Source organism: Lolium perenne, chromosome 1, assembly GCF_019359855.2.
Source record: "Lolium perenne isolate Kyuss_39 chromosome 1, Kyuss_2.0, whole genome shotgun sequence".
NCBI classification, from domain to species: Eukaryota; Viridiplantae; Streptophyta; class Magnoliopsida; order Poales; family Poaceae; genus Lolium; species Lolium perenne.
In genome coordinates, this window is record NC_067244.2 from 7,445,408 (window position 1) to 7,513,716 (window position 68,309).

The 68,309-nt window shown below is 45.6% G+C and overlaps 3 protein-coding genes, 2 long non-coding RNA genes and 1 pseudogene across 5 annotated transcripts; 4 read left to right on the forward strand and 2 right to left on the reverse strand.

Annotated features, from left to right (window-relative positions):
• Window positions 1-5,475: 5,475 nt before the first annotated feature.
• On the forward strand, window positions 5,476-5,920 carry LOC127342231 (subtilisin-chymotrypsin inhibitor-2A). Its single transcript, XM_051368186.1, has one exon. It carries the CDS (start codon window positions 5,511-5,513, stop codon window positions 5,733-5,735), a length of 225 nt encoding a protein of 74 aa, XP_051224146.1. The 5' UTR covers window positions 5,476-5,510; the 3' UTR covers window positions 5,736-5,920.
• Window positions 5,921-6,304: 384 nt separating this feature from the next.
• Window positions 6,305-7,992, reverse strand: LOC127342243 (uncharacterized). The gene is made up of 2 exons (XR_007876435.1): window positions 7,667-7,992; window positions 6,305-6,646 (listed from the first exon to the last, which is right to left on the reverse strand). It is a non-coding gene; the product is annotated as an uncharacterized lncRNA (long non-coding RNA).
• A 9,124-nt stretch (window positions 7,993-17,116) lies between these two features.
• On the forward strand, window positions 17,117-17,701 carry LOC127317045 (uncharacterized). Its single transcript, XR_007861049.2, has 2 exons — window positions 17,117-17,206; window positions 17,305-17,701. It is a non-coding gene; the product is annotated as an uncharacterized lncRNA (long non-coding RNA).
• A 919-nt stretch (window positions 17,702-18,620) lies between these two features.
• LOC127328516 (protein FAR1-RELATED SEQUENCE 5-like) lies at window positions 18,621-21,672 on the forward strand (annotated as a pseudogene).
• Window positions 21,673-28,898: 7,226 nt separating this feature from the next.
• Window positions 28,899-29,452, forward strand: LOC127318453 (subtilisin-chymotrypsin inhibitor-2A-like). The gene is made up of 2 exons (XM_051349189.2): window positions 28,899-28,988; window positions 29,089-29,452. The coding sequence occupies exon 2, from the start codon at window positions 29,096-29,098 to the stop codon at window positions 29,315-29,317; it is 222 nt and encodes a 73-aa protein (XP_051205149.1). The 5' UTR covers window positions 28,899-28,988; window positions 29,089-29,095; the 3' UTR covers window positions 29,318-29,452.
• Window positions 29,453-47,595: 18,143 nt separating this feature from the next.
• LOC127342246 (subtilisin-chymotrypsin inhibitor-2A-like) lies at window positions 47,596-48,239 on the reverse strand. The gene is made up of 2 exons (XM_051368189.2): window positions 48,105-48,239; window positions 47,596-48,002 (listed from the first exon to the last, which is right to left on the reverse strand). The coding sequence occupies exon 2, from the start codon at window positions 47,977-47,979 to the stop codon at window positions 47,758-47,760; it is 222 nt and encodes a 73-aa protein (XP_051224149.1). The 5' UTR covers window positions 47,980-48,002; window positions 48,105-48,239; the 3' UTR covers window positions 47,596-47,757.
• Between the last annotated feature and the right edge of the window lie 20,070 nt (window positions 48,240-68,309).

Sequence of the window (68,309 nt, forward strand, 5' to 3'; positions counted from 1 at the left end):
TGAAGTCTCCTCGCCGCCGTCGCCGTCGTCGTCACGCCGCCGTCGCCGCGCCGAGCCGCCGCCGTACGTCGTCGATCTCGCCGTCCCCGGCCCGTCGCGCCGATCCACAACCGCCGCCGCGCGCCCGCCGGTCTTCGCGCGCGCGCTAGGCTGTTGCCGGCGCCACCGCGCGCCGCCCCCCACTCGCAGCGCCGCCGGCCGCTGTTGCCCGCCGCTGCCCGCCGCCGCCGCCCGCTGCGCCCGGCCGGGAGAGAGAGAGATCGAGGGCGCGGGGAGAGAGAGAGAGAGACGGCCGGCGCCCCCCTGCCTCTCTTTTTTTTTGTTTTTTTAACTTAACTAAAAATTTAACTTAACTTAACAATTGTTAACAATCGTAAACTTTAACAAAGTTAACAAAATTTAACAAATTTAACAATTTTCAAATTTAACAAATTTAACAAATTTAACAATCGTAAACTTTGTTAAATTTTGTTAATTTTGTTTTTTTAACTTAACTAAAAATTTAACTTAACTTAACAAAATTGTTTTTGTTGCTAATTAATACAAAAAAACTAATGTTGTAAACTTATAAATTTTACATTGTTAACATTGTTATTTTTACTTACAGTAGTTCTCTTGCATACACAACAACATCATATGTAGTATTTTTTCCAAAATGTAGAACAAATTAATGTTGTAAACTTATTGATTTTACATTATATTGTTAACATTGTTAATTTACTCACAGTTATCTTGCATACACAACAATTAATCTCATACACAACAATTACACACATCATCTGTAGTGAATTTCGTCCAAAATGTAGAACAACACCGGTCTCTCGGTCACCGCCACACCGGTCTCTGCGTCCCCCTTTCGCCACCGCCACCGGTCTCTCGGTCACGCGGTCACTGCGTCCCCCCTTTCGCCACCACCACCGTTCTCTCGGTCACGCGATCACTGCGTCCCCCCTCTCGCCTCCCTCGTCGCCCTCTCTCTTTATATGTAGAAGAGATATGATAATGCTGGCATATACACAATTAATTTGTTTTGACTACATGTTTTCAGGACTGACATATGGCGGACGATAGAGCTGACCCGATTCTGGACAACTATGATCCGGACGCTGAAGACCATATGTTCGGCATCATAAAAGGCGATATTCCATTTGTGCCGACCGGAGAAGAAGAAGATGATATCTCTTCTTATCTGAACCTTGAGCGTGAAGATGAAGGGCGCCGTCAGCAAGCAGATGATGCCGAAGGAACGACGATAAACGACGATCTTCAATTGGAAGTAGCAACCACCTCCGGCGCCGAGGTATATATATATACATATTGAGCTAGCGTCTGGTGATACAAACTAACTGATTTGAATAAATGTGTGTGTACTAACGCGCGCGACTCTCTTTCTTATTTTAGCCCTCGGCCGGATCGTCGAAAAAATCGAGTACGTCGTCGAAGCGTGGCGCAACCAAGACGATGAAACCAGGAGAAACATGCACCATCGATGTTGTCGACGAAGCAACCGGCAGGCCGCTGGAGCCCAGCAAGAACGCCACCAAGTTTGTCAGCCAATGCGGAGCCGTTGTTAGAGACAACGTCTCGATCACCCGCCAGGAGTGGAATGAGCCAAAGAAGGCACGTGTTGGTTTCACTTTTGTCGATAAGAGAACAAAAAAAGATTGCTTCAACAAGCTTATGGAACATTTCGTTCTACCTCCGGAATACCGCAAATACGATGAGGAGGGTAACAAGATTGCGGAAAACAAGGAGAGGCGCAAGCTAGTCAAACAGTTCGCTCTTTCTAGGATGGCCAACGCATTCCGGAAATACAAGCAAAATCTAGCCCATGACTTTGTCAACCAGGGCAAGACTCCGGATTTCAAAGGACAATATGAGAGCCGGCCACATGATTGGCCAGAATTTGTGAAGCAAAAGAAATCGGAGCAGTTCCTTGAACTATCGAAAAAAAATAAGGAAAATGCGGCCAAGAAGGAGTACAATCATAAAATGGGGCCAGGAGGGTATCGCTTTTGGCAGCCTAAGTGGGAGAAGATGGAGAACGAGCTGAGGGCGCGAGGAATCCGTCCAGGTACGGAGGGATGGGACCCAAGGGCCAAAAGCTGGTGGTACGGGCATGGGGGATCGCTGAACCCGGAGACAGGGGAGTGTGTTTACCAGGGCAAAATAATTACACCCACCAAAAAGCTTATTGAGGCAATGAGGGAGGCTCAAGAGGGGAGGATCAGGTTCAACAGAGAGAACGACGCCCTGACAAAAGCCCTCGGGAATCCTGAACACGGAGGACGTATATGAGGCATGGGGCCCATTCCGTGGAAAGTAGGGTTCCCCCAGAACGATGACCCGTACGGTTACAGAAGCCGTAAGAGAAAGATGGATCGGGATGCAGATGTTGTGGCGAAGTTGGTAACGGAAATGGATGTGATGAAGAAAACCGTGAGTGTACTAGTCGCCGAAAGAGATGCAGCTCGGGCGCAGCATGAAGATCATCCAATGGATCTCGGAAGCCAGCAGCGGAGAAGAAGCAGCGTGGCTTCCACGGAGGCCTCACCGGCTGGTGCACCGACGATAGAAATTACTGCACCGGAGCCTCTGGTGGTCGAAATTACTGCACCGGAGCCTCCTCGCTACCCCGTGGACGATATAAAGGAGATGAAAGCATGTCATCTGTATTATCCTATCGGGAACATGTCCATGAAGGTAGCCATCGGCAGTGCTTTACCACCTGGAGCACTCCACCACAACAACCCCATTCAAGATGGCTATGCTCGTGTGACGGTGGAGGAGATAGTCCAAGGGTTTGAGGACCTGGACATTGACATTGCTACACCTGAAGGGGTGAAAAGACTTGGAGATGTCAAGCGCCAGTTCATTCTATGGCAGAAGAAATTTATCAAGTTTCCAGGCGAGGCGCCAACAAGTCCACCCCCGTACGGTGGTGGTGGTGGCGGTGGCGGTGACGGTGGCGGTGGCGGTGGCGGTGACGGTGGCGGTGGCGGTGACGGTGGCGGTGGCGGTGACGGTGGCGGTGGCGGTGACGGTGGCGGTGGTGCTTCACCTAATACACCTCATTCACGTCAGCCGACGCCGCCCCCCAGTCCTTGTCCGGCGGGTGATCAGACACCGGTACCGCCCCCCAATCCACCTCCGGCGAAGAAGCAGAAGCAGTCCTGGGTTATTAACCCGGACCCTTATGTACCTAAGAAAACAAAGATACCAGAGCCATCACTGAAGCCTCTCATCCCGAGGCCTTGGGAACTTAGTGTCGAGGAAAATGCAGCGGCCGTGGCTGCTCAGCATGAGAAATGGAAGGAGAAGTGCAAGAAGAAAAGAGAGGGCGAGCCCAAGCCAGTATATTCTGACAAGCAAAAGCAGTGGGCTAAGTCATTTTTGAACACACCGTCCCAAGCCGCGAAGAATCTGCCTGACGACTATTTACGTGAACTTCGTAGGCAAGCACTCGCGTTCAAGAGGAACCAAGAGTTGGCGGAGAAGAAAGCCTTGGAGGAGGAGGCCGAGTCAAAATTAGAAAAGGGGAAAGAAGTTGCCCAGCTCGGGGAACAAAGTAAACAATCGATCGCCCCGCTCATAGTGAAAGCCGCCGATCCGGATGACCCCGATATCATAGCAGCTGCGGCAGCACAGGGATTGACTGTAACGAGTGCCAGAGAACAAGCGGCCGAGTTAGGTATCACTCTTCGTGCCTTTGCTAGGCCTTGATGAGGCGCCAATGAAGGACGTAGTATTTACATATGTGAAGAATGGCCCTCTCGTCGAGCCTGCGCAGGAAGAGGATCTACCTCGACAAATGAAAGGTCTGCTAATTTGGTACAAGGGTTACATAAAACATAAAAACGCCAAAGACTATATCTATGCGGAAGTTAGATATGAGCATCACTTCAAACATTACTGGGTACAAATTCATCTGAGTGAATTGTTCCAGCTGTTCAATCTGCGCGACCTCGACAAATCTATCATCAGTTGCTACGTTCTGTAAGTGATTTATTAGTTTCTACCCCATCTCGTTCATTGCCTGCACTGTCCTAACTATCTTGTTGTGTACGCTATTATGCAGAATGAAGAAGCGGGAAATGCGAATAAGGAACATCCATGATGTTGGGTTCATTGACACACACATCGTTAATTCACATGTGTTAGAACACCACCCCGCCGACGTGGAGGATGACCTGTGGCGGTTTATTAGAAAACAGCAACAGAAAAGTGATATTCTATTTCCTTACCATTTTGGGTGAGTGTTTACATCTTGAGCACATTCTCTTTTGTTTACTCCATGCATGGTATGTGGCTAATCGATGAGTTATGCATGATTGTGCATGTAACGTGTCCGCAGGTTCCACGGGATTCTTATGGTAATTAAAGTTCAGACCTCCTCAGTTCTCGTCCACGACTCTCTGAATATGGATCCGGCGCTTTGGGGCGACATGAGAAAAATGATGCAAAAGTAATTATTTTCATTCATTTGCGCTCTATATCGATCGGCCTATTTCGTTCATCATTTCCTAATATCAAGTAACTAATTAATAACTCTCTTGTTTATTTAATTTTCTTTGCCTCGTAGGGTTTGGAGACAGTTCGTAGATACCAAGGTCGGTGAATTCAAAAAGAGCTACATTTTAAAATGGCAGTGCGACCGACTGGGGATATTCAGCCACCGGGGACCTATCTATGTGGATCGTCGGTTTGAGAGAGGCTCCGGAGATACTGCAATGAGCGGGACCAGACGTGTGAGAACAACATCCTGAGGAATAACCTCCGGAAGACGCTTAGTCCAGAAGCTCGCTTCCGACCACTTCAAGAGGAACTAGCTGGATGGTTGGCGAGGGAAGTCATCGATCCTAGAGGAGAACACTATTACGATGACGTAGAACTTTATATGCACCAGAATTTGTAACTAACTTGTTCAAAATTGTATATGGTCATCCGATATTGAATATATATTGTATATGGTCATCCGATATTGAATATATATTGTATATTCCTCTTGAATTCTTTTTGGTTCTAATTTCAAATTTGTTTGAAATTGTACATTCATATGCATGTATGTATACAGTACCGTAGAATATGTGAAACTCCTTCAAAATTAAAACCCAAAAGAAATAAAACAATACAAATTAAAAAGAAACCAGATTTAGGGGGAGGGGGGCTAAAACCCTAAACCCTGCGGAGGCCTTTAGTCGCGGTTGGCCAGAAGAACCGCGACTAAAGGTCCTCCGCCCTGGCGCTCGCCTGCGGCCCACGTGGACGGGCCTTTAGTCGCGGTTCGTAAGGAACCGCGACTAAAGGGGGGGGCCTTTAGTCGCGCTGCTTTGGTCGCGGTTGCGCCACCGCGACTAATGGCAGTTGCCAACCGCGACCAAAGCCTGTTTTTCCACCAGTGCTTGTTAGTGTGTTACTTCTTATTCTTCGGTTCTATTACTAGGTTCTCCCAAGTGCTTTTGTTTGACACTTTCTATAAATTATTTTGATCTAGGAGTTAATCGGCGAATATGAGCTCTGGGATGAGTAGCCAGGCTGAAGGGGGTGCTGAGAAAACATCCTGGCCGGAGTTGGTGGGGAAGTGCGTGGAGGAGGCCAAGAAGGTTATTTTGATGGACAAGCCGGACGCGAAGATCGTCGTGGTGCCGGCGGGGTCACCGGTGACCTATGACTACCGCACCGACCGTGTCCGCCTGTTCGTCAACACCGTTGTCGAGGTCCCCCGTGTTGGCTAGCTAGCTTGGGAGATCGCCAGTAGGCATACATACATGCAACTTGCTCTCTTCTTGGACTTACCAAGTATGAGATACCGCTAGATCGTACAATAAAAATCTGTACCTGTACATGCAGATTGCCCTCTTCTTGGCTTTACCAAGATTGAGATAACCAGATCATACAATAAGAAGTTGCTGTTCTCTTAGGCCTTGTTTGGTGCCAGTGTTTTTGTGAGTTTTGAGGGGGGTTTTGAGGGGTGTTTTGGGTGAAAACAACCACCACCCAAAACACTACCCAAAACACTACAATACCCCTATCTTCCAAAACACTTGTCAAAACACTTGTTTGGCACACTTGTTTTACAAACCAGTGTATTCAAGTGTATTCAACACAAATAGATAAAAATTCGATCTTTTTTTTACAGTTTAAATTATATTTGTATTGCAAATAAAAATATGATCTTTAGCACACTACAAGATCATATCTTGTAATCAATACATAAATATGCATTACAGCAACAATAGCATCTGTTTATCACAGCTACAACCATGAAACAAATAGAGAAAATCGAAGTGGATAGGCACATAAATAGAGAAATTCGAAGTGGATAGGCACATAAACCATGAAACAAATAGAGAAATTGGAAGTGGTAGCATCTGTTCAACCGTTTACATAAATATGCATTACAGCAACAGTTAGCTCATAGCCTCAGATTTCATAGTCCATTTTTGGGAGACATGAAACAAATAGAGAAATTCGAAGTGGATAGGCACATGGTTCTGAGCAAAGTACTGAAACTACAAGATGTTGAATAAGGCACCAACTCAGCCCGGGAGAGTTCTCTTAAAAACATGCTTGTTCCCTTCAATATTACAAGAAAATCAGTCCAAGCAACTTGTTTCCTGCCAAATCAGTCCAAGCAACTTGTTTCCTGCCAGGAAACAAGATGTAAACCATCAAATACTAATATACAACCACATGCATTAGCTCCAGGTCGGCGGCGGCATGACCCTTTTTGTGGAGCATACCATACGCAAAAGAAATGCATCATAAATCAAGTAACACTTCAACAGAAAGCACTATATTTCTACTGGTAAACAGGAGGCAATTACATGGATTTAATAACTTGCAGGTAAACAAGAGACAATTAAAATGGACATGACTTATTCGAGCAAATGAGTACTAGACATGACCCTTTTTGTGGAGCATAATATACATTAAGTCACATTGGCCAAAAATATGTACAGAGTGAACCCATGATAATAATCTTGAACCCATAATATATTATGCCAAGAAAAATAGTTTTTGTTTTAATAATCTAGCATAGGCTAGTGCTGCAGATTCAGCTCATGCTTACTTTCACATGCTTATAATAGCAGAGTGCTTGCCTCATTTGCAGTTCTGATGCAACATGGGCACATGGCAACTAAAATGAAAACAAAAACTATTCTAGGCTCTTGTACATGCATATTCAGCACTTGTAATTGCAACAGTCAAAAGCGATGCCCACGTCTAAAAAGGAATTGCTGAAACCTGGAACAAGCCCAGTTTTGTCTGTATCGCGAGCCCACCAGCACCTCCCAGTTTTCTCTGTATTGCGAGCGAGAAACTGAACGAGCGAGCTAGCGAGGGCCATCTTTCCAGTCGAGGTACACAGCACCGACGGCAGCCCTCCGCTCGCTGCCTCGCCCACTCCCGCTCACCGCCTTACTCGCACCTCATCCGCGCCGCAGCTCTCCGCCGTTAGCCGCAGCCCCACGCCTCTATCTGCAGCGCCTCTAACTATTCTAGGGGACGCGAGCGGATCTGCGAGGGTCGGCGGCGGCGTGTTCTTGGAGCGGTGGATCAGCGAGGGTTCGGCGACGGCGTGTTCTTGGAGCGGCGGATCTACAAGAGGTCGGCGGTGGGCGCCAGGTTGAGGGCGGTGAGGACGAGAGGAGAGGGTAGGTACCTGAGAGGGGAAGCCGGTGCGGCGTCGTCTTTCAGCGTCGGCGGCGGCGTGATCTTGGAGCGGCGGCGGCGTGGTCTTCCTCCCTCGTCGCAGGCGTCGCCCTCTGGTCGCCAGCCGCCCGACAGAAACGCGAGGGGAGGGGCGCGTTTTGGATCCACCCCGGCCCGACGAGTTTCGGCGTGTTTCGTCGGGCCTAAACAGGCCAAAACCGGCCTACCGAACAGGCCAGAAGTGTTTTGAGGTGTTTTCGGGTGTTTTCATCGAACCCGAAAAAAACACCCCAAAACCGGCCCAAACACTTCTGAAAACACTGGCACCGAACTAGGCCTTAAAGTTTTTAGTGAGCTTGTGTGCAGAGACTTCATCCCTTAATTTTTGGATAGGATTTTATGCCATAACGATTGTAGCAAAAAATCAACGAAATAACCGCAAATATAGTACAACACTATTCAATGTAATACAAAAAGAATAGACGAACACTGAATATTATGTGGCACATAAAAAGTACATACATACATACGTATGTACGTACATACATACGTACATACAAACGTACGTACATACATACATACATACATACGTACGTACATACATACATACATACATACATACATACATACATACATACATACATACATGGCGGAATTCTGTTCCTACAATTGTAGCTCCCAATTCTCCACCTCTGCCATCCTAGCTACTCCCTTGGAACTTTCTAAAGAGAAAGCTACTTGCTCGGATTACTTTATTCGCATTTTTGCAGAATAAATTCATTGTGTGGATAAGTAAGTATGCTTTACCATCTTGTACTTTTCATATCTCACCCACCCTGTATAGCTATGCGAGACCTTAGTGACTCCGCTCACACCATTACACAAATCAATAAGAAAAATATCAGAAAATTAAGAATCAACAATATGGCATTGATATTTTGTGGTAGGAGATTTCTATAAAGATAACATTTTTGGAGATTTTCGTTTTGCTAAGTCACAGTTCATCAAGCAATTATACTTCCTCTGACATGAACTACTTGAAGCAGATTTGTATAGATACACACGTTTGTGTATCTAGATTTGCGTCTAAATATGTCCGTATCTAGATAAATTTGTGACCTCTAATTTGGGATAGAGATGAAATATTAATTTATAATGTACTTATATTTTACCCTTATGTTATCTAGGCCTAATTTTAGGTTTCGCACTGGGCCTCCATTTTCTCGGGTACGGCCCTGAACACATCACATTGAAATTTAGCAGGTTAAGGTTAATTTAGTACTGAAATGTTATTTTCTGATACACTGGGATATTTAAGCAATCAAGATTTGTAGGTACCCCCAGGTAAAAAAATCCAGTTGGGAGTATTTGCGAGAGCACAAAATACTAAGGTTCAGGTTTATACATGAGTGTGCCGTATAAAATTCTTTTATGTGTAAATGTGCCTAAGACATATATGCATATGGTACTCCATGCTTATCATAAATTGAGATAGATATATATGGACATCCCATGTGGTTTAAGATTAAAAAAATACTTATTTACCTTTTTTTTTAAATGACTTAGACATAACAACTCTGACAATATAGAATACAAAAAGCAGCTGCAGTAATAAGTACCTATAAATATCTGCAATTGCAGAGGTTTTTCGAATAATAATCGTGGCCAATTTCACAGTCACCCTGGGCTTGTCTTCAAATCGTTATGAGTGTGTTTGGCAGCCTGTCCGGAGGCCAACCAGATCTACAAAGAAACAATCTAATATTAGATTTCTTTGAAGGGAAAAGCTCGAGCGAAAATGATTGGTCAGTCTGTCTACGTTTCCCAGGGGTATTCGTATTAATGTACATGGTTATAATTTTCGAGTATACCAAAATTCATTCATTCTTTTCTGCTTGAGATAGATCATTCTTTTCTGGTCAAGATAGATAGGCATCACTTTATCTGATGATGTGTAGGCACGTATTACTAGCTATAAATGACAAATGCGGTATCTTCTGTCACATTGCCACATTCTTGTAAAGCTACCATGGGATTACATAACTAGTTTAGTTTTTGAATACGTTAAATAATCCATCTTGATTTTCTATGAATACTCATTAAGCTGATGATATGAGTTCAAATATCTTCTCACGGTAGCTGTCAGGTGGGTCGATCTTCTGTTCTATAAGTACTTTACAATGTAAGTTTGTGATTACTTGATCCGCCACACCGTTGCTCAAGTCCCCAAGTCCGGGTAGGAAGCTTGCGAGCTTGCTTAAGTCTGTTGTATTGTGAACCAAATTTATTCTAAAGGGGGGCTAACTTCTGAGGAGCGGATCGTTGCCACCATCTATATACCTCTTGTAAGCCGCCGGCTAGGGTTTATCAGATTTTCGCGAAAACGCAAAAGACTTGCGTTTCGATGCATTGATAGATAGAAAAGGTTACATGTACATGTCCACAAAGGGACAAACACCCCGCACTACAACTCGACCCAAGAAAGGAGACCTAGTCTAGGGGAGGATATGGCGGACACCCCGGGCTCCCGCGCTCGCCCACTGTTGTGCCTCGGTCTTGATGTCGTTGAGCAGGGAAGGCACCGAAGTCTGAGCGTTGTTAAAGATCGTAGCATTCCAGTGCTTCCAGATCCACCACGTCGTGAGCATGATTTATCGACGATGTATCTTTGCGCAACTAGCGAGGAGCGGTCCGCACCGCCTGCGACCACCACTCCACGAAGTCTCCCTCCGAAGCCGGAGGCCCTGAGGTGGATCGAATCCACGAGAGGACCTTGAACCAGATCGTCCTGGAGAATGAGCATCCAGTGAGTAGATGCGTCATATTCTCCTCGGATTGGTCACACAACGGGCATCTGGGCGCATGTGGTAGACCACGATGCGCCAGCCTCTCACCCGTCCAACACCTGTCCAGACAGGCCAGCCAGATAAAAAAAATCACCCTAGGAGGCGCCCAGGACCTCCAGTTCAACTCTCATGATGCTGAGGTGACCCCCCTGGAAGAGGGCCTCATAGCAAGAATGGGATGCTAGGGTTTATCAGATTATAAGATATTTCACGGCGTTTGTAAACACTTCCTGATATAGTGAAGTTTTGCTGGCTGGCGCCCATGATTTTTTCCCCTTCTGTGTTGAAAGTGGCTTTCCACGTTAAAATCTTGTGTCCCCTGCGTATGTTCCTTTATCAATCTTCGTTATTTGCTTGTCGCGTTTGTAACAAAGTCTTCAATGAAACTTTCTCTATTACCTTTACAAAGGTTGAGTTAACGTAGATCAATAAAGTTGTAGCATGCTAATTGCGTGCACGTTTCTCCTCTTGGTGCCCTCTCGTATTTAGTGTCATCCATAGAATAACAGCGCATGCAAGTTTAATTGGTGGTGCATGCTTCAGCAGCACATTTGGGAAGTACTACCTCCATTTCAAGGAATAAGACGTTCTCTTTTTACGTGTTTTTGTTTGACCAAAAATTACTTTAAATATATAAAAATTGTTTGTATAAATTTACACTAATGCTTTTCAGTACGAATCCAACGGTGCTAATTACATATAAAAAATTAATATTTTATTGCTCATTTTTTATGGTCAAAGTTCGTCTTGAAATACGCGTGCGCCTTATTCCTTAAACGGATGTGGTAGTACGAGAGAAAGGAAAGGGCGGAGAAAGCGGAGGGAGTACTTAATTTGCTGCTTGGTGGTGCTTTGCACACTGGTGGCCGATCGGCTCACTGGTTGCCGACCAGTCCCCATGCAGGCTTTTGTGCATCGCTGGTCAGACGACCGTTTGGCCGATCGGACGGCTAACGACCGATAGGGTGTGTCCGATCAAGTCACAGAATAAAAAATGATTCAAATCATGTGATATTTCCGAAAATTATAAAATAATTCATATTATTTTTAAAAAAATCACGTCGTATCTATGCATTGGTCCGTGTAAATATGAGTATCATACATATGTATTTGGGACTTCCCATATGATCTTTATTACTTCATGTCCTCTGTACCCAAAAAGATGAAATGCACAGAACACATAACTGCTTATCAAAATTAAGAAGTTCATCGCAATGGCCTCAATTACATAATCTATTGTGTTTGCCAATGCTAGGATATAAATTTCCTGAATCAGTCACATCTATATGACTTATATCCTTGTATTTCAATGGCTCAAGCATATAGACATATGGACGGCACTCTCACATGTCTTGCGGATTGTTTCGATCCATCTACACATATTTCTTATCAACATATATCCAGGTCAAGGTCCATAGACTTGTAGTAGGGTTGCGTTTTTGTAATTGGTGGCGTTGATGTGGCATGCCACTAAGTTGGTGTCACTTTTACTCCATCGTAGTGGCGTTGATGCGACACGTCACCATTCCGACGAATAATGGTGGCATTCGACCTAGCAATGTCACCAGATACACATGTTGGCGGCGTTTCCCGACACGCCACTAAATGATATAAGTAACACGCCATCATTTGATATTTTCTATTACAAATAAATTGGCAACGAAAATAAGTGGGGAATCTGATCCGGCGGTTAATAAAATAAATAGAGCGGCCGAAACTCCGTGTCGAGCGAGGCGAGGAGAGCGGCCTGCTCTGGTGATGTTAGCAGCTCCGGTGCCTCCTTCTCCTCCTCGTCGGAGCCGACCTCCAATAACCGTCCGTCGTCAGAGGCTGCCAACGGACGGTTCCAGTGGCGTTGCTAGAAGTGGAGGCAGTGGAGGTGGTGTGGCACGGCTAATATTAGCCCAGTGGTGAGCTTGCGGCGAGGCATTGCGGAGGACATGGCAGGGGATGGGATTATTGAAGGCGGAGGAAGATGTGTTTCCGTGCGTAAAATGAGGCAAGCTTATAGAGCGTTACAGCTCGTGAGAGAATGCCTCGTCGCATTAATCACTAGCATTGGGAGATGAGCTGGTGTGGCGTGGGAAAGCGGTGCAGCTCAGCGACGCGCACACGCACAGGAAGTGCAACAGAAAGAGCATACTTGTTTCGTCGCAGGATCAATAAGAGCAAGTTCAATAGTATAGCCAGGTGCTGGCTATAAGCTATGTGCCATACCATCTATAGCTAACTTAGATAATATGTACAATAGTGAGCTATAAAAATTGCTACTTTATCCACCTTTCACACTCACAAAGTGCCAAGGAGTACGTGCTAGAGCTGGCTCTTGCATTAAAGTCCACTTCTCTTCTCTCTCCACCTCTCTCTCCTCCAACTAGGCAAAAATATATTATTCTAATCCTTATAGCCAGCTGACTAGGACTTATTGTACTTGCTCTAAACCTGATCATAGTGGAGAGTAATTTAGACTAGTAACATATGTCATGTTACTAGTCTAGGTTATTACCTTATATGTGGTGTCATGCATTGTATCATTTATTATGTTGTAGACTCATTTTTCCTTGAGGTGTGTGATGTTATGGTAACATAGCTAGTTACTACCTCACTTTTTTTTCATTTATTAGCATGTCATGCCACCAAAATACCTTGAGATGTGTGATGTTACTAGCTATGTTACTCCCACTATGAGCCTTCTAAAAGCAAGTACAATAAGTACTAGTCAGCTGGCTATAAGGATTAAAATAGTATATTGTTGCTTAGTTGGAGGAGAGAGAGAAGGAGAGAGAATGAGAGTGGGCTCTTAAGCAAGAGCCAGCTTTAGCACGTGCTCCTAGGCAATTTGTGAGAGTGAAAGATGGACCATACATTGATAACGTACTACATTTTTATAGCTCACTATTATATGGCTACACTATTAGAATTACTCTAAATGCCAACTCCTTGACGCGATGACTCCTGAGGTTTTTTCTGACGGGACGAGTCATGTGGTCGGCGCTTCTTTCAATGATGGTGTGGTCAGTGACGCGCACACCACGAACGGTATCATAAATGGGGGGCCACCAACTGATACACAAAATTGGCGTGGCACTCTGGCTTATATGTCCGCGCAAAAAAAAAACTTTATATGTCTGAGTAAACCACATGAGTTAAACTGTACCAAAGAGGACCCCACATCAAACCTAGAGTGAAATGCATCAGCAGTCCCTGAAGTTACCGGCTATGTCTAAAACAGTCCTTAAACTCATGATTTGCCTTACTTTAGTCCTCTAACTTGCTATGAATGTTTATCTACGGTTCAAAATACAAAGATCCACCGTAAACTGCTGATCTGGCATGGAATCGGGCTCACGGTGACAGTTACAAGCTGGCCCACAACAACATGGAACTGCCTTACGTGTGAGTCCACTTGTAAATGGTGGAAAAATATAAAATTTTTGACTACAGGCAAGATTCGAACTCACGTCCCATACAACTGAGGCCCAGCAAGCAAACCAATGCAACCAAATCTGCTTTCCGCTTAATGCAACTATGCAAGGACGTTACCTATCTATTATCTTTCATTTAGTTTGACCAACTGCCAGCCATTCTTTTTTAAAAACTGTTAAAGGAGTGGTGTTTTGGAACATGGGAGCTTATGCTCCCTTTATTTTAAAATTCATCTTACACATATTTTGAATTTCAAAAAAATTGAAACAAAAAATTCGCACGTACATTTTCACGTGCTACACGCTCACAAAGTTGTTTCATAAAAAATGGACTTGTCATGTGACGTGTGTAAAAAAGACAAAACTCAGTACTAAAAATAATGTTTTTTACAAGGTAAATTTTCTCTTTTTTACATAGACCACAAAAAATATTGATTTTTCCTGAAACTTGAGGAATGCACATATATTATGGAGTTGTACATGTAGAATTTTTTGTCAAAAATTTTCGACAACTCGAAATATAATTTTTCGGTATAGGGAGCATACGCACCCGGGAGCCGAATTGAATTTCCGGTTTAACGTCTAGGAACTAGAATAAATGATTTCCCTCTCGGAAACATACATCCACTAGGTTTTGATTATACACAAAATATACATGTGTTTGAGTACCAAGGAAATGGTTATCACATATAAAATTTCCTTCAATAGTTAAATTTATGTGAAGATCTTGTATTGATTGGAGTATTTCATAGATTTTCAAACATCCTATCCTTAAATCAATACATGGAAGTACGTAAAATTTCAAATGGAATGGAACAAGTCATCTATTGTTCATGCACATTAATTACTATTGTCGCCATTATTTTTCGAAACTTGTAGTCGATAGGCAAATGCATTGAAGTTTATTGAATTTTCCTTTTAGTAAAACAGAGTCCTTGTTTAACAAATCAAGCGAACTTCAACTTTGTGGCTAACGTGAGGCCATCTCCAACGGGACGATGCAAACAGACGCTATGTGATCGTTTGCGTTTGCACGAACCGGAAATGCGTCTGCACCCTGCTCTAGCGGCAATTGCCTGGTGGCTGGCGGCTCAGCTACCGCCGGGTGCTCGTCCCTCCCGTGCCTGCGCGCGAGCGAGATAGGAGCGCCGAGATCCGGCGAAGGAGGTGGTACCTGCCACCGGACCTCCGCGCCGATCCGGCGTACGCCATCGACTCCGACAGCTGGCGCACGTATCTCGTGTCCGAGAGGGATCGGAGGAGGAGGGCGGGCTTCATGGGCGACAAGGACTTTCCCTTCGACCGTCCACCGCCGCCTCGTCCTCGAAGACAGCAGGCGCCGACGCGTGCGCAGCAGGCGCTGACGCCTGCGCAGACGACGACGACGACTACATCGAGGCGCTGGCGTACCACAATGAGGAGGTCAAGGACGACAGCGACGACTACGTCGCGATCGTCTTCCAGGAATGACAGCTGGCGCTACAGGACTCGGCCACGCCACAACCGCCGCCGTACAACCCGTTTGCGTCCCCACCTCAGCCCTGGGCTCCTCAACCGCCGCCACAGCCCTGGGCTCCTCCGCCACAGCCACAACCCTGGGTGCCTCCACCTCCAGCACCGCCGGTGCACCCGTTGTACGTTCCGCCGGTTCCCAACTGGCCGTGGGTGGTTCCGGAGCTCGTCGTGATCAACAGCGACGAGGAGAACCAGTAGGCGCAGACGTTCTTAGAGTTTTTTCCTTTCTTTTACTATGTAAATTATGTTTTCATGTTATAAAAAATGGAAATTCGAGCAAAAATGTGTCGTGCCGCTGGAGCCACCCCCAACGCAAACGGACGCACGATCTATTTCGAGCATTTCGACCGACGCAAATGAACGCGCGCGGATATTATCGCACGCTGAAATGGATCGTCCCGTTGGAGATGGCCTGAGTGATACCGTGAGCTCGAGCGTACGTTCGTGAGTTCGAATCACGGAAACGTTGTAGTTTTATTTTTGGGTTGTTCTGGGCGACAAGTGGGACCAACACGTAAGGCAGATTAGATGTTGTTTTGGGCAGCCTTGAACGCAACTGCACGCTTTATTCCCTGACACATCAGCGTTATACATTGGTCTACGTATTTTGGACCGTAGATGAACATTCGTAGCAAGTTAGAGGACTACAATGAGGCAAGTCTTGAGTTTGAGGACAGTTTTAAACATAGCCGGCAACTTCGAGGATTGTTGATGCATTTCACTCTCAAACCTATATAAGGCGAACATAGTGGAGGAAAAGCTAATTTCACAGCGTCATTAGATCTGGTCCTAAGATTCTCTCGTGCGCCATACTGGACTTGGGCCTTTTCTCCGTTTTCTTACCATAGGCTTAGCGTGGGCTTTGTCCTTTATCTAACTGTATGTATGAAGGGACAAAGTGGAGTCCAGTTAATAAAAATACTAGGATGAGGACGGTGGATATTAGATACTGTATTTGCTAATCTTGTAGTATGCCAATTGGTAAGGCTGCTGGTCTTGAACGATCCAGAATGCAGCACACGACTCATTTTCTTTCTTCCACTAAAAAACAACTTTCCATCAAATAAGTTAATAACTAAAAACATCGACTCTTTTTTCCTTGCATCATAAAAATCGACTCCCTTTCCTTCTCTGCTACTCATTGATTTCTCTAGTCGGTGGAATACGCGGAACTGCGAGGCTAAATGAGTGAGCCTTGCGCTGCACCATTGGACCATTCATGGAACTGGAGACTACCACGCATCGATGAAAAGAAGATGAGTAACTGAAAGGAGAATACATTGCACCGAAGCCCTCCATGGTGACACACGTTCTAGGCACATTCAGACATGATAATCAATAAGATTGATATTGATATACCATCATCGATGACTTCACATGTAGTTACGTTAGAAGAAAATTTCAAAAATGTATTTATACATAATTTATATTAATATTGCATTCATGCGTACTTTAGGAGTTTTATGCACTTTAAAAGTTCATTGGGAAATTATTATTTTTATGCCTACAGAATCTTGATTTGGGCCTGGCCCGGGTGGAGCAGCCGACCATCCGTACGTGTTACTATTAGTAATTTAGGAAATATAATACGCCCAATTGGCACCTTGTGTACCGTGAGAGCATCTTCATTGCATCATGAGAGCAACATGACTGCACAAAGTTGTTTGGCTGCAATGTTGCATCTCCCCTATAAATAGACATATGCGGTATAAACATGTCCATCAAGTTCATCGAGTGATAAGACCGAGCGCCATTGTTTAGCTAGTGAGTTCTCATTCACCCATATATTTTATCTATATTTATTGGCATTTCTAGATAGGTATATATAACCTTGTTATTGTTTCTTCTTCTTTTTTTCTTAGAACATTTTGTTGTGTGCCCTATCCACCAACCATGAGCTCCACCAATGTCGTCACGGCCGCCGGAGAGGAGCCAAAAAAGACTTTGGGGGAGGTGGTTGGGTTGCCGGTGAAGGAGGCCTCCGAGATCATCATCAAGGAAAAGCCTGACGGCGATACGCCGGCAACCAAGGACCTGAGTCCTGACCATGTCCCATCTTCACCGACACAGTCGCCAGCGCCCGTTGTGGTTACTAGGGACATTAATTTGCTTGGGCAGTAGTATGCATGCATGATCCATGTGTGTTCATGAATAAGTTAATTTTATAATTTCAATTAGTACACGATGAGGCTCAGCGTGTGATCTGCTTATGTACTCTGTATTTCGACCTGTTATCTTATGAAATCTTTCATATGAGTATTTTGTTTTGTATCTATTTAAGTTAATTATTACCCTAGAAGAAGAGATACTTCTTCTGACTGTGATGAACTAGGGTAGTGATGTGTGATCCCAAATCTCTCCGCCCGTCGATAATACCTATCACCCACTCTAAGACACAACGGTAATCTTGTGAAACCATGCATGCAAGTCAATAAAAAATACCTTCAACAAGATTCTCTTAGTTAATTTATTACCTTATTGATGATCTATTTATTTGTGTTCCTTGTTGATCCTCTTGCTCTGAGATCTTAAAAGGTAAAGCCATTTAAAAAAAAAATTGACATTTCTTTCCAAAAGTATCTGGTTACATACAACAACTATCAAACCGCTAGTTGTGGAATCGTTTATTGTAGTCACTTGGTCAAAAAGAGTTGTTGGAGCCACAACCACAACGAGCATTCACTAGTCTCAATGCAAACTATTAGGAGTAAATACCAAGCGATGTTATTGGCAAATTCCCGCTTATACACCACAGACATGATCCAAGATGATACAACTTCATAGCTAGTTGTGATGAAAATAATTGTGTCGACATATGTAAATGAGGATTTTTACGGTACCCTGGTACTCCAAAACGATTCGGGGAGTACCAGATGTATCTGACCGTCCGTGGTATAGGACTAGCTTAAATTATATAATTATGGAAGTGGTAAATGAGAAATTAGCATCAATTTTCAGTTTAGCCCAAAAAGAAAAGAAACGGTCGCGTGCGTCCTGCTGTGGCCTGACTCGCGTGTCGCCGCCCCCGCCGCCTGGCGCCGCTCCGTCCCCGTCTCGCTGCCCCGGCCCCCGCCGCCTGGCGCCACCTGCCCCCGTCCCGCCGGCCCGCCCCCGCCGCTGTCGCCGCCCGCCCCCGTCCCGCCGCTTGGCGCCGTCCCGCCCCGTCCCGCCCCGACCCCCGCCGCCATCTCGCTTCGGACGCCTGGCACCGCCGCCGCCTCTCGCGGCCGACACCTGGCACCGCCGACACCTCACCTGGCGCCGTCGCCGCCTCTCGCGACGCCGCAGCCTCGCGTCGGCGCTTGCCCCCACTGAATCGCTGCACCGTCTCCAGGCCCTGGTTAGTTGTTGTTATCCTTTGTGAAGTAAAATCTTTACATTAGGTAGTAGACATAGTACATTCTTTGCCCAGATTTTAATTGTTGAACATATACCCTGTTTGTTTGAAGTGGTGAGAAATCTAAGAAAATAGAAACAGATTGGATTGTCTCTGATATCATGTCTCTTGTTAGAAATTATATAACATTTCTCATTCGAATCGTAGCCAATCAGTTGATGATTCCTGATGTTATAATTTATGTATACTGATGTTAAATTGGGCAGACATGACATGAAAATGTTGTAAGTATGATGTTTCATAATGGCAGGTGTGTATGATGGATGCTAATGACGATACAGAGGCAAGAGAAGAATATATGATGATGGTCAATCAGATATTTGATAGCGAAGAACAAGGTTACGAGCACTACAACCGATATGCGAAAGAGAAAGGGTTCAGTGTCAGATTGGATGAGAAAGAGTATGTGGCTGGGACCCAAGAAGTTAAAGGAAGACGTTTTGTCTGTTCTAGAGAAGGGTACCGTTTGCAGAAGTACTTTGAAGCAACTGAGCAAAAGAGGGAGCCTCGAGCGCTGACTCGTTGTGGATGTAAAGCTATGCTTGAGATTCACCGTTTAGCTGGTACGGATCAGTGGTTTGTCAAGAATTTTGTTGATGATCATACTCATCCACTAGCTGACCCAGAACATGTTGTTTTTATGCAGTCTCATCGTCGGATGACCGACGCCCAAAAAGCTGATGCGGTTGAATTTGGAATAGGTGGCCTTCGTACGTGCGAAATATATGACGTGATGGTGACTCAGAGCGGTGGTTTTGACAAGTTAGGATTTGTTTCCAGAGACATGTACAATTTCTTCGCCAGGTACAAGAAGAAAAGAATTTTAGGCATGGATGCTGAATTTGTGTTGAACCACATGAAAGCGCAGGTCGAACGAGATGCTGAGTTTTTCTTCAAACACACTACGGATGACGACGGACATCTTAGAAATTTATTCTGGGCAGATACACAATCTCAAATAGATTATGATGCATTTGGTGATGTGGTTGTTTTTGACAGCACATATCGGGTGAACCGGTACAATCTACCTTTTGTTCCATTTATCGGTTTGAATCATCATCGAAGTACAGTTGTTTTTGGGGTTGGTATTATTTCAGATGAGACTGTGGGGTCATATGAGTGGCTACTTCATACCTTCCTGGAGGCGATGAGCTATAAACACCCAATATCTGTGATCACTGATGGAGACTCCGCTATGAGGAAAGCAATTAAGAAAGTTTTGACGACGACAGACCATCGGCTATGCAGCTGGCATATTGAGCAGAACATGATACGTCACCTGCGTAATCCCATGCTTGATGACTTCAGAAAACTCGTGTATGTGTGAATGGGGAGTTATGAATTTGAGAGATGTTGGGCTGAGTTTAAGGAGAAATATAATACGAAGAAACAGAAAGCATGGATGACCAGAATGTACAAACTTAGGAAGAAGTGGGCAGGGGCTTATACTAAGGGAAGGTATTTCTTGGGCATGCAAAGCAACCAGCGTAGTGAGAGTCTGAACTCTAGGCTCCATACTCATCTAGACCGGAAAATGACGGTTGTTGATATGGTTGAGCATAGTGAGCACTTTATGTCACGCACTCGAAGGAACGAGGCTGAGCTGGACGCAAAGTGTTCACAATCATTTCCTTTTACTAGAATAAATGCTCACCCTTTAGAGAAGAGTGCTTCACGTATTTATACACCACAGATGTTCAAGAGGGTAAGAGATTGTATATGGCGATCATGTGCATGGGAGATTGAAGAGCAGACAGAAGTAGATGGATTTGTACGGTATTTAGTATCCTTAAAAGATGGAGAAGAAGGAGGGAGAAGATGTACGCTCTTTGTAGATTGTTCTTTCGATGGTTCTTCGGTACAAGGTGTCATTTGTGGTTGCCGCAAGATGGAGTGCGAAGCAATTCCATGTGCACACATATTTGCTGTTCTGGATCATCTAGATGTAGAAACCATTCCTAGATGCTGTGTTAGTAAGAGGTGGACAATGGAAGCCAAGGCTGCATTTGTGTCGGTGAGAAATGCCAATACGCATGTGTGGTCAGCAGAGATGAGTCGTTACCGGGATCTTCGAAACAAGGCTAATGCTACACTATTCAAAGCTGCAAAGAGCACAGAGCGTTCACAGCAGGTTATGGATTTGCTACAAAATATTCTGGATGAGCCCGTTGAGAATGCAGCGAACACCGAGGAGACATCATTTGGCCCTATACCGGCCCACTATTCTGCTTCTACACGTGCCACTGGGGAGAGAGTACTTGATCCAAAAGTAATTATTCCGAAAGGTGCTCCATCTAAGAAGAGAATGAAGCCAGTTCATGAGAAAGTATGGGAGTCCAGAAAGCGCAACAGGAGAGCTAGGAAATGCAGTGAATGTGGCAGTCTGAACCATGACATTCGGAAATGTCCTGATCTCGGGTAATTGTTAATTAAATTTTATGTTATTGTACAACTATTTTGTTTTAATTCAGGTAGTGGAATCTTATGTCACATTCGCCATCTTATATATATTCATTGTTCATTACAGGAGAGATTGATCTAGAAGACTATAAGAGAGGTTCTGTCCATTTACACATACATACGTGAAATGTCTATCTGCGGTTCTGTTTGGGTGCACATGACTGAGAATTCGAGGCGGAAGCAAAGAATAGTACGGAGACATGAAGTTTGGTTTCAGTTTCTATTTCATGTATTCGCCGATACCTGAAGTTTGGTTTTGTTGTCGTATATGTACTGGGCCGTTAAATTTGGTTACATTTTGTAGCATCCTACAAGGAATTGATTTGTTTTGTAGACAGTACGGGTGGTGTGGTACTGCGACTAGTTCAAAAATATTGAGTGCAATTGACCTTGTTGGTCTGTTGGTATTGAAACAAGCGATTTGAGATGAATTCTTTGGTGGTACTGCGACTAGTTCAAAAATATTGAGTGCAATTGACCTTGTTGGTCTGTTGGTATTGAAACAAGCGATTTGAGATGAATTCTTTGTACATCAATTACTTGCAGAACGATAGCCGGGCCACCTTACGTCCGGCCGGATGATCGAAGGATTAGTAGATACAGATGCCGGCCCCTGGATGATCGATGTATTTGTTGTTTGTTACCGTGTTTGTTGCCAAAAGAATAGGAAGAAGGAGATAAGGCATCCAGATATAACAAAGAGAGGACATGGTAGAAAATCTCGGATAGTTATTGCGACAAATTAGGTACCTAAAAATATGGGTTGTTACTATTATTCCTATAAGATGGTAGCAAATCACGGGGGAAGATTACAATGTGCATTAGGAGGGCGCACCTGGGTCGTCCGAATATGTGACAACCAAATATGTCAACCGTATAGATTTAACTTATTAATTCTAAATTTTTTATGTACACCATAATAATTCTATTAATTTCCTAAATAAATACCGAGAGTAGTGTCGGTGTCTACGGATGACCGAGAGTGCTGTCGTCGTTGATCCAGATGACCGAGAGTACTGTCGGTATCTAAATATGACCGAGAGTGGTGTCGGTGTCTACATATGACCGAGAGTGGTGTCGGTGTCTACATATGACCGAGAGTAGTGTCGGTGTCTAAATATGACCGAGAGTGGTGTCGGTGTCTACATATGATCGAGAGTGGTGTCGGTGTCTACATATGACCGAGAGTGGTGTCGGTGTCTACATATGACCGAGAGTGGTGTCGGTGTCTACGGATGACCGAGAGTAGTGTCGGTGTCTAAATATGACCGAGAGTGGTGTCGGTGTCTACATATGACCGAGAGTAGTGTCGGTGTCTACATATGACCGAGAGTGGTGTCGGTGTCTACATATGACCGATAGTGGTGTCGGTGTCTACGGATGATCGAGAGTGTTGTCGTCGTTGATCCAGATGACCGAGAGTAGTGTCGGTGTCTACATATGATCGAGAGTGGTGTCGGTGTCTACATATGACCGAGAGTGGTGTCGGTGTCTACATATGACCGAGAGTGGTGTCGGTGTCTACATATGACCGAGAGTGGTGTCGGTGTCTACGGATGACCGAGAGTAGTGTCGGTGTCTAAATATGACCGAGTGGTGTCGGTGTCTACATATGACCGAGAGTAGTGTCGGTGTCTACATATGACCGAGAGTGGTGTCAGTGTCTACATATGACCGATAGTGGTGTCGGTGTCTACGGATGATCGAGAGTGCTGTCGTCGTTGATCCAGATGACCGAGAGTAGTGTCGGTGTCTACAAATGATCGAGAGTGGTGTCGGTGTCTACATATGACCGAGAGTAGTGTCGGTGTCTAAATATGACCGAGAGTGGTGTCGGTGTCTACATATGACCGAGAGTAGTGTCGGTGTCTACATATGACCGAGAGTGGTGTCGGTGTCTACGTATGACCGAGAGTGGTGTCGGTGTCTACGCATGACCGAGAGTGGTGTCGGTGTCTACGTACATATGACCGAGAGTGGTGTCGGTGTCTACATATGACCGAGAGTGGTGTCGGTGTCTACATATGACCGAGAGTGGTGTCGGTGTCTACGGATGACCGAGAGTAGTGTCGGTGTCTAAATATGACCGAGAGTGGTGTCGGTGTCTACATATGACCGAGAGTAGTGTCGGTGTCTACATATGACCGAGAGTGGTGTCGGTGTCTACATATGACCGATAGTGGTGTCGGTGTCTACGGATGATCGAGAGTGCTGTCGTCGTTGATCCAGATGACCGAGAGTAGTGTCGGTGTCTACAAATGATCGAGAGTGGTGTCGGTGTCTACATATGACCGAGAGTAGTGTCGGTGTCTAAATATGACCGAGAGTGGTGTCGGTGTCTACATATGACCGAGAGTAGTGTCGGTGTCTACATATGACCGAGAGTGGTGTCGGTGTCTACGTATGACCGAGAGTGGTGTCGGTGTCTACGCATGACCGAGAGTGGTGTCGGTGTCTACATATGACCGAGAGTGGTGTCGGTGTCTACATATGACCGAGAGTAGTGTCGGTGTCTAAATATGACCGAGAGTGGTGTCGGTGTCTACATATGACCGAGAGTAGTGTCGGTGTCTACATATGACCGAGAGTGGTGTCGGTGTCTACGTATGACCGAGAGTGGTGTCGGTGTCTACGCATGACCGAGAGTGGTGTCGGTGTCTACATATGACCGAGAGTGGTGTCGGTGTCTACATATGTCGAGAGTGGTGTCGGTGTCTACATATGATTTTGATCATGTTAGGGAATAGCAAATAACCTGCATTGATCTCGTTCATTGCTCACTTGACATGCTCATCTGGATCAATGTCAACGATGAGTGTCTGCACGATCTCAAAGCCATATGCTGACATAGCCTTCTCAAGCTCATCCTCCACAGCCTTTGCAATGTCATTCTTCTGCTCAAAAGCATCATCCAGGAGGAGCTTTGGAACACTTGCATTGATCACTGCACATATCAATCAAACCCAGCAAATTAGTCCATACATGATAACATGAAAGATGAGATACAAATAGCTGAGTTGTAAAGCTGCATCGGTGATGATATGAATATTAACAGGAACTGCTGGAGACTAGCAAGTAGCAACTGAAACAGGATATAGAAATCTTCACTTGTTTAAGAATTCTTACCATCAAAAACATAAGCCTAGATCTGGGACCTTGTGTTGGTCAGTTTGTAGAATGCATCACTTTCTTTGCTCACATTGGATTGGGAAGCACGTTCGGCGCCAGGTCCAAGGAGCCGGCGTCACGTCCAGGGAGCCGGCGCTACGTCCGCTCGTACCTTTGCTCCACTTCGCCGCCCACATACCCGAGGGTTGGACGCCACGGCCGCGCCGTCCGTAGCTTCGTCGGAGGCCTGGATGCCATGACCGGGCGGGGCGTCGCCCGGGAATTCCATGGTGACACGCCCACGGGTCGGCGCACCTGGAGGCAGCACGCTTCCCCTGGGCAGCTCGACGAAGGAGAGCTCCGGCCGGCCGGTCGCTGAACGGATCGACGGAGATCGCTCCCCAGGTCGGGTCGACCCACCAGAGGCGACCGCGGAACGCGAGCACCTCGTAGTCGCGCGGAAGGGAGTCGACACGGCGAGACCGCCACGGTCTCCCACTTGCCCTTCTCCGAGAGGAACCGGAGCATTAGGTCCCCCTCCGGCAGCTCGGCGACGGCGACCCTGTCAGGCGGCCCGTGCCGGCGGTCGGCCTGGGTGACGAGGCCCATGTGGACGTCGAAGAGCGGGCCCGCGTCGCCGTTGAGCCTGGCCACACGGGGCGGGAGGCGGGACATCTGATTGGTGATGGGGTTGAGGACGAAGCGCCTGACGTTGGGGACGTGCTCGGGGTCGAAGCCGTCGGGGGATACACGCGGCGGCGCGCCGCTCAATGGGGGCCGGGGCCGGGGCCGCGGAAACGTCGGAGTAGACGGCGTGAGGCGAGGCGACGCGGCGACGGGCGGCGGCGCAGTGGGCAGCGGGGATTCGGAATCGACGAACCGGCTACGCAGTGGGGGGCACGAGGGCGAAAACGACCGACGCGCCGACGTACTGGGGACGGTGCGGAATCGGCGACGCCAGCCCCACGTGACGACGGCGCGATGCCTCACCATCCGCCCATCGGCGGCTGCTCCGTTCGCCCCGACGCCGCCAGTAAAATCGCCTAGGGTTCGCCCCACGGGCCAGGACTGGTTCACACCAACTGAATACAAAATATGCAAAAACACCCTCACACAAACAAAGATACATGTCAATACCCCTACCATGACGAACCTACTATTAAAATTATGTTTTGACCCTCGAGCGGAGGTACTCCCAGAGTTTTCCCTCAAAAATTGACTAGTACTCTAGGCCCTGGTGGTGGAGTACGGGCGGGCGTTAGCCGCCCGATCGGCAGAATTGGATGGCCTCAGTTTATTTGGGGGTACTGTAAAAGTCCTCATGTAAATAAGGATGATCGATGTATAATTCCGATGCCCTTATTTAGTATTTCGGCATATTCTTGTTTGCTTGAATAAGTCACATAGTTGCACAATACTAGATCTAGTATTGTTGTACACACGGTATTTGTATGCATGATGATTTTTATTAATTCGCTTATTTGTTAGGATGCATGCAGAGTGTTGATTTAGGTGTTGATCCGAATGATAGGACCATGAGTCCATGACACACATGTATAGGCTTCCTAAAGAGAACCATCTAGGTACTTGACTCGTGTCCCAATTTTTTGCAGTTAACCTGTTGGGTTAGGCAGCCCTTTTTTTGGGTTAGTTTTGAGTAGCTTTGTTCGATCGACTGCTTTCGTGGATGCTTATGCTTTTCCGCGAAGACAATAAACATACTATTAATTAGGAAGATTTAGAAAACAACAATAAGCTTTGTTAGCTGCTGGTGTTTTATGTATGCTTTCGAAATTTAACTTCAGCCAAACACTTGACAGATAAATGATGATTTTAGGTAGCACATAAATTATATCATTCCGAAACATTTTTCTAATATGAACCTTAAAATATCTATTTTTTATAGTATAAACTATATATTATTCCACGAGTTCTTGACAAAAACGTTTACATCTAGCTATAGCAACATGTCAGTACCAACCGTGCATCACATTGTTATGTTGTCGTTCTCCATCACGTGATCAAGTCCGGCCAATTAGTAGCTACCTCGTGTCTCACACCACGCAAGCATGCATGCATGTGAAAGCATCTTCCCCCCCGGAGCTAGCACCCTCACCACATATACATCGGTCTTCCTTTATAAATACAGGAATTAATAAACAATGAATTATGCATATAGCAATCAAGTGGTGAACAAGTTGTTTGCTCAAGGTCCATCCATTCAGCTGGTTAGTACGTACTATAACAGCTTTCGTGAATGCTAGCTCGAGGAGTAGGAATCAATCTTGTTGGCAATAGTACTTGCCAAATAAATATGCACTGATTATGTCAATCTTACAAGGCACATACTGGTATAGAAGGCAAGAACTTAACCACATCGATTAATTGTGTCATGATCGATTCAGTCATGGTGATCATGGTGTCGGTGTTCCCCCACCAAAACCACCATGTAACATGTCATCTAGTAATGTGTCTCCATCAGCAGCATTAATAAGAAAGTTAGAATTTGAAGTGGCTGCATATGAGGTAAGAAAGTTCACCGATTGGTCAATGGCGGCTTTTCCTTTAGCATGAACAATGTCATTTCTAAGATGCTAGGAACAAATTACAAAGGGAAGAAAACGGTGATAAATATAGAACCTGTAGGGAACAAGATGGTGGACATATCAAGTTTACTGATCAAAGTGGTTGGGAACCACCACCGTCTGGGTGTTTAAAAACTTATGTTGATGGCCCTTTTGTTAATGAAATAGATATGTCTACAGTGGGGGCGGTAATTCGAGATCACCGCGGAGTGCGGAGAAACAAATGTGGCTGTGGGTAAAGTAGTTAAAAACTGCTGGTACACGGAGGAGGCGAAGCTATAGCATTATTGGAAGGTGCAAAGCTAGCCACGAACTGGACTGAAAGCTCGGTGATTTTTGAGAGCGACTATCAAGTGATCATCAAAGAAATTAATGAAACAGAAGCCTCGCTTAGTCGCTGGACAAGTTATATGAACGATTTTATGTCTCTTGCCTCTTTAAAATTAATGTGACTGGAAATGTTGTTTTGCTAAACGTTCTCAAAACTTTGTAGCACATGAGTTAGGGAAAATACATCAATGCTCACGAGTGCCAAGCACCCTGTACGTCCAAAAAAAATTGTGGTGATTTAAATAAAGGTTAAAATAATCCTTTTTTTACCAAAGATGATAAAGTGTTGTACTTGTGTAAAAAAATCTGCGAGGAAATTACTATCATTGTACCTGGGGTAAAAAAGACAAAATCGAACAAACCCCATGTCCATGAGATATTCATGCTATATTCGTCATAAACTTGTCTTTTTCCCATGATACCATGAGAATCATTTCGAGCCCAAATAATTTTATACGAGTACAATATTTAATCATCTTATGTTTTCAGGAGGATCCGATTTTTTTTCAATAATTCAAATTATCACGAATTTTGGGGTTTATAGGGTGCATAGCTATGCACCCATGTGCCAAAAATTCGTGTCCATGAGTTAGCCAATTATGTTAGGAAAACTGGACTAGACCCTAGCTCATGGGGTTTACAGTGTTTTCCTGTAAGTGTGATCAAGGCCCTAGCTCATGGTTGTAACAATGACTCTGTGATTATATAATGAACTATTTGGCTCTAACAAAACACCATGTAACTTATAAACACGTAAACGATGTGGGTCCAAGCATCGCTTCCCACACGAAAAATCACAAATCTCTCTCTAGAGCGAACTAACATTTTCTTGCATTGATTCATACGCTCAATTAGATATAGATAGCTAGCGATAATATGATGTTACAAGCACACATGCACGGTCGATTGACAATGAGCGTTAGACGTCACTGCCCTTGCCACCGAGCTCATCGGAGGTGACTCTGAAGATGTCGTGGCTGGAGTTCGTTGGGATGTCCACCGAGGAGGGCCAGGAGATCATCCCCATGGACAAACCTGACGCTGTCCTACTTATGCAGTCTCATGTATGAGTAGCTTCAACAATGGACGAATAAAGAGTCATGTGTGCATTTCATATTTCTACATTTTAATAGAATACACAAACAATAGTAATGAGCATATAACCAAATTTGATACAAGAAACAAATATGAAAAAAGAGAATGCACGTGATGTGTATATATCCTATATGTCGTTTGTCTAATTGCACGGCTCTAGGGCCTTGATAAGATCAACAACACAGCCCTCTAACATTATATTGATACTTATCGTTCTGAATAGCAAACATTATCCTCCAACATTGTAATATCTTGTACTGTCTCAGCCATAAGATTCCATAGCATCGATCGATGGAATAAAGTAGTCTTATTTGCTATGTTGTGTCATGGAGTTTCTTGTTTGACTTACCCAAAACGTGCATCCATGCATGCATGTGGCAACTCACAATGAAGAACGTGCATCCACGGAGGACACGCGCGTGCGCCTAGGCCCTAACTAGGGCCAACTGAGCTATCTGCTCACAATCTCTGTCTATAAATACATCACTCGGCCAAACACAGTTCCACACACAACAGAATAAGCTAGCTAGCTAGTTGATTCATCAGTTCGGGTACGCCTTCGATTTAACTGGTGAGTCCGCGCGCGCGCAGCAAGCATCAATCTTCCTGTTTTTTTCATTACTGAAACCTCAGTGCCTCAGTTAAGCTCGGTTTATATCGATCTCAACCAGTTCAACGATGTTGGGCTCCTCCACCGATGCCGTTGTTGCGCCCAAGAAGACGTCATGGCCGGAGGTGGCCGGGAAGACCATCAAGGAGGCCAGGGAGATCATCCTCAAGGACATGCCCGACGCAGAAATCGTCGTCCTGCCCGAGGGCTCGCCCGTGACCAGGGACTTCAGGACCAACCGCGTCCGCATATTCGTCGGCACCGTCGACGGAACCCCCCACGTCGGCTAGATTTGGTGCTCTTGCTTCATGTTAACAGCCAGCATACTCATATGCTCGCTCACGAATAAATGAAGAATGGATCCGTCCAGTTTGATCTTGTAATCCTGTTTGCGTGAAGTAGAATAATCGATCCTCTGTTTGCTTTGTGCTGTGTGAATCTTCTCTCTGGTGTCATCTTGGCGAGTGATATCTTTTACCTGAAAGATTGCTGCACTAGCCAATTAAACCAAAAGTCCGAACTAATGAAAGAGTCTATGCAGTGTATATTATATTTAACACCCCCCTCACGTCTAGGCTATTTTCTTCCTTAGCGTGGGTTTTATGCAGGCCGCAGAATCTTTTTCTTTTTGTTTTTAAAACTGTGTGAGCAGGGTCTAGAACTTGAGATCTCTTGGCTCTGATACCATAAAAGATTGCTGCACTAGCCAATTAAACTAAAAGTCCGAACTAATGAAAAGAGCCTAGGCATTGTACATTATATTTAACATTATCCACTCCGACCATATATCTGCAGCAGCCAGTATATGTGTTCAGTTGTTGTCTCGGCTGCACAGTACCATTTGACTGTGGCGGCACCACATGTGTCGGATGGGATTGATGCGTTTCGCCCCCTCCCCCTCCGACTGGGCAAATGTTAGTGATCGAATATGCATGCGCTCACAACTAACACATTATCTATTTCCTTCCTTTAGTGGTATTTGTGGTTCTTTGCCCGGTTGAGAGAAGGTCTGAATTGTGTGCAATAACCTGGTCCACAAATAGTTTCTGTGTAGTCCCAAATACATCCGAGGTACTTCCACTATGAGTTTACAATCCTCTTGATGACGTGTGAAATTATCAAAGAATGATTAGTGGAAGTTTTCATAATGTCACAATGCATATATTTTTGTTCATATCTACAAAACAATGCATATCTTTCGTCAATAAATATTTTCCCCTAACAAAGACTTTACTTCATGGTATTATTGGTTTATAAAATTATTTTCTAAATATGACCGTTAGCACAAAAAAGTTTGAGCACTGGTGGTTTATTTTCCTAAGATTTGCACCATATTATAGTGTATGATTTTTAGCTTCTCACTAGAATTTGGGAATTTTCGAAATTTTACACGGCGTGATTTATTTGTTCAAATTGTTCCAGATTTTTTAGAAAAACTGCAAGCTCTCTGTTACGATGAAGTTTCTATCGGGTGAAAAAAACATTCTATTTTCCATATTTGTTGCTTTGGGCAACTATTGTAATATGGGTGTGATCATGATGCCATCACCATATATGGATCTTTGAATGGTGGTGTGTATATTACTGTCTATATATTCCCAGTGTCAAAACGTAGAAAGAAATTGATACACAATCCATAAACATAAGCAAACGAGAGTACAGAGAGAGTGCATCCATTCAGGGCATGACATGCTCGCGATCAGCATGCTCCATAGTATTTATTCATCCCTTTGCTAAAGCTACTCATACATCTGCATGCATAAGCAATAGGAAGGGCGCGCTCAAAGCAAAGATCTAGCCAATGTGTGGAGCATCGGCGACGGTGTCGACGAAGATGCGGACACGGTCAGTCCTGTAGTCCAGAGTCACCGGCGAGCCTGCAGGGAGGACGACGATGTTGACGTCGGGCTTGTCCTTGAGGATGATCTCCCTGGCCTCCTTGATGGTCTTTCCAACCAACTCTGGCCACGACGTCTTGGCGTCCTCTCCGACGAGCTGGGCGCCCGCGCCATTGACATCCGAGCAGCTCATCGTCGACCTTGCTGCAAAACCGTATTAGTGCTTGGTATTGTGTTAACTGAGAGTATAAACCAATATAAAAAAATGCTAGCTGTCTAGAGAGATTAATTCCTACCCACCAGCTAATTAGGATGGACCTCGATCAAAGCAACCTTATCTGCCTCTGAACTTGATTGATACTACTAGTAGTATAAGTATATGCATAATCGTACTGCATCTTGGTGTATTTATAGAGGGTGATCGATCGGCATACGAGGCAAGGTAGCCATCTCAAGATAAGATGCTCTCACATGCATTATGCGGGCGTGCGTGCGTGATACACGAGGTAGCTACTAATTGGCCGCACTCGATCTCGTGATGGAAGACAACAACATACCATGTGATGCACCAATTATCCTGACATGTAGCTATAGCTAGATCTACATGTCACCTTATCAGCAATTAATCAAACTTGTTAGATTCTGTTTGCTCCCTCCCTTTCTCAGAATGAATACTCAGCCTTTCAGAACTTATGATTTACTAAGAATTTGTGTAATAATATATTATTCAATCCGGATTTGCTGCCATGGAGAATTAATTAATAGCTACCCATGCCTCCAATCATCATGATTTCATCTCTATAGGGTCTGGCTAGCCTCCATGCAAGTCAGAGATGTATCAGACAGATCACAGATGTATTGCGAGTTTGTGACCAGCCTGTTGGTTGATCATGGACATGTTCTAATCTCGATCATTTGGCAGTAAAAGCGCATTCTGATTTAATCATCACATTTTTCGTTGGGCCAATGAATAATTGTTGTGGTTGTGGCTCTTCCACCTATCTGCGACCAAGAGTTACTATGATCAGAGATTTCATAACTAGGAGCAAAGATTATTGAGGATAAATCGATCACTACCTAGTTTGTAAGGGTTAATACAAATAAACCATTTTTATGATGCATCGAATTATTTTAGAAAATTTATTCTCCGTGATCCAAAATATAGACACTACACTAGAAATTTTTATATGGATCTATAAAATATCTTTTTGTTGATATATTCTTTTAAAAATTTGATCAAACTTTACTTGATATTATTTTTAAAAATAGAAAGCCTTAAGCTTTGAGATGGAGAGTATATATGATCGGCCACTCAGTGGCTAAAACTGGATCTTCGGCTTTTATCCGATATGTGCATAACCAAATTACTGCATATGTGTATTAATAGATGAGGTGTGACATATGGACCCAAGCAACATGTGCAGTGAAGATTCCCCCACGATGCATCCATCCAGGCGCGCGTAATGATGCACGTACGGCTGGTCGGCTGCTACAAATTAAACAGAAGACCACGTGATTCACGGACCGATCAACGTGTAGCTTTTTTTTTTACGAATCAACAACTTTCATTCATCAATCATCAGGCTTACAATCATTTTGCAGACATTGCACTAGAAAGGTAGGAATATAATTAATCCAAAGATACCTACGACGACCAGATGCCTGCTTAGCACAAAGATGTGCTCCTTCATTTGCTTCTCGCCGAATGTAGCCAAGGTGGAAGGACTCCATGTTACTACTCAGCTCTTCAATCTCTGCCAGAATCGACCATATTTCCGATCTCCCATGTCGGCGTTCGTTCCAGAGTTTCACCACTTCACTAGCATCAGTTTCAACCTCGATACGAGTTATACCGAGATCATATGCTAGCTTGACACCATCTCTGATTGCCAGAGCTTCCATAGTCAAGCTGTTAGCCCCATGGCAGTACCAAATGGCTTGACCCCGTATCAGAACTCCATCATGGTCACGAGCAATCAAGCTAGACGAGCCTTCACCATTGTTGAGATCAAAACCAACATCGACATTAATTTTAATCACTCCTTCCTCTGGCCGGCTCCACTTCGATCTCCTCTTAGGTTGACCGATGGTCTTCACTCGCACCGATTCTGCCAGATCTCTAGTAATATCTGCCGTCCACTTCACAGATTGTGCTATTGATCTTGTACTTTCGCCATGATCCCTAGCATCCCTTTCCGACCAAACTGCCCATCCTCCATATAAAATGACAGCCGCCACCCTTGGGTCCACTTTCTTACTGTCAATTATATCGATAGCCCAACTGGAAGGATGAAGGACCAGAACCTTTACAGACAACACATCTCTAATTTCCTGCCAGAACAGTTTTGCCCAAGTGCATTCAAATAAGGCATGATGAATGGATTCAATCTCTCCACAAGCATGGCAGCGGTCTAGCCTCTCGATATGTCTGGCCTTCAATACTGCACGACACGGAATATATCCTTTTATAACACGCCACCAAAAGTTGCGAACCTTGGGTGGCACCTTGAATTTCCAAAGCTTTTTCCAGAAACCTTGTTCTCCCCCACCTGAGCTCATAGCCTGATTGATTCGCCCACTTTCTTGTAGTAATGCCCTATATGCTGATCGAACGGTAAATTACCGTGCTTTTCCAGGTGCCAAGACCATGCATAAATCCTCCTCTAGAAGACCAGTCTGTATTTTTCATAATCGCCTGTACATCAATTGATTCAAATTTTGCTTCCAAAACATCCTCCATCCACTCACCCGAAATAGGATCCATGAGCTGTTGGACCATTATAACATCTGACAAGGGTTTAAGCACTATTGGTCTCATCCCTGGATTTGAAGGGATCCAAGGGTCCTCCCAAATTCTCGTATTCGATCCATCACCAATACGTCTAACAAGGCCCAAATTCAAGGCTTCACGTCCATATAGGATCACCCTCCATGTATGAGACGAATTTCTTTTGTTCCTGGCTGTTAAAAACTGGCCATCATTATAATATTTCCCTTTCAAAACTCTTGCACAAAGAGACTCTGGGTTAGATATCAGTCGCCACCCTTGTTTCGCTAACATAGCTTTATTGAAGAGTGTGAAATCCTTAAAACCCATACCTCCACAAGATTTAGGAATAGCAAGGTCAGGCCATTTAACCCAATGCATTTTCCTTTTCTTTTCATCACTGCCCCCAGAAGAACCTTGCCACCACAGCTGCAATATTTTTACAAAGTTTCTTTGACAGCTTAAAACAGCTCATCGAATAAGTCGGTATCGCCTGACAGATCGACTTGATTAACACCTCTCTACCAGCGCTATTTAATAGCCTTGGAGCCCATCCTGCCACCAGTTTCTTGACCGAAGCCACTATATGCTCAAACTGATCATCCGTTGATCTACCTAGGGCTGTAGGGAGCCCTAAGTATTTCTCCACCAGAGCCTCCGTAGGAATTTCTGTCCCTTGATGAACCGCCAATTTCATATCATCAACCGAATTTGCACTAAAGAAAATAGCCGACTTCTGTTTATTAACCATCTGGCCAGATCCCCTGCGATACCTCTCCAAAATCTCCTTTAATCTGTTGGCGCCCTCGCCAGATGCCTATGTAAACACGAGACAGTCATCCGCAAAAAGCAAATGCGATATCCATGGACAATGAATCCCTACCCTAACTCCACGCGAAAGGTGACCGGAGCCATAATATTTGAGCATACATGAAAATCCTTGTGCACATATCAAGAAAAGATAAGGTGATATGGGATCCCCTTGACGGATCCCCCTTGTTGGTTTAAATACTTCTGATAAATTTCCATTCACTCTCACTGAGAAACTCACTGTCTCAACACACGCCATCACTTTTTCTATCCATTCAGATGCAAAACCCATCTTGGTCATAATCGCCCGTAAATAAGACCACTCGACACGATCATATGCTTTGGCCATATCCAGCTTCACAGCACAAGCTCCTGACTTCCCTTTTTTCCTCTTTAGATAGTATGCTCTCATAGGCCAAGAGAACATTATCCGATATTAACCGTCCTGGAACAAAAGCACTTTGCTCCTCCGAGATCAGCTCCTCTAGCATCGGTCTTAACCCCAAGGCCAGCACCTTGGATGCCAACTTGTATAAGACATTACACAAGGATATAGGTCTGTACTGAGACAATTCCTGGGGATTTTTGACTTTAGGAATAAGCACTAAAATCGTTGAATTAACCACCTCTGGCATATCCCCCGCTCAGAAAGTTTCTTACTATCGTATAGATGGACCCTTTCAGAATGTTCCAACGACGAATATAGAAACCTGCAGTGAGTCCGTCCGGCCTTGGCGATTTATCTGGATGCATCATAAAAAGAGCCCTCTCTATCTCATTATCTGAGATTGGAGCACATAATTTCGCATTCATAGTATCATCAACTTTACTTACAACCCAGTCTGTCACAAGACCTGGTGTAGTTCCATCTTGCGCCATAAAAAGGTTCTGGAAGAAACCATTGGCCTCATTTTCCAACTCAACTTGTGACGTCAAAATAGTGCCATCTTCTTTCCTCAGGGATTTAATTTTATTTCTCATCGCCCGCTCCTTGGTTCTGGCGTGAAAGAACTTAGTATTCCGATCCCCATCCGCAAGCCATAATGCTCGAGATCTCTGTTTCTCTAACACCTCCTCTCTCGACAACAGCTCTAAAAAAATTGACATCAATGATTTTTCCTCATTAGAAGGTCCATTTCTTAGCGAAGTAGACCGTAGCTGTTCCAGTCTCTTCCTCATAGTACTCAACTGTTTTTTCACGGATCCGAATTCATCTCTACTCCAGGATCTCAACCTGTTACGCGCATCACCTAGAGCATCATATACCTGCTGCAGATTACTACCTCCATCGCGCCACGCCTCCTCAACAACCTGTGGGTACCGCTCATGACGTGTCCATGCATTTTCAAATCGGAAGGGTTTTGCAATCACTCCCGAATAAAACCAATCCGACCTCCTAACTGTGATCGAAAGAGCACAGTGATCAGATTCACAACATTGCACATGATTAACCAGAGTATTATCAAAACACTCCATGAAAGCATCATCACCAAGTGCTCTGTCCAACCACACTTTAATATTCCTATTACCATGTTGATTGTTGTCCCAAGTATAGGGTGTGCCATAAAAACCCAAATCTTCTAATTTACACACATCTATAGCATCTCTGAATCCCTCCATCTTCCATTCTTGCCTTTCATTTCCCCCAATCTGCTCCGTGGCCTGGAGTACCTCATTAAAATCTCATGTGCATATCCAAGGATTGGTGTATTCCCTTCTCAGATACTTCAGTAAGTCCCAACTCAACTTCCTCTTCGACCTCTCTGGATTACCATAAAATCCGATGAATCTCCATTCTAAATCACCAAGCTCATCATTCTGAATCAACACATCAATATGAGTATTGCTGAAAGATTTCATAGACACCCTGGAATCATTATTCCAATACAAGCACAGGCCTCCACTCAAGCCCACACTCTTCACCCCAAAAGCATTCGAGAATCCAAACTTCCACCTTAAATCTTGCGCTCTCTTGTCCGTCATCTTGGTCTCCGAGAGAAAGACCAGACCGGGGCGTTGCAACCTAATAAGGTAACTAATTTCATGAACTGTCTTAGGCCACCCTGCACCTCGACAGTTCAAACTGAGAATATTCATTGCTCCCGGCGGTCACCCTCGAAGGATGCCGCCGATCCAGAGATTGTACTATCCACCGCACCACCATCTTCCCCTTTATGTTTCTTCTTATTAGAATTCTTCTGAGGCGTAGACAAGGGATCAGTGCCTTTCACCTCATCAAACTTATCAATCATATTCTCTACCGTCGACCCTCCGGATACAACAAGCGTGCCTGGAGGATTCTGATCTAGCTCTTCACTTACTGAAGAATTGGTAGCCGGCCTCTTCTTCCCCAAACTCCCATCCTGCATGTTCACGTCAGTGTTTATACCACCAACAACTATCAGGCCTTCTTCCTTGCCTGTCTGATTATTCTTGGCATTAAAACGCCAGCTTCCTCCACTATTGAATTCACCAGACAAACCATTACCTCTACCAAAACCCCTACCAGAAAGACCTCCACCTCTGGCTAGACCTCCTCCCGCTGATCCACGACCAGCTGTTGAACCACGTGCTCCAACACGATTCCTCCATTCGTCCGCGAGAATGAAATCTCCCCACTCGAACTTGGACACATCATGCTCACATATTCCACATTCATCATAGCAATGCCCCATGAGCCCACAGAAGTTACAGAACACTGGCAATTTCTCATACTTCACTTGATACCAGTCTTTCTGTCCACCTCTCGTGATCGAAACAAATCGTTCTAGCTGTTTGTTGACATCTAGATCCACCTTCACACTAACAAAGGCACCAACATACCCAGCTAGAAGTGTAATTTGAACCTCTGATATCGTCCCCATCTTCCTGCACATCCCCTTGATAACTGCAGATTTCAGATAATTATCTGGCAGCTTAAGAACTCTGGCCCATGCAGCGATCTTGTCCAGCTTGACCAATCTAGGGTTCTCGAACCCATCATACTCCTTGATGATTAGTGCGTGATTGCGGAAAAGCCACATACCACTATGGATCGCCGTATTCCAATCACCCAAGCACCCAAACTGCACCGTGAATAGGTTATCCTCCAGCATCCTCCAACGAACCTCCTTGGCCGGATTCCATGCCGATCTCATCTCAGCGTATAGAGCCGATGGGCTAAAACCCTTATCAATATGGACTCGAGCAATCGCCAACCACTTGGCCTTCACCTCATCGCTTCCAGCCTCCTCTTCCCAGACGAAGTCATCCCCGTTGTCCTCGCGCAACTGCAGCTTGCGAAGGAGGGCGTCAACATCTTCCTCTTCCTTCCCTTTACCCCCTCTGCTAGATCCTCCCTTCTCCATGCGATCGAGCAATCAAGACGATCGGATCTCAAACTCTAGGCTAGCGCCGGAGCCCGAAACCCTAACCTGAGATGTTAGGGGAAAGAAAACGCGAGTCGACTGTGGACAAGAAAATGTTATGGTGTCTGATCAACGTGTAGCTAGGTACCAAGATTGAACATCCGCATTGGTAGTCAATCGACCATTTTTGTGTGATGTAAGTACTTTAGAGGGAATTACTAAGGCGTGCGTGCATTCTAAGATAAACTTTGATCTAAAATTAAGCAACAAAATCTTGATATAGGGCTAATGCAACGCTTGCTTTGGGTGTGACTCTGCCGCCTACTTGGGACCAAGTTACTATAGTAAGAGCATCTCCACCGACGGCTCCCAAATAGTCGCCGGTAGAGGCGCCGACACCTCTGTATGGGGGATGCCCGACACTGCATCCTCTATTTGGGGGAGCTATTCCCACACCGGCGCCCCTAAACCGGTAGCCCCGATAGAATTTTTGAATTAAAATTACAGATAAAAGCATAGAAATCGAATAAAAAGAAGAAATATTCCATTCCACAAACTAACACATAATTAAGAACATGGTTTATACGAAGATATAATTTGGAATATGGTTTTCCACAAACTAATACATAGTTTGAACCATGGTTGACACAAATATAGAACATTGAAAAATAACTAAACCTAACTAGGCCGGTCATCGCAGGTTTCGTGTGTTCGCTGCCAAGAAAGAACACTCTCAGACACACCCAGTCACCCAAACTGGAAAATCCAGCTGGTGCCGATGCACCTATTGGTTCGTTCGAGGAAGAACATCCAAAAACATGCGTGTCCATTTTCGCTGCGAAGAAACAACGCTCAGTCGTCGTCCTCCTCATCGGTGTCGCCGTGGTAGTGGTGGCGGCAGTGCGTCTCGTCGAACACCTCGACGCTCATGTCCCCCTCGCCAAAGTAGGAGAACATGAGCACGTAGCCGGCTTCGAGGTGGTGGTAGCGCGTAAACTTCTCCCAACCGATGTGGAGGTACATCTGGCCGCACGCTTCATAGATCACATCCACAATCCACCGGTAGCAGCCGCAGGCAGCCTCCCACAGATGCAGTGAGCCCGGCTAGTTGCCGGTGACGAAGTCAGCGAACGTGTCTGGTCATGTGGGTCGCCCTTGAGGACGATGACGAACTCGAACACCACTCGCCGCTCCACATCCTGTAGATCCGACGATGAAGACGACGGCGTCCCAGGCGACGGTGAGCGTGCAACTCTGCCGCGGCCACGACCACGACAACGGCCGCGACCTCGGCCTCGGCCTCGACCAGACATGGCTTCGTCTCTTCAGATGGTAGCTGCTAGGGTTGGGGAGAGAGACGCTAGGGTTTGTGTGTGAGAGGGACGATGAGAGGCAGCCCTTTTTATAGGCCAGAGGGAGGAGGGGGAGCGGTGGCGCTCATTAATGCCGACACGAAGAGCAAGGCGCGCGCGACGAGGACGGTTCGCTGCGCGTCTGCGGAAACTGCACCGCCGCTGCGCCCCAATAACCACCGTCACGAGGTAGGCGACGGTTAGGTTAAAATTGAATGAGCTGCTGACGCGTCGGCCCCGCCACTCCCCGCTGGCGTCAACTTTTTGGATTTGTGGCTGACAGGCGGCTCCTACGCCCAAAATTTTTAGCCTCGCGAGGCGCCGGTGTGCCCGATTCGCGCCCTTGGCGAAGGGGCCGACACGGGGTTGCCGACGATTCTATTGGACTCGGAAAAGCGCCGGCGCCGTTTGGGGCGCGCCGGTGCGAGCCCATTTTCGCTTCCGGCCCCCAAATCGCTATCGGGATCGCTATCGGGGAGCCGGTGGAGATGCTCTAAGAGATTTCATAACTGGGAGCTTTGATAGTTGGTGTATGTATAAATAACTACTTGCGGTGGGGAACCGACGAAACATTGTTAACATGGGTTAAAATGTAGTTAGGATTACAACTTTAGCTTAGAGTGTATGATAGGTACTATCGGTGCATGCAAGATTAGGAGCACAGGTGATAAGGGGTGGCCCGATCTTCTCAGTAAGCAACGGTGGTGATGATGATCACGGGATGATAGCAACGGAGGAACACGACGATGTAGTGGATGATAACTTGTATGACGCAACGAGATCTCTCGATTGGTCCCTGTCGCCAATGCAACAGCTCTCAACCCTGCAAGATATTCGCAACTCCACACACTTGCGCACGTAGCCGCCGACCACGAAGCGGTAAGTTGCAACCGTCTAATTCCCAATGGAACAGCAGATCACACAAGACTTTTTCAGGATCTACACAATATCAAGCAATATGGTGTAGGGATTCAATAGTTTTGCATAAGCAAACAACTAAGAACTAGGGTTTATCTTAAACGTGGTCTAAAACAGCTAAGGGGTCGTCCAAGGCACTTATATAGGCGTCCGGGACGAGTTCTGGTCGAAAAATACAAGTAAAACCGACCCAGAATAGATCTGGTCGAGACAGACTCGGACAAGTCCGGTCTGGAATCCGGTCAACCTGGCCAGGGACCGGGCGGCCGGTCTGGGGTCCGGTCAACCGGGCGGCAACCGGGCGGCAACCGGATAGTTGCGAGGTTTCTGGTTTTCTTCCGGTACGATAAACTGCGTCCGGTTGGCGCCGATCGGCAAGACGATGACTGGTTGGCCGGTGCAGCGGCCGGTCGGACCGGGTGCTGGACCGGCCTGGACGTCTTCTTCTCCTCTCGCGCATGCCTCCCGCTCCTCCCTCGCGCGTCCATGAGATATCTTCATGTCCAGCTCCATGTCCAGCTTCACGTCCATCTTGACGTCCGTCTTCATGTCCAGCTGCTCCTCTACTCCTCGTGCGATGCTCGTCTCCTCTTGATACCTGATGATACATAAGTAATAGGACTTAGGCAGTATAAAGTTCTCATCAATCAAAGTATCGTTTAGAAACAAGTTCACCTGTTGCTTAAGTAGCTTCGCACGAGCCCTTGTAATTGGTCCAATCTGAACTTCATTGGACTTGAGCTTCACAGCAGGTTCATCTTCATTCATCAATGACGGAGGTAGTAGTGTAGTAGGGATGTCCTCATCATCTCCCCCCCTTCAAAAGGCGTCGACCTCGACGCTCCAAGGTCTTCTCCGTCATATGGTGTCAAATCAGCAACATTGAAAGAATTACTGACACCAAACTTATCAACTGGAAGATCTATCGAGTATGCATTATCATTGATCTTGGCAAGCACTTTGTAAGGACCAGCACCACGAGGCTTCAACTTAGACTTCCGCAGCTTCGGGAACCTATCCTTGCGAAAATGTACCCAGACCATATCACCAGGCTTGAACAAAATCTCCTTACGCTTCTTGTTCATCCTTGCAGCATTGCTCTTGCCTTTCTTCTCTATCAACTCTTTAGTTTTCACATGGATCTTTTGCACAAAATCTGCCCTCTTGGATGCCTCCATATTAACTCTCTCATGTATGGGCAAAGGCAACAAGTCAAGTGGAGTAATGGGTTTGAAACCATACACCACCTCAAAAGGACACAGCTCCGTGGTAGAGTGTACTGCCCTGTTGTAAGCAAACTCCACATGCGGCAAACACTCTTCCCACTCCTTCAGGTTCTTCTTGATCATGGATCTCAACAGTTGTGACAAGGTTCGATTCACCACCTCAGTTTGACCATCAGTTTGGGGATGACAAGTAGTACTGAACAGTAGCTTTGTCCCCAGCTTTCCCCAAAGTGTCTTCCAGAAGTAGCTCATGAACTTCACATCACGATCAGAAACAATAGTGTTCGGGACTCCATGTAGTCGAACAATCTCCCTGAAAAACAGGTTAGCAATATGCGACGCATCGTCGCTTTTGTGGCAGGCAATAAAGTGTGACATTTTAGAAAATCTGTCCACTACCACAAATATAGAATCATGGCCTCTTTTAGTACGCGGCAAACCCAACACAAAATCCATACTTATATCCTCCCAAGGTGTAGTAGGTGCCGGTAAAGGAGTATACAAACCGTGAGGCTTCAGCTTGGACTTGGACTTGTTGCAAGTAATGCACCTCTTCACATACCTGTCCACGTCCCGCCTCATCTTTGGCCAATAAAAGTGGTCAGCTAGCATGAGTAGCGTCTTCTCACGCCCAAAGTGGCCCATCAAACCTCCAGCATGTGATTCCTGCATTAAGAGCAAACGCACAGACGATTCTGGAACACATAGTTTGTTAGCTCTAAACAAGAACCCATCGTGTATGTGATATTTTTCCCATGCTTTACCAAGAGCACATAAGCGATATGGTTCAACAAAATCATGATCAGTAGCATATAAATCACATAGCACTTCTAATCCAGGAATTTTAACATCAAGTTGAGTTAATAGCATATTCTTCCTAGATAGAGCATCAACAACAATATTATCTTTTCCCTTCTTATGCTTAATAATGTATGGAAAAGACTCAACGAACTCAACCCACTTAGCAAGACGCTTATGCAAAGTAGACTGAGCTTTCAGGTATTTCAAACCTTCATGATCAGAATGTATGATAAATTCTTTTGGCCACAAGTAATGTTGCCAAACCTCAAGAACTCTCATTAAAGCATACAATTCTTTATCATAGATAGGATAGTTCAACTTAGCACCAGACAGTTTCTCAGAAAATATGCAATTGGGCGACCCTCTTGCATCAACACACCACCAATTCCAATACCACTAGCATCACATTCAATCTCAAATTGCTTATTGAAATCAGGAAGTGCAAGCAACGGTGCAGAAGTTAACAATCTCTTAAGTTCATCAAAAGCATGATCTTGGGCTGCGCCCCACTCAAATATAACACCCTTTTTAGTCAAGTCATTCAAAGGTGCAGCAATAGTACTAAAGTTGGGCACAAATCTTCTATAAAACCCAGCTAGACCATGAAAACTTCTTACTTGACTCACATTCATGGGAGTAGGCAAATGTTGAATAGCTTCAATTTTAGACACATCTACTTCTACTCCATGCTTAGAGACAATATAACCCAGAAATATGACCTTATCTTTGCAAAACGTGCACTTCTCAAGATTACCATAGAGTTTAATATCACGCAACACTTGCAAAACATGTCGAATATGTATAGTATGATCAGATTCATTGCGGCTGTAGATTAATATGTCATCAAAGTACACAACCAAAAACTTGCCAATAAATTCACGCAAAACATGGTTCATCAGTCTCATGAAGGTGCTAGGTGCATTAGTTAGACCAAAAGGCATGACTAACCACTCATATAAACCAAATTTTGTTTTAAAGGTAGTTTTCCACTCATCCCCTTCTTTCATCCTAATTTGATGATAACCACTACGCAAATCAATTTTAGAGAACACAGCAGCACCACTCAATTCATCTAGCATATCCTCTAAACGGGGAATAGGTTGACGATATCGAATAGTGATATTGTTTATAGCTCTACAATCTACGCACATACGCCATGTACCATCTTTCTTAGGAACTAGAATAACAGGAACAACACAAGGACTAAGGCTTATGCGGATATAACCTTTGTCAAGTAGCGCTTGTACTTGCTTCTGTATCTCCTTCGTTTCTTCGGGGTTCGTTCTATATGGCGCCCGATTGGGTAGCGAAGCTCCGGGAATCAAGTCGATTTGATGCTCAATACCTCGCAATGGTGGAAGTCCTGCGGGTACCTCATCCGGAAACACGTCGCCAAATTCCTGCCAAACATTAGAAACACCAAGAGGAAGAGGGGTCATGTCGTTAGAAACCAAAACCGTACCCCTGTACAAGAGCACAAGAGGCATGGCTGTAGGATCCTCACTAAATTCTCTCATGTCTTCTTTGGTGGCTAATGAGACTAAGGAATTCACTCTCTCACTTTTCGTTATATCACTCACAACATGACAATTCTCTCGCCTATCCAAAGATGCATCTTCCAAGTTCACTTCAACTTTCTGACGAGACTCATTGACAATTTGATGTGGTGTCATAGGCTGTAAGTTGATTTTCTTGCCCTTGAACTCCAAGTGATATGTATTGGCACGGCCATTGTGTTGCACAGAACGGTCATAGAGCCAAGGCCGACCCAATAGTAAGTGACACACCATCATAGGAACCACATCAAAATCAATGCAATCCTTATACGGTCCAATAGCAAATTCAACACACACCATGTGGTTTACCTTCATCTCACCATTGTCGCTCAACCACTGAATATAGTATGGATGCGGATGCGGTAGATACTTCAACTTCAGCTTGGTACACAACTCCTTGCTTGCTAAATTGCGGCAACTCCCGCCATCAATAATGACCTTGCAAGCCTTGTCAGGACCAACTAAAGTTTTTGTTTGGAACAAATTGCAGCGCTGAGTAGATGCACTAGGCAACACATTAAGAGCACGCTGTGACACAACAATGGTGCGAGCATCAGACGGATATGCATCTTCACCATCAGTGTCATAGTCATCATCTTCTGGAGCATTAGGATCAACATCATCTCCAGTCTCATACTCATTGTCCTCATTGATAATCATAACTTTACGGTTAGGACAATCTCTCTTGAAGTGACCTTTGCCACCACATGTGTGACAAACCATATCACGGTTACGCGCAGTAGACACATTAGAGCCACTCGTACTTGCAGCAGATTCGGACTTCTTTGTGTTAGACACATTGGAGACCGGCTTACTAGGCAGAGTAGAGTAAGGGGCGGAGCGCGTCGAAGGCGCCGGCGCCGTAGATGGGGCCGCGCGGGGTGTGAAACGCCCAGCTCCTGTAGCTCGGCCTTTGATCTTTGCTTCGTCAGCCAACTGTGATTCAGCTTCTCTTGCATGATGTAACAATTGATTCATATTGGTGTAGCTGTAGTGACGAACAATGCCTTTGATATCATACTTCAAACCATTCAGAAAACGCTGCATTGTCATCTCAAGAGACTCACGGACACGGCCACGCTGCATAAGCATCTCCATCTCCATGTAATATTCATCCACAGTCTTCACACCTTGTCTCAATAGAGTCAGCTTATCATATATATTCCGCAAGTAATTTGTAGGCACAAAGCGAGAAGTCATCGCCTCCTTCATGGCACGCCATGTACGTATAGGTTGCTCACCATCCTCGTCTCGGTTACGAACAAAAGCATCCCACCAACGCAAAGCATAGCCATCAAATTCAGAAGAAGCAAGCTTGATCTTCCTATCTTCAGTGTAGTGCGGATGTAGATTCCATAGCTTCTCAATCTTGAGCTCCCAAGTGAGGTATTCTTCAACATCAGCACCTCCTTCAAACTTGGGTATAGAGAATTTGGGCTTACCCAATCCATCTTCCTCATCATGTCCACGACCATTGCGGCCAAGTGGAACCCAACCGCGAGCACGATCACCACGAGGTGCACCACGAGCATTGTGTGCGTCATCTTGAAGCTCAGGATCTTCATCATCGTCTTGTTGTTGTCGTGCGGTCAAATTATCAACAAGTAAGCGCAAGTCAGTAAGAATGCGTTGTATATCCGTCGTTTGATCTTGCATCCTTGTGACGGTCGCACTTGTAGTATCCAGCTTCTGGGAGATCTCTTGGACCGTCCCTTTAAGCTCATCATCCTGAGCGCGGAATTCACGTCGCATCTCATTACGAAGAGCCTCATACTCCCTCCATGTCATCAAATCCGCGGAGTTCTTGTTCTCCTGGTTAACAATTTTCTCATCACTAGCAGACATGGTTAGTAGGTTAGTGCACTAAATCAAAAATATATGGTGGTACTCTCACAACTCACTCAAAAACTGATAAGAAAAGGAGATCTTACCGTTCCAAAGTAAATTAGGGTTGCTTACCACTTGTAGTAACAACTAGTGCACGGATGTAGCGAAGCGAATATCAAGGGTATAAGAACAAATCACACGGCAAAGCAGGATATATGTGGGGCTGTAGGTAGGCTACCTATTTGCACCAATAACAAGCTCTAGCGCTGACCATAGACAACCAATGATACTCACACAAGGCGATATAATGGGGCAATGCAACTATATGTAGGAAAGGTTGCAATGCACTAGAGAGACGCTAGCAAAGCTCAACGAGACAGGCACAAGATTGCTCAACTATGGGTGCAGTAAAGTAAACTTAGGCCTTCACTTTATTCTACTAGCACTTCACTTTTTCTTTTTGTATTTTCTTTTTGTATAACACACGCAGCTATGTAGCTCTTTTTGCTTTTTTTCAATTTTTTTTTTTTTTGATTTTATGACTCAACTCCTTGATAACACGGCCAACAAAATATGCAAAGCACCAAACCCTAATGACCAGCCTGACGAGCGGTAAAACTAGTCTCCTGTGGGGAAGTTCCTAGTCACGTATATCGATAGGCTGTGGCTATGGTTGGGAAAAGCACACTGTACGCTATGTGGACTCGGAGCAACAAAAACTAAAACTAGATGAAAGTAGAGACTCAAACCCGAACAACTAGATGATAGACAAAGATACGCAAAAACAACTACGAAAAGCAACTAAAACTTGAAATTAGTGCAATCTAAGGCTATGGCAAACCCTAATCCTAATATTTTTGGCTTTTTCTGGATAGGAAAACACTCACAACTTAACTATGGGGTGGATTGTGGATGGCTTACCGAGAAAAACTGGAAATCTGATACCAAGATGATAAGGGGTGGCCCGATCTTCTCAGTAAGCAACGGTGGTGATGATGATCACGGGATGATAGCAGCGGAGGAACACGACGATGTAGTGGATGATAACTTGTATGACGCAACGAGATCTCTCGATTGGTCCCTGTCGCCAATGCAACAGCTCTCAACCCTGCAAGATATTCGCAACTCCACACACTTGCGCACGTAGCCGCTGACCACGAAGCGGTAAGTTGCAACCGTCTAATTCCTAATGGAACAGCAGATCACACAAGACTTTTTCAGGATCTACACAATATCAAGCAATATGGTGTAGGGATTCAATAGTTTTGCATAAGCAAACAACTAAGAACTAGGGTTTATCTTAAACGTGGTCTAAAACAGCTAAGGGGTCGTCCAAGGCACTTATATAGGCGTCCGGGATGAGTTTTGGTCGAAAAATACAAGTAAAACCGACCCAGAATAGATCTGGTCGAGACAGACTCGGACAAGTCCGGTCTGGAATCCGGTCAACCTGGCCAGGGACCGGGGCGGCCGGTCTGGGGTCCGGTCAACCGGGCGGCAACCGGGCGGCAACCGGATAGTTGCGAGGTTTCCGGTTTTCTTTCGGTACGATAAACTGCGTCCGGTTGGCGCCCGGTCGACCGGGCTAGTGACCGGGTTGGCCGGTCTGGCGGCCGGTCGGACCGGGTGCTGGACCGGCCTGGACGTCTTCTTCTCCTCTCGCGCATGCCTCCCGCTCCTCTCTCGCGCGTCCATGAGATATCTTCATGTCCAGCTCCATGTCCAGCTTCACGTCCATCTTGACGTCCGTCTTCATGTCCAGCTGCTCCTCTACTCCTCGTGCGATGCTCGTCTCCTCTTGATACCTGATGATACATAAGTAATAGGACTTAGGCAGTATAAAGTTCTCATCAATCAAAGTATCGTTTAGAAATAAGTTCACATGTTGCTTAAGTAGCTTCGCACGAGCCCTTGTAATTGGTCCAATCCGAACTTCATTGGACTTGAGCTTCATAGCAGGTTCATCTTCATTCATCAATGACGGAGGTAGTGGTGTAGTAGGGATGTCCTCATCAACAGGACACATCACTACCTAGTTCGTTAGGGTCAATACAAATTTCTCTTCATCTAGCTAGGACACATACTAATGAAGTGAGATAATTACTTTTGTGCATGAAACAGTACTCTCACGAAAGATATTATCATATTGATAATGGGTGAAATACAAAGTACATAGGTAGATAGCATGCCGATCCTCAGCGTTTACTTATTCAAATCATGAAAACGACTTATTCATGAGCACCCATGGCTTCATGCATGCGTGCTTCTGCCCAAGCGAGTTAAGCAAGCTAGCCAACATGGGGGGTGCTGGCGACGGTGTCAACGAAGATGCGGACGCGGTCGGGCCTCAGGTCCCTGGTTGTCGGCGTGCCTACGGGGAGGAAGACGATGTCGGCGTCGGGCTTGTCCTTGAGGATGATCTCTCTTGCCTCCTTGATGGGCAGCCCGACCACCTCCGGCCACGTCCTCTTTGGCTCCTCTCCGGTGGCCGTGACATCCAACGAGCTCATGGCCGGTTCGATCGGCGTACGTGCTGCAACATAATTGTAAGGACCAAATAAGTAATTAATAACAATGCGATCACCCCTACCTAGAGATTAGTTTCCAGGAAATATGTGTGTGATTGGCGACTCACCAGCTGAGCCAAATAATGGAGATCGAGCTTATCAGTCTCTGAACTTGATCGGTATATCCATAACGCATAAAGAGTAGGTGTATTTATAGGGGAGATGTACATATGCAGTGAAGCAAAGCAGAGAAGATGCTCTCATCACGATGCAGCATGCAGGCACCCGTGATACACGCGAGGTAGCTGGTAATTGGCCACACTAGATTTGAGGAGGGCCAATAGCTCACACACGACGTTTCTCCCCGGTATTCGCTGGAAAACGACGTCGTTCGCCGAAATAGCTAGCGCACGACAGACTGAACGGCCCAAATAGCCACGGCCCGACACGCCCATTAACAGAAGGAATAAACGAATCTGGATTACTTGTGCTGATCTGTTTGAACGCGGGACCCACCAGTCGACCGTTGCTATGCAGGGCCTATCGCTCGCCAGCTCAGACAAGGACCCAGCACATATCCACGCGGGACCCACCAGTGGACCGTTGCTATGCAGGGCCCACAGCTCGCCAGCTCAGACAAGGACCCAGCACGTATCCCCTGTTCCTCCGTTCCCCTGTTTCTTCGCCGTTCTTCCTCCAGCTCCCAGCTCCTCCGTTCCCCTGTTCTTCCTCCCGCTCCTCCCAGCAACGGTCCGTGGCGGCGGCGGCGAGGGATGTCGAGCTCCGCATCTGGCTCACAGAGGTCATGGCCCCGTTACGGAGAAATCGCGATGAGTAGATGCCCCGACTGCCCTCGCGTCGACCTACTGAAGCGGTTGACATGTGTGCGCTCGGAGAGGGGCAACGTCGGTCGCGAGTTCGTCAAATGCGAAAGCAAGCCATACCTGGGCCAGGATGGAAAGGTAGGGTTTCGTCCTGATTTGACTCGATTTGGGAATTTGGATTTGGGAATTTGGGAATTTGGGAATTAGGGTTTCCGATCTTCTTTTCAGGAATTGGATGAATGCGGCCATTTCGAGTGGATGGATAAGTACATTCGAACTCGAGGACTTAAAGTTGAAGTGCTGCCCCCCCCAATCCAGGCTCCCGCATCTGTTGTGGAGGAGGTGATCTCAAACAGAGCCGTTCGGGAGGATTTTGCGGTGAATGGAGCGCTGAACGGAGAGTTGCAAAAATTGAACAAACAATTGAGCGAAATTGTGCACTTGAAGAAGCAGTCAAACATGATGGCAGGAGCATTCTATATGTGTATCATTGCCATTTATTTGTTGTTTCTATTCCGTTCGGATTAGCAATTTGAATTTAGGAGTTGTGGATTGCGGGGCTGCTGTTTGTAGGATGTTGTTTGTAAAATGAATTTGAATAAAATTAGCTATGAATGTATCAAGTCTGCCCAATCCAAATTCAGTTAGCACATTCCGAAATAGAAAAAGTGACAATTTCATGAGTAGTTCATGGGCTCTATGTTGGGCCCGTTATTGGGCCAAGCCGTGAGTACTACCGGATATATTTTTTGTTTGTCATTTTGGCTTAGTGAATAATTGTTTTTTTTTTGTTTTCATTTCAATCATATTGCGTCCGTTTTGGCTGTAATATTATTGTGGTGTTGTGATGGATCATGTAGACATATGTGTGTACGGGTCAAGTTAAACAAAAGGCATCTTTCAACAATGGCGGAGCCCGACAAAATTTTGAGAGGGGGCAAATGGTGTGAGTGGGGGCATTTCTTATATATATTAGCACATTTTGAATAATTTTCTTCTAAAAACGAACAAATTCTATTGAAGTTTCACATTAGCACATTTCTTTCAAGTTTGTGTATGGAAAATATTTCTTTTTGGTATTTGGGAGATCATTCAAGTTTGGTGCACACAAAATAAGACAAGTTTGTGTATGGAAGAGTAGACCATATAGATAATAAAATATAGGAAATATAGCAAATATTTCATAATAGGATACATGACTCGATGACACGACTGACTCGATCGATGACACGATGACACTACTGACTCGATGACACGATGACACTACTGACTCGATGACACGATGACACTGAAAATAATATAGGTAGTAAAACAGTAAAACGACAGACTCGATCTGACTCCATTAAACAACTTGTACGAAACTGCCTCCTGGACTCCTCGTCGCCCTCGCTCCTCGTCGTCGCTCTGCCCTTCACTCCGGGCCCTTCACTCCTCGTCGGGATGGATGTAGGGGAGGCTGTGCATGTGCCTGGCGTGCGGGAAGATGTAGTCCCACTGGGTGAAGATGTTGCACATGGTGAAGGCGATGAACTCGCAGCCGCACCAAAATGCTTGGCCGAGCAGATGGTAGGCATCGAAGGGGTTGGTGAAGGTGACCTGGAGGCCGCTGCCTCCCGGGCGGACCTGCGTGATGTGGAACATCGGCGGCGTGCCCTCTGGGAGGTGCGCGAAGCAGGCCCTGAGGAAGAATCTGGCGAACTCGTGCGCAGACCTCCACCTAGAGATGGACCAGCACCTCAAGGTGTTCTCCACGAGCCTGCCTGGTGGGTACTGCTGCTCGTCGGTGATAGCGGGACGGCAGAACGTCGGACCGTTGAACTGCATGGTGGGCTACGGCGGAGAGGGGCTACGGCGGCTGAGATGTGTTTTGGAGAAGAAGGGCAAGAGGCAAGAAGGCAATGGGATGCGGTGTGAGAGATAGAGTTGATTTGGGTGCTGTTTTATAGCGGGACGGCGGAACGTCGAGTCATCAAAACAATGGTGAATTAATAGCCCTCATAGTACGTGTCACTCACGCGTGTGCCGCTTCGTCGGCCGTGTATTCACGTCGTTCGTGCTCGTCTTTTCCCTGATGCCATCTCTCTGAATCGGGCGCCTCTCTGTATCGACGCGACGCAGGGCATCTCTCTGAATCGACGCGACGCATGGAATCGCGCATCTCTCTGAATAAAGATTAGCGGGGACGCAGGGCATCTCTCTGAAAAAACGCGGCGCAGGGCATCTCTGGAAAAATAGCCTCGCTGCGACGTCTGAATGCATGTGGCTGCTGCGCGCGTGCATGCATGGGAGAGGGGCCCACGAAGGATAAAAAAAGAGAGTTTGCATGCGTGTAACGGTTTATAGAGTGCACCACTTTCCAACCCGGCTCCTTACAAATCTAACCAATCAGATTGCAGAACGGGCTATCCACGGATCAGTGTGAGCAACCTTCTAGAAGACAAGATCGCACGGTCGAGGATCAGTGGATGGACGGTCCACGTTGCGAACGAAGGCTCCCACGGATCGCCCACGGTTTTGAAGGTTTTTGAGTGGTTTTGGGTATATTCGACCGTTTGAAGGGTTGCAAAAGCTTTTTCAAAATTTTCAAATTTCAATAGCTTCACCTTTTAGTGAGGAACAAGGATCTGGGTTTGGAATTTCTTTTCACTTTGCCGTTTTTGCTCGTAAGGTGATCAAACCTTAGGTTAGACGCAATTTTCAAACACTACAAGAAATCTGCCATAATATGACGTTTTTTTATGACTGGAAATCAAAATGTCATAGCTTTATGACGTTCCTAGCTTTGACCGTCCTTGGCCACTCGGGGGGGGGGGGGCAAAACCCTAGAAAATTGTGACGTTATTGGGCAAAAACGTCATTGGCAATTTAGGTCAAAACGTCATTAGCGGGCCAAAAAAAATCTAGCCAATCAGAAGCCAGGAAACAACCTACCAAGGATCAGCCCCAGACTTGGATCTCAACCGTCCAATGCATCCAACGCACCAAACATGAACCGAAATTGCTGCGCTGGATTTTTCCATTGGCGCCTAAAAATTTTGGACACGCGCGCGACGACCAGTCCAAACCACTCCAACAAAACCGACCCAGACCGCCCCGCCGGCCAGAAACCCTAACCATTTCCCTTCCGCCGCCCCTCCTCTCCGGCCTAGATCCCGGCCAACTCCGGCCCCCGAACCTTGCGCAACAGCATCCCTCACGCCACGCACGGCCGCAGACTTTCACTCCCGACCTTGTCTCCAATGGCGGCCACGGCCGCGGCGGCGACGCTCGCGGCGGCCACCTCCTCCTTCCTCCGGTAAGCTCTGTCCGCGCCTCCTTCGGCCCTGTCGAGCGGATAGCACATCCGGTCCAGTACTCCGCTTCAGTCCAATCTAACCCCTTCTCCTCCCTGTTGTTGCAGGCGCTCCCCCTTGCTGCGGTCGTACGGGCTCCGGGTTTCCCGCGACTTCGCTCCCCGAAGGTGAGGTGTCTCCTTGTTGTATCAGGGATCTTACTTCCCCTTCGATTCCTCTTTAATTCAGTCAGAAAATTGAGCCAGGATTTTGGATTGTGTGGTGATGGACGTGTTGTGCGGCATTCTGTGATGATGCTGATTCATGAGACTGTTTGTGATTACTAGCATCTGGAGTTAGCTTCTTGAAACGGTTTACGCATTTTTGTGGAAAAGGCCGGAGATTTTCATTATAACATATAGCACTTGATTTAGTGTAGCAACTCTGAGGGACATGTGCATATGAAGTTCCAGATTGTGTGAACTGAAAAGGCAAGAATAAATTCAGTCTAGTGATATGATGCGTTTACCTGATTCAAATAATGTACTGTATACTTTTGGTGAAAAATACTTGAGGCGCAGTCATGTTTTTTACTTGTAGCACTTGACTGAGTCTGGATAAACTGTCTGATGCATAGAAACATACAAGCATATGTGCATGTGCATTCCTAGATTTAGTGAGCCGTGAAGAATCAGCTTAAAATGAATGTCATGCCCTTGTATTTGTGTTAGGATTGTAGGCACCTTGGTGCAATAGAAAATCAACAGCGTATCACTGAAGATGTGCTTGAAGTTATTTACTGCTGTGAATGCACCTGTTAATTTTTGGTGGTTTGATAGTAAGCAAGAAGCCAACAAGTAAAAAAGGCTCATATCCTAGAGTATTTCCTTGTTTGGTTTCACAAGGCCATTACTGAATCCTTACTGAAAAAAGGCCATTACTGAATCCCAGCTAGTTAGGATATGCTAGTAACTGACATTTCAGTTTTAGAATTCACGATTGGCCATACACAGACGGGAAGTAATCCAATTTCAGTTCAGAATTCATCACTGGCCATACACATGCGGGAAGTAGTCCAATTTCAACCATTAACCATGTAAGCTTTTACTGATAACAATCGTTTCAGATTCCATCGTGTCATGTGAAATTTGATTCCCCACGCAAACAATCTATAATAACCTGAACATTGTCTGAACTCACTCTAACTTGCCTCTAGTCCAGTCAAGGCCATCTTGAAACTTCACTGCTATTTTTCTTGAGTCTATCTCTAACTGCACACTTATGGCCCTTTACCAATATTTTATTGAATCCATTCATGCTATATTGTTGCTGCCTAGTCTTTCCTTCATTGCATATTTATTGCAGTAGAGTAACTTCCTGATGGCAATGGTTGCATATCACAGAGTAAAGTCAATGGTTGCTTTACACCATCTTGGAGTACTAATTTTTCTTCAACTAGACTTAATTTTCTTGCAGTAGAGTAACTTCCTGATGGCAATGGTTGCATATCACAGAGATACGCTGCTGCTAGCGCAGGCGAGGTGTGCTTCTTAGAACTGGCTAGGTGCGAGCTGGTGAGATGTTGTCGAGCCTGAAGCAATGATGCCTTCTCTAGATTAGGTAAGTCTTTGGTCTATCTCATTCTCCTCTTTGTTACTTGGTTGATGGGCCATGATGATGTGCATTATTTTGAGTCAAGTACCTATGTGATATGGAATATATGGTCTGAATAGCTTTGTACTAGGGTTTGATCAGGTCTCTATGATGTTACTTTATGGTTAATTATATACGTGTTGCTTTCTTTTCAGTTTATGATGTAAGTGATAAGTCGTAGTCATAATGATCTCCATAAAATGGAAAATATTATACTCCAGTTCTCTATTTTTGAATTTATTGGCTGCATGATGTTCCAGGGGTAGCATTTACATGACTAGCACTCTTTTATTTCACTTTAGGCCATGCTCTCATTTCTCTTGCAGTAGATAGAGGCACAAATCTATTACAGTCTGATGCATATTTTTCTTTGGAAGCCTGTTGTAGTACTGCTGCCCTATGTTGCATTATTTCGCTGTTAAACGTAATTGGACACATGCGAATTAAAATTCATACTGTTAGCAAGTTCACCTACTATTTTGTTATCATACACGACAAGAAGTACTTTGTCCCTGTAATGTGAATGCAGGCCTGAATCTGGAACTGCTCGTTTTTCCCAGGATGTCTTTGGGGTGGCACTGGACACAATAACAAGTACTGAGCAGAGATCACTACAATGCAATGGGTCACTGTAGTACAAATATGAATCTGTTGTCAGTGTCTTTCTTGTATATATATCTGATTTGTGGAAATATTGTAATATATTCAGTGCTCTTATATGGATGATTTCATCATGTGTTGATGTTTATATATTGTCTAATCTTGTTAATATAAACCTGACCAACCCAAGAATAAATGGATCGTAAAAGGCTAAGGCCCAAATAGAGAAAGGCTGTAAAAATGGTGAGGCCCAAAATAGGAAAAGGGTGCAAAATGGCTAAGGCCCAAAACAGAAATGGACCAAAACAAAGGTCAATGCTTACGGTAAAAGGCTGGAATTATTGGGCTCGGCCCATGTAGAATACAGAATTGGACCGGGCTGATTTCGAATTAAGACGTTTTGGTTTCGTCATAATTTTGCCACGTCGGATTGCCACGCTGGACTCGAGGGCAGGTGCCCATGACGTTTTGGGAACGTCATGCCGTCAGTGACATTTTAAAACGTCACAAAGCTCTACGACGTTTTCAAGTGGAACGTCTTAAGCAGTCACTGCTGACTCCCAGCTTTCGACGTTTTGAAAAGCGTCACCGTAACGTCACAAGTAGCCATTATTGACGTTTCAGTGACACCTTTATTTTGTCAACTTATGGCAGATTTCTTGTAGTGAAATGAGCATAAAAAATTCAAAAAAATTCAAAAAAATGGAAAATCTGTGCACATTGTCTTCTTAGGTCATATAGCAAGCATTCATGTTGATATATATGGTCTACGTACTAGCCAAATGAGAATCCATGTGTTGGGTGCCATATAGTGAACCCTGCCGTACTAAGTCACGAGGGTTTGAAAGATGATGTTGGGTTGGATCATGAAAACTTCCCAAAACATGACCATGGCTTCCTTTTGGAGTGACTAAGATGGATCCAAGCTTAGTTTTTCATTTCAATGTGCCAAACTCTTGCTTTTCATGGTCAAAGCTAGGTTTGACCAATTTTCAAATGAGCATAAAAAATTCAAAAAAATTCAAAAAAATGGAAAACCTGTGCACATTGTCTTCTTATGTCATATAGCAAGCATTCATGTTGATATATATGGTCTACATACTAGCCAAATGAGAATCCATGTGTTGAGTGCCATATAGTGAACCCTGCCGTACTAAGTCACGAGGGTTTGAAAGGTGATGTTGGGTTGGATCATGAAAACTTCCCAAAACATGACCATGGCTTCCTTTTGGAGTGACTAAGATGGATCCAAGCTTAGTTTTTCATTTTAATGTGCCAAACTCTTGCTTTTCATGGTCAAAGCTAGGTTTGACCAATTTTCAAATGAGCATAAAAAATTCAAAAAAATTCAAAAAAATGGAAAACCTGTGCACATTGTCTTCTTAGGTCATATAGCAAGCATTGATGTTGATATATATGGTCTACATACTAGCTAAATGAGAATCCATATGTTGGGTGCCATATAGTGAACCCTGCCGTACTAAGTCACGAGGGTTTGAAAGGTGATGTTGGGTTGGATCATGAAAACTTCCCAAAACATGACCATGGCTTCCTTTTGGAGTGACTAAGATGGATCCAAGCTTAGTTTTTCATTTCAATGTGCCAAACTCTTGCTTTTCATGGTCAAAGCTAGGTTTGACCAATTTTCAAATGAGCATAAAAAATTCAAAAAAATTCAAAAAAATGGAAAACCTGTGCACATTGTCTTCTTAGGTCATATAGCAAGCATTCATGTTGATATATATGGTCTACATACTAGCCAAATGAGAATCCATGTGTTGGGTGCCATATAGTGAACCCTGCCGTACTAAGTCACGAGGGTTTGAAAAGTGATGTTGGGTTGGATCATGAAAACTTCCCAAAACATGACCATGGCTTCCTTTTGGAGTGACTAAGATGGATCCAAGCTTAGTTTTTCATTTCAATGTGCCAAACTCTTGCTTTTCATGGTCAAAGCTAGGTTTGACCAATTTTCAAATGAGCATAAAAAATTCAAAAAAATTCAAAAAAATGGAAAACCTGTGCACATTGTCTTCTTAGGTCATATAGCAAGCATTCATGTTGATATATATGGTCTACATACTAGCCAAATGAGAATCCATGTGTTGGGTGCCATATAGTGAACCCTGCCGTACTAAGTCACGAGGGTTTGAAAGGTGATGTTGGGTTGGATCATGAAAACTTCCCAAAACATGACCATGGCGTCCTTTTGGAGTGACTAAGATGGATCCAAGCTTAGTTTTTCATTTCAATGTGCCAAACTCTTGCTTTTCATGGTCAAAGCTAGGTTTGACCAATTTTCAAATGAGCATAAAAAATTCAAAAAAATTCAAAAAAATGGAAAACCTGTGCACATTGTCTTCTTAGGTCATATAGATGCTAACCCTAGAGTTTGAGGCCAATTGGAGAAGGTCGAAAAATGGTCCAATTAGAAATGGGGCTGTTTGGGCTACCTTTGGGGCTCTTTTTAAGCTCATTTTGGAGAACACAACGCTTGTTGGAGTTGTAACCCTAGCAAACGAGCATAACATCTACTAAGTGGCATACATGTCATGGTTAATCCAAAAACAGATACAAATAAGTGGCATACATTTGAAATATTTCAAATTATTCAAATTCGGCTCAAATTTAAAAGTGGCAGATACAAATAAGTGGCAGATACAAGTGGCATACATGTCACGGTTCAAAGTATACAAATAGCTTCACAAAACACTCATGCTCTTGGTTTTCCTAGCACTTGACCTTTTCTTCTTCTTACCACTAGATGGTGCCGGCACGCCACACAAAACCCTCATGCTCTTGGTTTTCTTCGCATCAGATGGACTTGGCCGCCGCACATCATGTCCTACAGCTTGCAAGATCTTGTGCACATCGTCAACACACGCAGGTTCTTGTTCTCCTTCATTTGATGCCTCAACAGTTGACAGTTTCAGTTCACTTTGCATGACATCTTCCACAACAGCTTCAGGTGGCACAACAGCTTCAGGTGGCACTTGATCAAGCTGAACCCCATCATCCAAAACTGAGTCATATGGCAGTACATCAAGCCCAACAGAATCAGATGCCACCACAACAGCTTCAGGTGGCACAACAGCTTCAGGTGACACTTGATCAAGCTGAACCGAATCAGATGGCACAACATCAAGCAAAATTGAATCAGATGGCACAACATCAGGCACAACAGAAGCAGATCGCATCAGAACATCCAGATCCTGGTGACTTCTCTTTGTACGCCCATTTAGTCTTGCCTTTTTTGTTGGCCAACACTTTTCAAGAACAAGGGGTTCAACAACAGAGAGCTCACTTCCACGCTTTCTTCTGAAAACAGAGTAACATATCAGTATAACAATATAAAACAGAGTAACATATCAGTATAACAATATAAAACAGAGTAACATATCAGCAACAATTTAAACTCACTTACTTTGTCTTTTCTGGAGTGTAACGACATTTGGGAGATCCAGCTCGGTGACCAAGTTCCTGACACAACTTGCATCTATTTTTGTTGCCTTTCTGAGATCGTTTTGGTTCTACATCTTTCTTTTTCCCCTTCTTACTACTCCTACCTTTCTCAAACCAAGCCTTGTATCTGCTCACTCTAGGTGCACAGCTTTCTTTTGGCAAGAGGGGGACACATAGAAAACTCAAAATCCACTTCAGGCCACCGAGACCGATCTGTAAGTGCTTTGGTATTGGAGTTGCATAGGCAGCCTTGAATCTTGCTCTTGCGAGTAATATTCATGCAGATAAGGGTGCATGTTTAATTTTGGTTTGGAAGCCAAGAAGATTATGGCATGGCCACATGGTTTTCCAGTGTGTTGCCACTCCAGGCAAGTGCAAGTGCAATCCTCAAAATTTTCTGTACTTGTATTAACCACATGCCTCTTACTAAGCTTGGTATCTCTCACTTCACCACCCCACAATGAAGAGGAGTCAACTACCAAATGTGTAAGATTTCGCTTCATTAACCACCTGCACCACAGTGGAAGCTTATCCTTGCGAGCATCGGCTAATCTTCTTCTCAATTCCCACAGCCGCATGATCATGATCCTGATTTGGTCAACCATGTCATGCACGTGCAAGTCTTTCAAGTCCTTCACCTTGTTGTTAAAACTTTACGCGATTGTTGTTGATGTGATCACACTTGATGGCCGTATTAAATCCTGACCTATACCACAAAAGAGAATGGTATGCATTTAGCCAATGCTCAAACTCTGGATCTGCTGCAAGAACTTTGCGAAGGTGATAATCATGTGTCTCTTTACGGTAAGCTCTGGCTGCTGGCCAAAGTCGCCCAAATTCTTCTCCTCTATGTTTCTTGATCACATTCATCCACATATGACCAAAGCACTCCCTCTGCTCTGCATGTGGAAATACAATTCTGACTGCATTTTCTAGCCCTTTACAAGCATCTGTGTGTATAGCCAAAGGTGTCACCGGCCCAATGCATCTTTTCAACTGCATCATGAACCATGTCCATGAAGCCTCTGTCTCTGATTGAAACATGCCAACAAAGAACAGAAACATCCAGTTGTGTCCATCTAGAGCATTGCATGCTGCCAATTGACCATTCCACTTTCCAGTCAAAAAAGATGAGTCTATACTCAAATATGGCCGACACCCTGCTTTGAAGCCATCGATGCAAGGCTTTAAAGCCATAAAAAATTTGGATAAATAAACTTTGCCATCAGGTGCAACCTCGGTATCTATCTCCACAACACTACCAGGTGATCTCTTCTCAACCTCTGCCTTGAAACTATACAGCATCCTGAAGGTATTTGCCCAATCACCATATAGTTCTTTCATTGCCTTCTGTTTTGCCTTCCACACCGTGGTATAATTGAGTTTAATAGGGTATTCCTTTTCCATGTCTACTTTCAGTTGTTTTGCAGTAGTGTTTGGTTTTTTGGCTAAAATTGGAGTGATTTTTTGTGCAACCCAGGCCTGTGATGTCATGGTTGATACATTCTGTGAGCTTGTAATACAAGTATGCTCATGAGGGATTTGATTAACCCTGATGCTACTTCCATCCGGTTGGCGTCTGGCAGATATGTACCACTTGCAAGGCCTAGCACCCCCGTCAAATCCTCTGCACTTCGCATAAAATTTCTTTGTATCTGTCCACAGGGTCTTGGTGTCAAATTGTTTCTTCACTGCATAAGTCTTGAAACACATCCGAAACTCAGCCATGGTTGGAAAATATTTTCCAACTTCAATTATAGGGTTATCTCTGTCATATACATTTACCATCTCTTCAACATTTGCATCATCAACATCATCTGCAGCTTCCTTCATCAACTCTGGATCCACATCTTCATAACTATCAGCTGCATCACTCCCCTTCTTGTTCTTCTTGTTCTTCTTGTCTTTCTCATCTACTGGAATTCCAAACAGATTGGCCATCTCAGTATCATCCATTGGTGCTATGACCAAATCAGTTTGTTCAGCGAGTTCTACTGAATTCCAATCAACAACAGCCCCATTTGCAGCACCTTCACAACCCTCTTGTGCATCATCAGCTAACACCGTCGGCTCGGTTACAATGGGCATTATCTGTCTACTTGCAGCCCACTCATCCTCCTCAATCTGGAGAGCAAACTTTGATGGCACATATCCAACCAGTGAATCTGGTTTCAGATCAACAAGCTCGGCCCGAAATGTAGCACTTTGGCGTTCCCACCCCTTTTGCCGATCAATTTTATCAACAAGCGATCCGCCATCCTCAATTCTTGAATACTCGCCCTTACTCTCGTTGTACCATAGCAATGCCACTTCTTGCGCCGGACCCCAAGGAATACTCTCCCCTAATTTCTCCACAACATTCCTCACCGCTTGCTCTTGTTGGAGAAATAATTCTTGTGGATCCATCTCTTCTAATTCAACCTCCCAACTAACTAATCTGCCATTCTCGATGTTTCTCAAGCTACCATCAGCTAGCTTCGCCGTACATACAAAGAACTCGACTGATAATTCGAAGCTACGCGGGCGCCGACCATCTCCCCTGTTTTGGGCGCGCGGGAGTGAGACGAAATGCTACCGAACGAGCTATAATCAAAAGCTAAATCAGCACGAGAGTGATGGATTACCTCGAATTTGAATCTTCCGGCTCCATCCAATGCAGGGCTGCTGGCCTGTCGACTTGCTGCTGCCACCACCGCCGTCGCCGCCGCCCCTCCTCCTCAAATGTCTGCGTGTCGGGCAAAATTGGGTCAGATTCGGGGGCGCCTATAGTTTGAGAGTGATGAGAATGTGCTCCCCTCCATTTGACTCACCGCCGATGCCGGAACCGCCACGCCCAGGAGGGGAAGCTCCGCCGCCGCCGCCGGAGAGGGATCTGGCGTTCAGATGGCGCGCTCCGCTTCGGCACGGTTGGGTCCTGCTCGGTCGGTCGGGGATGGTTTGACTCAACCGGCCTAAAGGAGTGGGTCCCGCAGTGCCTAACCCTAATTCATGACTCCTTAACCAGCCTAAACAAGTGACACGGTCGTTTCATCAACATGGGTGGGTCGGAGCAATTTTGGTGCTCACAGACGTCGTATGGCAGCTATTCCCGTCAACTATGGCGCATGAGAGACAATAGCGGTGAGAAACGTCGCGTGTGAGCTATTTGCCCATTTGAGGATGGGTACACGTACGGCTGGTCGGCTGCTACTCAAGAGGACAGCGAGCGTACCACGTGATTCACAGCGTGTAGCTGCTGATTGGCCGCACTAGCTAGATTGCACGTCCACGTCCGAAATATATCGACCATTTTGTTGTGATGCATGAATTTTAGAATCTCTTCCACGAAAATTTACTTTATTTATTTATTTACTTCTGCTCTAATCAGGATGCATATGATGAAACTTATGTATGTTATGATATTCTTTTTCTGAGTAGGATCCTTGAAGAAAGTCCAGCTCACTAAGACAGAAATATCAAGCTGGTAAATGGTCATGTGCCGTGCTGTAGTCATGAACTTGAGCTTAACAGACGCAATTTTGTTTACATCGTGGAAAAGGAGACAAAGTATTCATATATATTAGCTAGGTAATAAAGTGTATTTGATCGAGCACTTTGTGATATAAACTAGGGGAACCTATCTAACAGAAGCACTGTGTGGTCTGTTACAAAACTATCAGTACCTAGGACATGCCTTACATAAGGAAAGCTGTAGTTAAGTCAGCTAACATAAGCTAGGATAAGGTGGGTAGAGTAGAGAATTGGTGGGATCTATTTAAATTTTAGTACTCCCTCCATACCAGATTACTGGACAAATAACCTGATGCAGCGGGATCTAGGCAATTCCTGATTGGCTCCTAATTTGCTCTGTGAAGCATTCTGATGAGTAATTAAAGGATGCGAAGCAGCAGTTTAGGCCCACGCCCGGTCCATGCATGCTAAGATTTAAGATTTCCCGCATGCATTAGCAAAAAGAAACAACTATCTCTGTTCACATTGCATGCAGTGAGGCAAACTCGGATCCTTTCAAACGATATGTAGAGAAAAGGAAAGGACCGAAGTAAAAGTAGGAAATCATCCCACGCCGGTACACTAATTGAGGAGAGTTAAGTCTGCTAATTGCCTAATGATTTAGTTTTTTTTCTAAGAGAAACCAGTAATCCGGTATGGAGGGAGTACTAATTGCTACTGTAGTTAATCTCATTCTTCATTTCTTTTGATCTCAAGTCAAGCAACTCATACGAACTAATTCATAAAAGCATTTGCTGGACTTAACACTCTTACAATTGCTTTTTATATTCAATTATCCATCCAGCTAAAGAATTATGGTGCAGATTGTGTATAGTCCAAGTGGCTCGCTGAGTAACCAAGTATCATGCCAAAAGAAAGTGTCTTACCCGTTGTATATGGCGCAAAGTGGTAATCTGTGAGAGCATGGCCATGTGCTTATGCATTGTTTTGGAGAGGTAGGCCTTGGTTTCGAGTGGTTAGGTTGTGGGTGGGCGAATGGTTCAGCAAGGCCGGCCCTGGTATATTTGAGGCCCGGCGCAAGGCAAAACGAAAGGCCCCCCATACACAATTATAGAGCTGGTTTTATTTGTATAATCAATAGCAATTCAGAAACTGAACATGATTTTCTCCAAATTCTCACGGACATACACTTTATAGTAGATGGCATCTCAGCAGACAGCCATAAACACACACAATAGATGAATTAGTATGATTATATTGGCACTTGAAAGTGGGAACAAAATCACCTAGGTCTAGAGAACCAACCAGAGGTTGGATGGTTAGGAGGGTGGTTGTACCCCCAGCACACCAGATTTCAAACCTCAGGTTTGACATTTGTGTATCTCATAAAGACGGAATATTCATTTAGTGGGAGGCGACGTTTCCGTCGACAACAAGGCGCATGTGGTGACTTCGTCAATTTCAAGATCCAATCCACCGGCTCAGTCTTCCGGAGGTGCTCATAGGGGTAGGGTGTGCGTGTGTGCATTCATAGGGTGAGTGTATACGTGTGTATGTGAGCATCTGCGTTTGTACTATGTTTCTATAAAAAATCACCTAGGTTCTAGATGATTGTAGCTTGACTGCTTGACTAATAGGCGTTGCTTGTTAGCTCCTGCTTGACACGAGACCAAAAATAGAAACACCAGAAAAAAAACCTTGACATCGGCTTGGTCTTGGACTATTTACTTTTTATAAAAAACATCACGGAATATTCATGTTGTAAACTTTCACCATGATGCATGCATGGCTTTGGTTATCAGTCACGGTGTCTCTCTCATTATATGCATACTCCAGAATCCTTTATTAAGTGTTCCACTTTATTTCACATCGATGAGCATCCATAGCAAAAACAACATAATATCAACTAAAGGTGCGATGTTTACAAACTTTCTCGTTTGATTTCTCCAGTCTATAAATGTTAGGCAATTCTTAATTTCAGCTATACTTAGTTGGGGTTCCTTTTTTGTCACTGTAATGGAGAGCAAAACTAGTAGATAAAATAGTTGTAGTTTGTTGCTGCTGAACTTTGTTGGTTACATGTGAGGCATGTGACCTCTGACATTTTGAAGTTTATATTTGTTGTGAGTAACTGTAGAGTTTAACCTCCTAGCAAACATGTTTTTATTGTATGACGAGGGATTAACTCGTCAATGCCTACATATTGTAGACTTAGGGTTTTATCGAAATAGAGGGTAAGTAGAACTTGAATGTGGTCAGGCGAATAAAGGCGCCTAACTAGAAAGAAAACGGTGGTTTAGGGTTTAACAATGATCGATCCCCTCTTTTACCCTCAGCTTCGCCCTTATATAGGAGGCGATTGGGCATTTCCATATATTGTTACAAGTTTTCCTATATTAACTCTACATCCTTAATTTGCACATCCTCATCTTCATGGGCCTCCAAACCATCGGATCCGTGGGCCTTCAACTTCTTAGACACCTAAAAACATGAACCATGGATATACACGTGACCTGCCCATTAGGCATACCCACATCACGGTGTGTGGCTGATCTCGATGGGGATTTTGCTACCTGAACAAGCTGTTTGTTGACTCATCCATGTGTGTCAGTTCATTGCTTCAGGTGTTGTAGAGGCCATTATAGAGGATATGATTTTGCTAGAGAAGATATGTAAAGAGAAGTTGTTCAAGGTAAATAATAACTCAAAAGATACGTTTTTTCTGCTTGATTTAGACAACGTTTATTTATTATGTCCACTAGAAAGAGTAGTACAAGGAGCAGTATTTAGCATCGCAATTACGTGTGAAGATATGTTGGTTGTGGCCCTTCTCTTGATTGGTTGTATCATTGTCCACTCTTACATCAAGAAGAACTTCACCTCAGATACAAAAAGAGAGATCAGCCGATGGCGAGAAGCGCCACTTGTGAGGGTTCATGCTGAGCGAGTCGACGGCCTCCATGCCCTCGACAAGGTGGCGGAACTCCGGGAAGAGCAACGTGGAGCCGACGTAGGGGGGCGACGCGGGGGTACAACACAGAAGATGTTGTAAGAAATCAACCTCCACCAGGTCCTCGCTTTGTTATCCGCCGCCATCTTCAAACCTGACTCATCCCCGCAAATAGTAATTAACTGCATATATATGTGCACACGGGTGCAGCGACCGTGGAGGGCGAGCACATGTGGACACTAGACAGGAGCAGCGTCGTGGCCGGTGGTGAGATGCCAAGAAGAGAAGCAGCTCCGTCGCCTAACGAGTTTTTTTTTGCGAACACGCAAAGTCATTGCATTAGAAAAAAAAAGAAGCGGACTACAGCGGTTCCCGAAAAAGAGAGTAGAGCCCTATCTCCAAATGTTGCCCAGCCCTACTGCACCCGATAGCTTCCAAAGCTCCATCGCGTAACGAGTCATCTGCCCTCACTTTCTTATGCGTCTCTCCAGGCATAGGAATCGACCACGATGGTCCGGACTTGAAAGATCGGTCGCTAATGGCCCGGCGGTGCGGCCATGGTGATGGCGCACAAGTGTGCCAATGAGATTTTACCTACATGTAAATTTTGATATTATGATAATATTACTGAAAATCTGCCGCAATGTGTGGGCAAATCATACGCCGGGAATTTCATGTGAAATACTAGCTGATTTGACAAGATACATACATGTAAAATGCAAGATATTTAACATGTATTTACAAGGTTGCCGACATGTAATTACGAGCCAATTTTACACATATATACAGGGGTTGCCTACATGTAAATTACTAGCTTCTTGGCACATATATACATTTTTTTGTACATGTAAATTACCATCTAATTAACATGGATATATATACATTTAAATCACATGCAATTTACAATGTAACTAGGCACTTTCAAAAAAAATGTAACTAGGCATGTAAATTCACAATGTAATAACCATAAATGTAATGTACAGCAGGATATATAGGATCTGCTTCTCCTCGCATGCTTTATTCAGCTAGCTAAGCAAGATTGCCAGACACTACAGAAAACAGGGCTTTGCCGTGCGCCAATTTGCACGGTAAAGGAGCCCAGCTTCAACGATGGAGACGCGGAGACTCGTTTCGTCCTGGGCTCCCGCGAGTCCCAGGGCGAAACCCTAGATCGCGCCGCCAGCGACCTCCCTCCTCCTCCCCTGCCTCGCCGCCGCCAGAGGGTGTCACCGGGCGAAGCCTGGGTGGCGTCGGCGGCGGCGGGGCGTCCTCTCCCCTCCTCGCGGTGATGGCGGCGCGGGCGGCACCGGCGCTTGGAGGCGTGACGGCGGGCAGGGCGTGGCGGCGCGGCCGCTGCGGCGGCGTGGTGGCTCTGCGGGCTCTTCGGACGCGGGGGCGGCGGCCTGGGTGGAGAGGCGGCGGCGGCCGCGGCAAGCAGCGCGCGCAGTGCGGCCGTCTCCTTGGCCGTGGGGACGGCGAGGAGACGACGGGTGCGGCCGTGGAGCTCGGGCTGCTTGTCGGCTCCGGCTCAGATCTGAAGTGGACGCCTCCACGGGACCAGGCGCGCCGCTGGTGCGCCTCCCGGTGGCTTCTTGCTTGCCGGATTTGGCACCCGACTATGTGTTGGAGGTGGAAAGGACCGGGAGAAATCCCTGGCTCGTCTCGGCGACCACGACGGCGGCGACGCTGTGGGCGCCGCTCCTCCCCTGGAGGCGCCGTTGAGGTACTCTTCCTTCCCTCCCGCCCCTCTACTAACCCGGAGAAATCCCAAATCCTCACGGATTGAGCGGCGACAGCGTCGTCGCGTCGTCACCTTCTGAAGGTGCCGTTTTTGGGTGAGAGGGTGAGGGTTTGTTCCGGCTATGGTTGTTCGGCCCCGAAGAGGGCCTTGGCGATGGCCGGGGCCCTTCTTCATCGCAGCCTTCTTCATCAACGACGGCACTGCGCCTTCTCTCATCGTGGGTGTTTCCGTGTTCGTGGCAAAGCTTCTGTTGGAGAGCGGTGAAGTGCAGTGGCAAGGTTGGCTTCTGGTTCGTGTGGTAGCCTGGTCCTTGTTCATGTTCTTTGCTCTAGGGTGAGCGGTTCCATGGCCGACGGTTCGGCGCCCTCCGAGCCGGGGCGAGGGGGCAGGGGCCCTTTTCGGCTATGGAAGAAGATGATCAGGCGATGGTTTGCCTCCTGGAGCAGACGTAGGCTCTTCTCACCTCCCTGGCCGCTTCTCCCGAAGATTGGCGGCGTCGCTGACCTGGTGCTCCTCTCGCGGCTGAGAGCATCGTCGACTTCTAGCTGTTCTTTACTGTTTTTACCTTCTGTTTGCAGTTTGTTCGCGATGTTGTAAGCTGTTCACAGCATCTTGTACTTGCCGTTAAGGCCTTATTAATTTAAGGCAGGGCTACGGCCTAATGTTTAAAAATTTGCACGGTAAAGACCCCTATCAGATTATTTTGTCATAATTATTAGTTTCACAACAAACAACAACCAGATTAAATTACCTAACTGTGTTCATAGTAGCTTCTAGTTACCAATTTCACAATGCAAAATTCATAAAATGAACAGCAACACAAATTGAAATTCAGGGGGAGAGCCAGAGAGGGGAAACAACCGCGACGGCAGCACATCGGCCTCCTTTGATGTCGTGCTAGCTAGTCGTAGGTGCTCTCCTCGCCGCTGCGCGCGTGCTCGTCCGCTTCCTTATCGGGCTTGTCAGCGGTGGCTTGGCTCGCGCCCGTCTACGACGGCTTGGCGGAGCCCTCCCTCCGTAGAGCTCGCAGCTCATCCTCAAGCTCGGCGGCGGCGGCGGAGCCTTCACCTCGACGCGCCACCTCCTCTCGCTCGTCAGCGGCAGCCTGATGAAGCCCTCACCACGGTGAGCCTTGTCCACGCGCCTCTCGTCGGCGGCGAATTGGCAGAGCCCCTACGAGGTGCCCCCTCCTGCGCTCCTGAGGCGGCGCTCGACGCCTCTCTGTGGCAGACCTCTGGTGCAGTGGTCCGGCACCTCTCCGCTCCGGAGCTCTGGCTCTCTCCGATGTGCTCCTTCGTGTGTAAACTGAGAGAGAGAATTATGTGGATGAGAGAAGCCGTGAAAAGATAAGGTGACGTGGGAGCGATGCAATTTCCTGATGACGCGCCGCACGGAAACGCTGGTTGTGCGGCGCCTCTGTATATATTTTTCCTATTTTTATTCCTTGGTATATTGGCAAGCGGTCCTCCTTCGTCAGCTTCACTTCTTCTTGGGGAACTAAGAGCAGGTCTAACAGACCCCGTAAAAGGGGCAAACCCGTATAATAACCGCCGATTTGAGGGTTTCGCGTCTACCCGGCCGTCTAGCACGTCCCGTAAAAACGCCCCCCGCATCGTTTTTTGCTGTTTTGGACTACGGGGCGGGTCGTCGCCCTCTACTTGTGCGGGGTGGGAGCGGGGATAGTGGGCGAAATCACTATCCCAATTCCGAAAGCGCGCGCGGACATTTCAGTTGTCCCCATCCATTTCCCCCCACGCGCCGCCGCAGCCACCCGCGCGCCGCCGCCGGGATCCGTCAGATCCGCACCCCTCCGCCGTCCGCCGACCCGCGCCGACCTGCGTCGACGCCCGACGCACCCCCGCCGAAGTTCCGCGTCCCTCCGCGCGCGCCGCCGCCGTCCAGCCGTGGTCTTCTCCGCCGTTTGTCGCCGGTGAGTATTCCGCCGCGTTCTTCTTCGTTGCCGCCGGTAAATTGGTCGGATTTCGGGCTGATGTATGGTACCCCGTGGTAGATGGCTTCGGAGGATGTGCACATGGCGGATTTGGAGGCGACGTCGACCGATTGGTCGTCGTCGGATTCCGATGATTCCGACATCGACGAGTTGCTCAACGACGACGACACGGAGATGATGGTGCTGCTGTTCGGCTTGAAGCAAACGGAGGACCGCATGAAGCTGCTGGATCAGCGGAAAGGATCCATGATGGGGCGTATGTGCATTCCGCGGAACCGCGCGCTCGGCCACGAACAGCTGATGCAAGATTATTTCGCCGAGGTACCGACCTATCCTCCCCGCCTCTTCCGTAGACGGTACCGAATGCGTAGGACTTTGTTCGAGAAAATCGTCAAAGATTGCGAGGCAAATTGCGATTATTTCAAGCAAA

What these genes read in the sequence shown, in the direction of transcription:
- LOC127318453 (XM_051349189.2), top strand. Translation starts at nt 29,096, where the DNA reads ATGTTGGGCTCCTCCACCGATGCCGTTGTTGCGCCCAAGAAGACGTCA.
- LOC127342231 (XM_051368186.1), top strand. Translation starts at nt 5,511, where the DNA reads ATGAGCTCTGGGATGAGTAGCCAGGCTGAAGGGGGTGCTGAGAAAACA.
- LOC127342246 (XM_051368189.2), bottom strand. Translation starts at nt 47,979, where the DNA reads ATGAGCTCGTTGGATGTCACGGCCACCGGAGAGGAGCCAAAGAGGACG.